Source organism: Lactuca virosa, chromosome 9 (assembly GCF_052849685.1).
Source record: "Lactuca virosa cultivar CGN04683 chromosome 9, Lactuca_virosa_CGN04683_v6, whole genome shotgun sequence".
Taxonomy (NCBI): domain Eukaryota; kingdom Viridiplantae; phylum Streptophyta; class Magnoliopsida; order Asterales; family Asteraceae; genus Lactuca; species Lactuca virosa.
The window spans coordinates 283,995,410-284,067,498 of NC_136434.1; the positions used below are offsets into that span (position 1 = coordinate 283,995,410).

The 72,089-nt window shown below is 34.9% G+C and overlaps 4 protein-coding genes, 1 long non-coding RNA gene and 1 pseudogene across 8 annotated transcripts; 4 read left to right on the forward strand and 2 right to left on the reverse strand.

Annotated features, from left to right (window-relative positions):
* Nucleotides 1–11,524: 11,524 nt before the first annotated feature.
* On the forward strand, nt 11,525–14,903 carry LOC145135906 (uncharacterized; annotated as a pseudogene). The gene is made up of 6 exons (XR_013720117.1): nt 11,525–11,876; nt 12,187–12,351; nt 13,937–14,076; nt 14,153–14,298; nt 14,382–14,442; nt 14,583–14,903. The product of XR_013720117.1 is annotated as an uncharacterized LOC145135906 (transcript).
* Nucleotides 14,904–18,438: 3,535 nt separating this feature from the next.
* On the forward strand, nt 18,439–21,207 carry LOC145135650 (Pseudouridine synthase family protein). Of its 2 annotated transcripts, XM_079069899.1 has the most exons (9): nt 18,439–18,646; nt 19,195–19,530; nt 19,618–19,776; nt 19,888–19,935; nt 20,016–20,096; nt 20,185–20,292; nt 20,371–20,460; nt 20,555–20,713; nt 20,777–21,207. In XM_079069899.1, the coding sequence occupies exons 2-9, from the start codon at nt 19,207–19,209 to the stop codon at nt 21,122–21,124; spliced, it is 1,317 nt and encodes a 438-aa protein (XP_078926025.1). In that variant the 5' UTR covers nt 18,439–18,646; nt 19,195–19,206; the 3' UTR covers nt 21,125–21,207. The 2 variants fall into 2 exon arrangements, with proteins under 2 accessions (XP_078926025.1, XP_078926026.1); XM_079069900.1 differs by lacking the exon at nt 18,439–18,646 and having other exon boundaries at nt 19,462–19,530; nt 19,599–19,776.
* A 2,732-nt stretch (nt 21,208–23,939) lies between these two features.
* On the forward strand, nt 23,940–27,057 carry LOC145140601 (uncharacterized). The gene is made up of 7 exons (XM_079074035.1): nt 23,940–24,015; nt 24,094–24,213; nt 24,317–24,342; nt 24,436–24,520; nt 24,604–24,633; nt 26,786–26,863; nt 27,026–27,057. The coding sequence occupies exons 1-7, from the start codon at nt 23,940–23,942 to the stop codon at nt 27,055–27,057; spliced, it is 447 nt and encodes a 148-aa protein (XP_078930161.1).
* Nucleotides 27,058–33,156: 6,099 nt separating this feature from the next.
* LOC145141038 (uncharacterized) lies at nt 33,157–34,128 on the reverse strand. The gene is made up of 3 exons (XR_013722411.1): nt 34,048–34,128; nt 33,898–33,955; nt 33,157–33,800 (listed from the first exon to the last, which is right to left on the reverse strand). It is a non-coding gene; the product is annotated as an uncharacterized LOC145141038 (long non-coding RNA).
* Nucleotides 34,129–35,363: 1,235 nt separating this feature from the next.
* Nucleotides 35,364–38,190, forward strand: LOC145140304 (cyclin-L1-1-like). 2 transcript variants are annotated; one of them, XM_079073835.1, is made up of 8 exons: nt 35,364–35,579; nt 36,149–36,318; nt 36,429–36,651; nt 36,722–36,891; nt 36,998–37,271; nt 37,358–37,700; nt 37,814–37,849; nt 37,932–38,190. In XM_079073835.1, exons 2-8 carry the CDS (start codon nt 36,167–36,169, stop codon nt 38,000–38,002), a joined length of 1,269 nt encoding a protein of 422 aa, XP_078929961.1. In that variant the 5' UTR covers nt 35,364–35,579; nt 36,149–36,166; the 3' UTR covers nt 38,003–38,190. The 2 variants fall into 2 exon arrangements, with proteins under 2 accessions (XP_078929961.1, XP_078929962.1); XM_079073836.1 differs by having other exon boundaries at nt 37,367–37,700.
* Nucleotides 38,191–45,257: 7,067 nt separating this feature from the next.
* Nucleotides 45,258–46,958, reverse strand: LOC145135710 (uncharacterized). Its single transcript, XM_079069955.1, has 2 exons — nt 46,717–46,958; nt 45,258–46,593 (listed from the first exon to the last, which is right to left on the reverse strand). The coding sequence occupies exons 1-2, from the start codon at nt 46,765–46,767 to the stop codon at nt 45,811–45,813; spliced, it is 834 nt and encodes a 277-aa protein (XP_078926081.1). The 5' UTR covers nt 46,768–46,958; the 3' UTR covers nt 45,258–45,810.
* Nucleotides 46,959–72,089: the final 25,131 nt, after the last annotated feature.

Sequence of the window (72,089 nt, forward strand, 5' to 3'; positions counted from 1 at the left end):
AATACTTTTGGTGACTTGATGTCAATTTAACACGATTTGAAACTTTTTGATTTTGTTGATAATTGAAATCCATTTTGGTGAAATATTTTGAAACCATTTGTTTGTAACACAAAATCCTTGTGTTAGACTTGTATTCCCCCCCTTAAAACAGTAAAAACTATGAAAATACGGGGGTATGAACTCACCTTTTGGAGGGTGATTCAAATGATGATTTGATTTAAGATTTTTAGTTCCACAAGTGTAAATCCGTAGCAAAACAAGTCCTATATATAAATTTGTATAGCATATATGCAACCAATTAGCTGATATAAATGATTAGAAACTGGACTAATTTGTAAGTATAACTTACAAATAGGAGTGTTAGAAGCTAAAATGGAAGTTGCTAGGTGTTCACGGCCAGGAGGGGTGTTCACGGCCCAAGAATATGAAGGGTTCACGACCCTGTGTTCTTGATGAATGATGAACACTTGATGATCCTAAGCATGTTTCTAAGATGATTCAAAGGTTTTCTGATGGGTGTTCTTCATGTTCTTCACGTGTTCTTCGTGTAAACTGTTAGATGTTATGAAGAACTAGTGATTAACACTTGAATATGATGAGAAAGGATGATACTAGCATGTTCTTGAGGAGAGAGGCTGTTCTTGCTTGATGATACTTGAGAGAAAAGGGTTGAAATCTTGTTTGAAAGTGAAGAAATGAGCTAAAATCGGCTGAATGCTATATGTATGCGAGGGTTCACAGTCCGAGGGTTCACTACCGTGAACCTCGTATATGGTCCAAAGCGATTACGCCCGAGAAGTGGTTCGCGGTCGAGAACGAGATTCGAGACGATAAGGTTAGATTCCTGAGGCGATAAGATCTGAAGAGTTTGCGGCCCGAAGTCTGATCACGGTCGAAGCCTGATCACAGCCTCATTCACGGCCCGAGGGTTTGCGGCCCTCATATGCAGTCCGAAGGGAGAAGAAAGAAGAAAAGAATGTGAAGTTTTTTGATTCTAATAACTCCCTTCTTGAACAAATAACACTTTGAATACAAAGTGTGAACACTTATATAATCTCAATTTAACCCATTTAAGATAGAATAAGATTTAAGTTGACTTTAGTTTACCCAAGTTTGACTTTGGTTGACTAAGGCTGACTTTACAAGTAGAAAATAACGGGATGTTACAAAAGTTCAATGAATCTCAAAAGAATCTAGGAATTTCAATTCATTTAAAACTTAAAGTCTTTTTCGTTTTTCATGGTGGAATTTGGGAAATCGTCATTTACCTATCTTCAAATTATTTGCAATTAGATTATGGCATCCCTCTTCTGAATTGTAAATAATGTTTTTGGGTCCTAGCCCTAATTTCTCATTTGGGTGTTTAATTGGGGATTCATATCTAATCAAAACTTTGTCTCTTTTCTTTTTCAGATGTGTAATCAGAACAACAACGCTTCAGGCTCTAACGCTTCTGGATCCTTCTCTCTCATGAACCTTTGTGGGAGAGTGATCTTTAATGGCACCAACTTTAACGATTGGATTCGTAACATATGAAAGGTGACCAGATACGAGGATAAAGAATATGTCCTCGATAAGGAGCTCAAGGAGATCAAGGTTAACACTGTCACTCCTGAAGAGATAACTGCCTATGAGGCACATGAAAGGGATGCAACAAAAGTTCATTGCATCATGCTAGCTACTATGACTGCCGAATTCCAGAAGTCCTATGAGGACTAATATCCCTATGAAATGCACCAGGACTTGATGGAAAGGTACCATTAAAGTGCCAGGCAAGAGAAGTATGAGATCATCGTCTCGATGATCACTACCAAAATGAAGGATGGAGAGTCCATCACGGCCCACATGCAGAAAATGCAAAGATACGTGGACCGCTTGCTGAAGTTAAATGTCAACTTCGATGAGGAGCTGGCGATTGATATCATTCTCCACTCCTTAACTCCTTGCCACGAATAGTTTCGTATGACCTATCACATGAACAGAGAGGAGGTCACACTCAGCAAGCTTCAAGGTCTCTTGAGAACTGCTGAGAGCAGTTTAAAAGGCAAGTTTGTTGCATCAACTCCTACTACTGCTGCTGCCCCTGTCCTGGCTATTGGGAAATGTAAAGGGAAGAAGAGGAAGGCTCCTTCTAAGAGCTTCAAGGGCAAGCCCCATGATGGATCCTCTTCTAATGGAACCAAAGCTGGTTCTGCTACCCCCTCCACCAACCCTAAAGAAGCAGAGTGCTTCTACTGCCACGAGAAATGGCATTGGAAGAGAAGCTGCCCGAAGTACTTGCATGATATCAAGGACGGGAAGATAAATCCCACCTCTGCATGTATTTATACTATACAATCTAATAACTCATCACATGCTATTTCTTGGGTCCTTGATACAGGATGTGGTTTTCACATTTGTTCTGATTTGCAGGGTCTAAGAAGAAGTAAGGATGTGGAGCATGGGAAGATGAACCTGATCATGGGGAATAAGAAAGCGTCGCATGTCACCAAGATTGGACTTTACTCTTTAGTGATTAGTATTGGGTTAGGTTTAGATTTAAATGATTGTTGATACTCGTCAGAAATGGCGAGAAACATTATTTCTTTTCATGGTTTGTACAGACAAGGTTTTAGATTTTCGTTTAATAATGAAATTGGTTCTATTAATGCTTTCTTGAATGGTACTTTCTATTTTGAAGCATTGCCTTGTAATGGAGTATATGAAATTGTGAATATTGTTGATAACTTAGGAAATAATGTGTTGCATATAGATTCGTCCAATAGTTTGGACAAAGCATGCTTGTGGCATTGTCGTCTTGCACATGTCAACAAGAAACGCATAGCCCAACTCCAAAAGGATGGAGTGTTGGAGTCATTTGAGCTAAATTCAGATGACACTTGCGAGTCTTGTTTACTTGGAAAGATGACCAAGTCACCCTTCACTGGTACTTGTGAAAGGGGTGAGGGTTTGTTGGATCTCATACATACTGATGTATGTGGGCCCTTCAGATCCACCACAAGGGATGCTTGTTGCTTCTATGTGACTTTTATTGATGATTATAACAGATATGGGTATATCAACTTAATCAGGCACAAGTCATAAACTTTTGAAAAGTTCAAAGAGTTTAAACAAGAAGTGGAGAATCAGGTGGGCAGGAAAATCAAGATGCTTCGATCTGATCGAGGTGGTGAGTACCTTAGTCTTGAATTCCACGATTACCTCAAGGAATGCAGAATAGTTTCACAATTGACGCTACCTAGGACACCACAACTCAATGGTGTGGCTGAGAGGCGCAATCAGACCTTGTTGGACATGCTTCGTTCCATGATGAGTCGTGCTTCAATATCTATCTTATTCTGGGGGTATGCCTTAGAGACTGCCACCCATATCCTTAACCTAGTCCCTACCAAGAAGGTTGCCAAAACACCTCACGAGATGTGGACAGGGAAAGCTCCCTCGTTGGCACATATCAAGGTTTGGGGTTGTGAGGCTTTCGTAAGACGAGAGATTCACGACAAGCTCGAGCCTCGAAGTGAGGGGTGTATTTTAATCGGCTATCTACAGAAGTCCTTTGGATATCTCTTCTATAGACCGAGTGACAATGTTGTCTTCGTTGCGAGGAGAGGAGTCTTTCGCGAGAGAGAGCTCATATGCCAAGAGGAAGGTGGGAGTCAAGTTGATCTTGAAGAGCTTCAAGAGTCAAGCGATGAAGGAACCTCCAACACTAGCGATCAACTTGAGGAGGAAACTCCTGTTGAACCAGTTGACGAGTCCTTACCTCTTAGACGTTCCAGTAGAGTTAGTCATCCACCTGAGTTTTATGGATTCCATATTACTATTGAGGGTGATACATTTATTAGTAATAGTACACTAGTAAATTTGGATGAACCTAACAGCTACAAGGAAGCTGCAAAGTGGAAAGAGGCGATGGACAGCGAGATTCAGTCCATGTATAACAATCAAGTTTGGAACTTGGTTGACAATGTGCCAGGTCGCAAGACGTTCGGGTGCAAGTGGATCTTCAAGAAGAAGACAGACATGGATGGGAAAGTGCACACGTATAAGGTGTGATTGGTTGCGAAGCGCTTTACTCAAACTCCTGGAGTTGACTATGATAAGACCTTCTCACCAGTTGCGAAGATAAAGTCTATTAGGGTGATGCTAACCATAGTTGCGTTTCATGACTATGAAATATGGAAGATGGATGTCAAAAACGATTTCCTTAATGGAAAGTTGGCTGAGGATGTTTACATGAGTCAGCCAGAGGTTTTTGTCGATGCGAAGCATCCTAATAGAGTGTGCAAGCTTGAGAAATCCATTTATGGATTGAAACAAGCATCTCGCAGATGGAATCTTTGTTTCGATGAGAAAGTCAAAGAGTTTGGATTTGCGAGGAGCGAGGATGAGTCATGCGTATATGTCAAAGCTACTGGGAGCATAGTTAGCATTCTCGTGTTATATGTGGACGACATACTACTCATAGGAAACGACATCCCAACCTTACAGGAGGTTAAGTCCTGGCTTGGGAAGTGCTTCGCTATGAAGGACCTCGGAGAAGCTTCCTATATTCTGGAGATAAGGATAAGGAGAAACAGGAGTAAGAGACTAATAGGACTTAGTAAAAGTACTTACTTGGATAAATTGCTGAAACGTTTCTACATGGAGAACTCCAAGAATGGGGAGTTACCGATCCAAAGCAATACCAGACTGAGTAAGACTCAGAGCCCGAGTACAGAGACTGAGATAGCAGAGATGAGTCGAGTACCTTACGCTTCCGCAGTTGGCTCAATCATGTATGCTATGACTTGTACTCGCCCTGATGTGGCCTTCGCTTTGAGCATGGTCAGCGGATATCAAGAGAACCCTAGAAGAGCATATTAGACCGCAGTCAAGAATATTCTTAAGTACCTATGAAGGACCAAGGAATGGTTTCTTATCCTCGGTGGGAGTGATGACTTAAGAGTATGAGGGTACAGTGATGCCGGTTTTCAGACAAACCAAGATAATTACCGATCTCAGTCAGGCTGGGTCTTTACTCTTAATGGAGGGGCAGTGACTTGGAAAAGTTCCAAACAGGAATCTGTGGCTGATTCAACGTGCGTATCAGAGTACATAGCAGCGAGTGAAGCGTCAAAGGAGGCAATATGGCTAAAGAACTTCATCGGAGACCTTGGAGTTGTACCTGCCATAAAGGAGCCTATGGAGATTTTCTGCGATAACGAAGGTGCGGTTGCCTTGACCAAGGAACCAAGGGATCATGGCCGATCCAAGCATATCGACATGAAATATCACTTTATTAGACATCGCGTAGAAGAGGGACTCCTTGTAGTGAAGAGGGTATCGTCAGAGGATAACCCAGCAGATCCCCTTACGAAGGGACTGAGTAGGGTCAAACACTTGCAGCACACTAGGAGCATTGGGCTGAAGGATGATATTAGTTTTTTGTGATTAGATAGCTTTTAGAAACTTGTAATAGATAAATTGTAATTGACATTTGATGATTAAATAAATGGTGTTTTATTTATAAGTAAGTTAATGTCTTGTGTCAATTATTTACTATTGTTTCACTTTGCATGTTTTGACTTCCTGAATAATAAGATTATTCGAACCATCCACAGTCGATCATACATTGGAAGTAGGTATGAAAGAAGACTTTCATGAATTGGCTTGTAGACTGTCTAAAGTTTTTGGACATAGCAAAAGATTGCTACAATGTTCATGAGTGCTTATGAAATAAGATTTGAGTTTTGGATTAAACACACGCTTACCTGAATCACTTCATGGAATTTAATCACGAGTGATTGTAAGACGATAATATCATATAGTTTTTAAACCTAGATATATTAGTTGTTGTTTGCGAGTTGGTTGTGCATTGATAATGAGTAAATGCATCAGTAACTTGATGTTATAAAACCTATTGTTGTGTACGATTTGATGAACAAATAGTACAAGCATATGAGTCGAAGTTTATCTGTTCCTTTTATCCCACAAGGATATAAGCGATATCTTGGGCCCCTCGATGATTTGGTTTGACTTATGTGCGGGCCCGGTCAGGACTAAGTTGATGTGTTCAATTAAGTTCTATGTCGAACAAATCAGATATCGAGAAACAAACTGCTGGACAATAAGTATGACTATGTTCCATGTGATTGTCCACACGATATCTTGAGAACGGAGGACTATACGATCCCTTATCTATAGGACGTGTAATTCGACTGGGTCAGAGTTGACAGAGGCTTTTTGAGAGCTACGATTGCTGATCGGATTCTAAAGTCATACTTGCAATTATAGTTATTAGACTTATCCAAGTGGGAGACTGTTGGATTAGGTGTCTAAGCCCATAACTATATTTGGTATGTACTTGACCCGATTATGAGCATGATCCTTTTGGGTTGCCTTCACCAGAGCAACTTGACTGGATGATTAGTGGAGAGAGAGAGAGAGAGAGAGAGAGATTAAGAATTAATTTTGTTAATTAATATTGGTCAAGAATTAATTAAGAATTAATTTTGTGATCAAAAGATATTGATTGAACTTAGGGGACTGGAATTGCAATTATAAGATAATTGGATTTTGGGTTATGGATCATATGGATCAAGGGGTAGACAAAATTAGGGTGGAAGCCCACCTTGAATTCGTCCAAAGCCTTATTCCAGAAGGTTCCATTGGACTGCTTAAGGCCTAAGCTATCCAATTAGGGTTTTGACTGGAACCCTAGCAGCACACCTATAAAAGGAACCCTAAGGCATCCAAAATCGGCTACCCTTGATCCCTAGAGTTCTTAGAGCCTATTTTGTGCCTCCATCTCCTCTCTTCAAGATCATTCTTCTTGCTTTGGTGTTTGTAATCCATAAGAGGTATTACATTTGTGATACTAACCTCTTGAAGATTGAAGATTCTTGCTACTCTTGAAAGGTAATCATCTAAACTTGTTTAGATAGTATTTTCGATTTCCATATGCTAGAATTAGGGTTTATAAGCTTTGGATAATTTGCATGTACAATTAGAAAAACCTATATCCAAAGTTTTAGGGTTTTGCATGTGCACCATAGGATTGATGTTTTGCTTAAAACCCATCAATTTCCATGATGGGGTTGGGTTTGATGGTGGCTATAAAAGAGCGACAGTCGGTGTAATTCCTCCACCGTATTCAGGCGGTGAAAGTGGTGGTGAAGAATCTGAAGTTGGTGGTGAAGTTGGGGCCATAGGAGCCTTTGGGAGGGGGTGACGGCCAGACGGGTAGCCCGTCGAAAATACCTGATACCCGAATTACCCGCCCGATTTTTCCGGGTATCGGGTTAATTTTTTCGGGTATTCGGGTAACCCGATTTTTTTTCAGGTCGGGTATAGGGTACGTTTGTAGGGTTTCGGGTATACCCGAATTATTTTAAAAATTCCTATTTTTTCGTAGAGCTTATACTCTGTAGATCACGCTTAAACTAACTATCATTATTGTAAAACATAAATCTATTTTATTATGGCAGTACGACACCAACAATATTAAAAGCAATTGTTTATATGTCACCATGTTCTTAAAAACTTAACTGTTTTCTAGATTATAGTTTTTATTGCAACTAACAAACTCATTATCTTGACGAAACTTCATAACATGAAAAAACTTATGGCTACAATTATTTTAAACTTTTAAACTAAGATCTTTAAGTATTTGTTTTGTTAACATCTTATTAGATTAGATTAAGTTGTTAAAAGATTACTTGATATCTTAAGTATTATTGACTAAAAAATCTCAATGTTCAAAGTTTGAGTAACTTCGTTTATGCCTCGTTTGTTTATATAAACAAGACTAATAGAGCACAACATATTTATTTCATTAAATTTATTTTCTGGTGCCATTCAAAAAAAAATTATATATTTCGGGTAATACCCGAATTACCAAAACCCGACCCACTACCCGAATTTAATTGTGTCGAGTAACGGGTATTTTTTTAACATGAAAAACCCGAATTACCCGAAACCAGAAAAAATTACCCGATCAACACCCCTACAGACGAGTATAGGGTAATAGGTTAGGGTTTAATAAAATAAAAGGATAAAAAGAAATAGAGAAAACTTCATAAATGGTCTTTCGAAATCTAAAGTTTAGTCCATAAGTTTAAAAAAACCTCACAGATGGTCCCTGTGGTTTCAATGGTCCTTATTGCTCACTATGTCATTCCGTTAAATGAAGGGCATTTTCGTCATTTCACTACCACATGGACCATTTATGAAGTTTTGCCTTATTTAATATATATATATATATATAATTATTTAATATAAAAGGGTCCCACCCACCCCCTCTCTCTCTAGACAAACACATACCCACACACACGTGATCCCCACCCTCATTCTTCCCAAGCCCAACTATTCACCTTCAACTCTTTTTGCTTCACCCCACACCTCCGTCTTCTTCTCTGATTTACCTTAGCCTCATCGCCGGACAGTCTAACAATTATTTGTCTTGTTAAAATTAGAACACATACTCATTTTACACATATATACACATAATGTAATTAAAAAACAATTACACACTAAATGCTATGTTTGAAACCTGCCACTTTCGCTGAAACAAAAAATCAAAGCTTGAAACACCCCTTTGCGATTCCATAGAAAATAATCAAACACATACACAAACTCATTCCTACACATACAAACACATACACAAATTCATCCCTATAGAAAAAATAAACAATAATGGTCGAAGAGCGTCGAATTGGAAAAATTCTCTGAGGAAGGTAGAGAATCCTTGGCAAATTTGCTGGGATTCACTCTAATGTTACAGGATATCTTGTGAAGACGATGCTTTTCATTCTTCCAAACCCACCCTTCTCATTGATAGTCGCCATTAGTTCTTTTCGAATAACTGATACTGCTTTCTTCGATCCGTAAAATTGTGTTCCTAAGAAGTCTATTAGCAACTCGATGATCCCTTTTAAGAACACGTTGAACAGAGAACCGAGTTTTGCAATATGATTTGGGTCCTCCACCAAACTTCGATCCAAGAACAAAATCCGATGGGTAACATGAAGGTGGGTGATGCAGGTTTTCGGCGGCGATGATTTAAACCTAGATGTAATCTTCGACCAAAATCCAATAACGACTTTAGATTCAGAGGAAGGTTTCCGACGGGGCAACTTTAAACTCAGATAGGTTTAAGGGATATCCGATTACCCACAAATTGTTACTCATCGATAGAAGCTTTGAGATGCCATAACAAGTGGTGAATTTTTGGGGAAGAAACATCGATTAAAAACTGAAAGAGGGAACCGTCCAAATTTTTGGGGTTGTTTGATCGAAGTGTATTTGTATCTCTCCTTCTTGATCTGAGTTTTCGGTACCAATTCTGCTGTTAAAATGAAGGAGAAGCTGGTGATTTGTTGAAGGGAAAGAATATGAAAACAAAGAAGTAAGGGGGTATATGTGTTCTTGTGTACGTATGTATGTGTTCTTATGTACATATGTATATGTTTGAGAGAGAGAGAGAGAGATAGAGAGAGAGAGAGAGAGAGAGAGAGAGAAAGAAAGTGGGACCCTTTTATATTAAATAGTTATATTATATTTTTCTTTTTTTTAATAAGGCAAAACTTCATAAATGGTCTCTATGGTAGTGAAATAACGAAAATATCCTTCAATTAACGGAAAAAAAGATGACAGAGTGAGCAATAAGGACCAAATATCAAAAGTTTTGAAACCGCAAGGACCATCTGTCAGGTTTTTAAACTTAAGGGCTAAACTTCAGATTTCAGAATACTACAGTGACCATTTATGAAGTTTTCTCAAAGAAATATAAGATATAATGAAATTATGTATATAGTTAGATACGGTAAATTCGACATTTCATGTGTATTTAACCATTATTTTTAAGAGAGTTAGTCAAAATGAGTAACTGCGCTTTATTTTGAAACCACAAAGACCACGGGTAACTTGCTATTTTTTGCAAACAACAGGGACCGTTTCTGAAAATTTGTCTTTGTTTTCTTATAAATAGCATGTTTTTTTATTTATTGATTCAATTTTATTTAGTTTTATATTTATTTATACTTACCAAAGAGACCTTTACGAGAAAAAAAAAATACTCTCTTATCCACATACACAACCCAATCGTTTCATTTATTATTATTATTATTTTTTTGCTTCATTAGAAACCCAAAACCAACCCAATATTCTATCAAAAGTTATTTCTAGTTTTTAACCAACTTTCTTAACATTATAAAAATTGTAAACAATTTATTTTATTTCTAAAACAACTAAGGTTTTATTACTTTTATTAGTTTTTTATTTTAAGATTAAAAAATTATATATATATATATATATATATATATATATATATATAAACCATATGAGATCACGAATGAACATAGTCTAATAAACAAGTTGCCAAAGTAGGTTGCTATTTGTTGCATTTACTAACTCTATCAAATATGAATGATGAATGAAGCCTTGGTCAGATGGGAGTGCATTGTGCTGAAGCTCTTGGGATGCCAATTGTGGGGGACTACAAATACGGTTGGCTTGTCCACAACAAATGGAAGCAAATGCCAAGGCCCGATTATGAGCCCAACTGAACTGGTCAACCCTACAAGATGAGAAGGCCCGATGGGTTGGATGTTTAGAAAGGAAGCGTATTGTCTAAAGTACCCTTGCTACATTTGCATTGTAGGGAGCTTGTTATTCCTAATGTTGCTAAGCGTCTTGAGGGCCGAAATGTAAATTCCGTGAACAAGTTAAAGCCGGATGTTTTTCGATTTGTGGCACCCATGCCTTCTCATATGAAGATTAGTTGGAATTTAATGTCGTCTCCTTTGCCTTTTGTACATGTTTTATTTATAAAAACTATAATATTATGTTAATAGTTAAAACTTTTAAATTAGGCGATACAGGAGGTTGTATGTGTTATTAAATAATTGTTTAAGATGTGTTTTCACTTTTCATTCCCTGGAAATACTCAAAGTATACTATCATTATTAATATCATATAACACACATATTTCTAAATATATAATTTGGTCATTCAATTTGATTTTTATCTCAGTTCAATCCTGAACTTGCTTGATTCACAGTGGGTGTTGCTAAAGTCCAAATCAGTGTTGAAATTCTTCACTTACATCTACCGTTTTAATATATTAAAACAAAATTTTACGTTGAAATTTTATATAATAGAATGATACACAAACTATAACAATAGGTATAGTAGGTTGATTTTCTTTTAATTAATATGAGAACAACTTTAATAATAATATTTTTTTTGGCTATTTTAGGACACTTTTCAATTTTTATAAGAAAATATAGACATGATTGGTTTGTGGTCAAATATTGGTATAATACAAACATTTCACAATTGTATGAGTTAAATTTAATGTCTCATAAGATTTAAGTTGTCAAATATAACAAACATAAATCTTAGATTTAAGTTGTTAAACTTGTCCTGAAGGGCTTAATCGTAATTACACTAAGAAGAGGGTAGTTTTTGTAATTAAAATTAAAATAGAGCCGTGGACTTCTTTGTAGACTTCCAGAAATGTTCTAAAAGCTATGTACCTGTTTGAGTACGTGATTTTCAATTTTCATTCTAAGGTCAATCCCTCGTTTTCTTCCTTCATTCCTTTCCTGCGATGGATGAAGGATACCGATTTTACCCTTCATAATTTCGTTTAGAAACCATCCAAGTCGCAACCTATCTGCCAGACCACTGCAGTCGATCCTAACAAGTAACAAGTGAACAAGAACAGCAGCAACATTATCGATTTCTCCAAATCGCAATCAAATCAGCATCCAAATCGAAACGAAAGTAGCTTCTAAGAATAGATTGATTCTTGATTTCTATAAAGCATCTTCCAATCGATTTCAGAAAAATACAATACCTTGATCGTCTTTGAACTGTTCTTCATCATCTCCAGGGTATGCTTTTCTATGAACTTTATTCTTTTCCCCACTTAAATGGTACTTGAATTGACTTTTTCTAGTGCTATTTGTTCATCAATCTCTGGATTTCAATGGATGTTAGTATGTTACTTGAATTGATTTCCCCCCACTTATAACTCCCTCCCTGTACGTATTTTGAACTTTGGTGTGCTAGCCCATTTCCAAGGTCACACACACCAGGAAATTGAAACCTGGTTCTTCATATGTTCTTTCAAAAAGTCCGTGAATCGTTTTGTTCCACTATATATTTTTTGGTTGACAAGAGATCTGTTGTATGTGGATTCAGGTGGTGTTTGAAATTCAATGGTGGAGTTCATCTCAATTGTTCTCATTGCAGTTATTACTACCACATTGCTACTTGTCCGAATTCTTTATGTTATATCTCAGAGTAGTAAACCAATCCGTAACACTTGTTCAAAGCATTTGAGTACTCTTGTTGTTTTGGGTTCAGGTATGTATGTTTCCTTTCTTATTCCTACATAAAAAAGAAACATTCTGTTTGACCACTTTTTAAGCTTAAAATTGGGGTTATTTCTAAAATACCCTATATTCTGACTTTTTTTTCTTTTTAAACCTAAATTTTTTTTTCTTTTCCGAAAAAGACTCAGCTTTTATGTGTTACTTGTTATTTCAGACCTAGAAGGTCACCAATAGGTAAATTAGGTATTTTTGTTTCATTAAAGACCCTATATTTTGTAGCTGTTTCCATGTTTTTTTTTCAAAATAAACTCAACTTTAAAATTGGTTATAATCTTCAAGACCAAATATATAAGCTACTTCTTAGACTACACCGAAAAAGAAAGTATACATGTATACACTAAAAAATGTTATCTAATCTATTATCTTTTGAGCGAATATAAGCTAAAAAAATTGCAAAATTTTATTTTTGTCTAAAAGATATAATTAAACTTTATCTTGGATATATATTATATCATTAAACTTGATATATTGTTTATAGAAACGTTATTATTACCGCTAATAAAAAGTTTGATGTTAATTTGATATTTTTTGGTAACATGGATAATACATTGCTAAGAAGAATCTTTTAGCATAATAACAAATTTTTTTATTTGTAGAAAAAAAATACCATATAATTTTGAAATATATTACCTGTATATATTTATTGTATTTATCCATGTAAATATGGTATTTATCTGTTTCCTAGCCTATAGGGATTACATGTATTTGTATTATATATACCCTTTACCGTTAATAAGAAGGCAGAGGATTTTTACCATTCTTCTCCCAATTCCACAAGTACATTCAAACTCAATTTGCAAAACACATCAAAACCATTCAATGCGATAATGGTCGTGAGTTTAACAACTCTTCTTTTCACCAATTTTGCAACACCCATGGAATGTAATTCCGGTTTACTTGTCCTTATACCTCACCTCAAAACGGCAAAGCCGAACGAATCATTCGCACTATTAACAATATGATTCGCATCAATCTCATTCAAGCATCCGTTCCTCCTTCTTATTGGAACTATGCTCTTGCTCTTGTCATCTACCTTCTCAACATCCTACCCACTACTACAATCAACAATAAAACCCCCACATAAATTCTATATTATCGAAAACCCACTTATACACACTTACGTACCTTCGGGTGTCACTGTTATTGATTCTTAAGGATAATCATAATAATTACCAAAATAAAATTTAGGATTTCATTTTAATTTGAAAGGATACAATCACGTTTTTATGCATGAACGAAGTTAAGCTTCATTAATTCGGTGTAGTTAAGTACCTTATACAACTAGTGTTAAAGGTTGTAACCAATTTTAAAGTAAAAAAAAAACATTTTAGGTCTAAAATGGAAAAAAGTACAAAATATAGGGTTTTTTATGAAATGAAAATACTTAATTTCCCTTTTGGTAACCTGCTAGGGTCTAAAATAACAAGTAGTAGGTAAAAATTGGCTCTTTTTTCGAAAAAGAAAAAAGTTTTAGGTCTAAAAAAAAAAAAATCAAAATATAGGGTCTTTTATGGAAATAACCCTTAAAATTGTTTATAGTTCTGGGTTTTGTTTAGGGGGACACACAACAGAAATGATAAATTTATTATCTGTTATGCAAAATGATCCATTTGCTCCAAGATTTTACATTGCTGCAGCAACAGATAACATGAGTCTTCAAAAGGCATGTGTTTTTTAGAACAGTTTGGCTGATAAGGTATATATCATACTGTTATGTCATGTCATGTCAAATTGTCAATGTAAATGTTATGTCATGTCATGTGCATGTGCAGACAAGTTATCAAGGGGCAGATTCGTCCAAATTTTTAAAAATATATCGAAGCCGTGAAGTGGGACAGTCATATATTACCTCAATCGGGACAACATTATTTGCTTTATGTCATGCTTTCTGGCTCATGCTCAAAATCAGACCTCAACTGGTACTGCTATTTTATTTTTAATTTAATTTAATATTATTTTTCATCCTTTTCTTGCAATTAACCCTTCTGTATCCTCTTCTCAAATTCTATGCAATGGTCCGGGTACTTGTATTCCCATATGTGCTATCGCGTTTATTTTCAAGGTTTGTATTAACTTTTAAAATATACCATGAAAATTTAGGTCTTCCATTTGTACTTTTCGTAGTTGACAAATAGTCAAACAATTTCTTTAAACTGTATACCAAAAGTCAAACGTTTGACTTTCATTTGTTAACATTTTCAGGTTTTGGGAATTAGATGGCCGTATATTTTCTATGTGGAAAGTATTGCAAGAGTGAAAAGACTATCACTCAGTGGTTTGCTTCTTTACAAATTACACATGGCTGATCAGTTTGTTTGTGCAATGGCCACAATTACAAAAACAATATCCACGAGCTCATTATGTGGGGCGTCTTATGTAACCATTTTGTTTTTGTATAAACAACTTAATTCAAAAAGACATTTTAAGTGTAGGTATGATTTTTTTTTATTTATCTATTTAATAGTGTTTGAAATAGAGATATGTATCACTATAGACATGTGTTATTATGATTTTTTGTTTATATGTGATAGACCTGGCAAACGTGTCGTGTCGTGTCGGGTTCGTGTCGTGTCACGACATTAAACGGGTTGAAAGGGCTTGACCCTAACCCGACCCGTTTAATTATCATGTCGTGCCGCGTCAACCCATTTATTTTCGTGTCGGTTTCGTGTCGTGTTTCGGGTTAAGGTTTAGACCTTGTAAATATGTTGTGTCATGTCAGGTTGAAATATTTTAAAGGTTAGAAAGTAGGAGTTGTAGAGGCAAAAAGGATAAAGTGAAACACTTGAGTTATGAGATGAAATGACAAAATTTATAGTAAGTTTAGAAGGGAAAATGAAAAGAGTTAAAGTTGGGGAGCAAAGGGATAGGTGGTGAGGATGACTAAAATTAAGTAACTTTGAAATTTTGAATATTACTTCTAATTCTTGAGTTTGGCCCACTATAAGTCTATAACATATAATATATTTATAAAAATATGAAATTTATAGTATATAATTAAACGAGTCATATTCGAGTCATCTTCGAGTTGAAAGTCTTGACCCTAACCCTACACGTTTAATTATCGTGTCGTGTCGTGTCGTGTCAACCCGTTTACATAAACGTGTCGAAATCTCTGACCCTAACCCACTAATTTTGTGTCGGGTTCGTGTCTAGTTTTCGTGTCGTGTCATGTTTTGCCAGGTCTAATATGTGAACTCTGTATTTCAATTTAGACTAATACCAATACATCGAATAGCATGTTTGTTAATTGGTATTGAAAATAGTGTAATGGTTTGGAGATGAGTTATTGTTTACACCAGAAAATAATGACTACATGTTGATGCAAAAATGGTGTAATAAATTTACGAGACCAATTAATTTTGTTCTTATTAGTTTATCATTGTTTGTATATGATGTCTATTGAAACTCACCCGTTGAAAAAACTAATGACAAGAACTTGTAAATTTACTAACTATTTGAAAAAGTCAACCCAATGACTTTTTCAAATTTCAAATGCTTATTGATTTGAAAGATGGCGTGTTCGACACGGAGCATTTGGGCGCTTCTAGCTTCTAGCATTTGACAAAACACTCCATTTTGAACAGAAAGTCTTGTTCGGCACTACAAGCTTCTAGCGTTTAGTTTAAACAAAACGCTCCAAATCCAAATGCTACTTCATGTAGCGTTTAACAAAACGCTACAAGCTACCCGCTACTAGCTAATTTTGCCGAACACGCCCAGAACCTTTGAAAAAACTCCTAAAAGTTCATATTGTTGATGATGCTACATATTTGAGCCAAACATGACAAATGGGTTGTCCTTTTTTTCCCCTCATAAGTCCTATATAGATAAAACGGCTAAATGAATAATGATGTATGTTTGTATAAAACGGGTATACATAACATACGCTTATTTCTAGACTAAATAAACCATATGTATAGACTAAATAAACCATTTCATCACAATCAAAAAGAAAAATAAAAAATCATAATAGTCATTAATTTTAGTAATATTCATCCATTTTAAATTTAACATTAGGCCATGGGGTATGGTCACTAGGTATTCACTAGAAAAATGATGTCACCTATGCGCCACATCACCCCACTTACATGTTCACTACATGTTTACTAATCCTTGGAAATGGTTATCACTCCACATTGTTTTTCTTTTTTTATTTATTATTTTTTTTACATTATATTAAATAAAAAACACAATAAAACATTAATAAAAAACACATTAATAAAAATAAAAATAATATTTTTAAATTCAACATACATGCTTACTAATAAAATAAACATTGATAAACATAAAAGTGATATTTTTAAAATTCAACGTACATTTTACTAATAACATAAAAATTAATAAAAAACATTGAAAAAAAACTAATCGTCTGCATCGTTGTCCTCATCGTCCGCGTTCTCATCCACTTCGTTTTCGTCTTCAAATTGTCGTTGCCATATGTGCTCAGCCAAATCTTGACGTAGATTGTGATGTGTTTCACTATTCTGTATTTCCAAAAGCCTTGTAAAGTATGTTGGGCTGCCGACTTGTATTACTGCAAGTGGATTGAGCATATCATTCGGAGTATACGTACAAATAGCCCTACCCTCTTCTTCTAGTATCATGTTATGTAAAATAACACACGCTTTCATCACCTTCATTCATTTTTCCAATTCCCATGCTCGTGCTGGATATTTGATTATGTGCCACTTCTGTTTGAGGACCCCAAACGCCCGCTCCACATCCTTCCTTGCAGATTCCTGTGCTAATTTGAACAATTTACTTTTTCATCAGCTGGATATGTGTATGACTTGACAAATGTAGCGTACTCTGGATATATCCCATCAGCAAGGTAATATCCATGATTGTATTCACATCCATTAATAACGTATGGCATGTTTTGTGCTTTACCCTGCAAAATATCGTTAAATAATGGAGATGCTCCAAGCACATTCAGGTCGTTGTTTGACCCTGCCATACCAAAAAATACATGCCAAAACCAAAGGTCCTGTGAAACAACTACTTCTAGTATAACAGTAGGCACACCATGATCACCTCGTGTGAATTGCCCTCGCCATGCATTGGGACAATTTTCCCACACCCAATGTGTACAATCAATGCTACCTAGCATTCCTGGAAATCCATGTTTAGCCTGATGTGCGGCATACAGCTGTTCGACATCACTTCTAGTCGGATTTCGCAAGTATATGTCGCCATAAAGCTCTATAACATACTCACAAAAAAGATATGTGCATTCTCGACCGGTCCTCGCAGACATTTTCAAATATTCATCTGAAGCGTCTGCGGATATGCCGTACGCTAATTGTCTAAGAGCTGCTGTGCATCTTTGAAACGTAGTAAACCCACGTTTACCCCTAGCATCCAATCTCAATTGGAAGAACTCATAATTGTTTTTCAAATCTCTAGCTATACGTAGGAATAAATTTCTACTGATACGAAATCGATCCTCAAACTTCGATAGGTCGTATAAACTATCAAGGTTAAAGTAATCACGTACCAAAAGTTCGTTCGCCGCCTCTCGATCACGGTTGATGGACTTTCTTCGTTTCTTCTCGCCATTTGAAGTTTCGCCTCTCTGATGCACAATGTCGTATGCCGCAGACAACAACGTGCGCATAACCAACTCATCGTCGTCGGAATCTTCATCAGATGAAGAAGAAGAAGAAATGGCATCCAAAAAATTATTCATATTCTAATTGTTGAGTGTGATTTTTTTTTGTAGTTGTTGTAAATTATGTGATGTGTTATGTTTGTAGATATAGGTGAGGTTTTAGTTTTGAATTTTTTTTTTTTAATAAATTAACGGTCAAAATGGGAGAAAACGGTCAAAAAGTGAGGCATCCAATCAAATTGCGCGTAACCACCCGTGACCCATCTCAATCCGCGTCACATTCACCAGGGAGGGGAGCGGTGTTCACGCGTGAATACCCCCCTCCACGTCACCCTTTACGCGTAAAAACATCCTCCATACCCCATAGACTTAGAGGAGTTAGGATATAAATAAAGGAAGGAGAATACGCAAAAAGTTAAGCCTATATTTTTTAGGCTAAAACTTATTAAGCCAGATTATATTATATGCTCAAATTAGATGGTTGCCCCCAGGCCCCAATAACGAACCCAAGTCCTCGGCAACGTAGCCCTCTTTTTGCTCTCACTCTCTGCGCGTCGCCGCCTCCGGCCTCCGCCCTGCTACCGTCGTGGTCCGCCTCTCCTCTCTCTGCAGCTGCTGCTCCACTGTCGCTAGTTCCCCTGCCACTGTGACGGTAAAGTAATTTGATATTTAATGTTATTTTGTGAATTTTTATGAATGCGTTAATCTATTGTTAAGTTTTGCAATTGGAAAATTGAAATCTAACCGAAGGTTTGTTGAAAAATTCGAATTTTTGGAAGGTATTAACTTAACTTAATATGAGGCACATCTTTGCAGTGAGATTAAATTGCTTTAAATCTGCTAAAGTATTATTAATTATCGTACATGTAAATGGAATGCCTCAAGTCCAGATAAAAATTATCTTTCCTTCAAACACTTCTCTTTCCTGTATAACGTGCTTTTATAATCCAAATTGGGATCTTAACCATAAGTTTTCAGGAAAAAGAGACAAATTTGTAATGTTTCTATTGATCTCTTCATAATCTTGCTATTTGAAGCAAGCTAAGTGTTTGTGAATGATCATTGCCCTTATATTTTGATCAACTACTTTAAATGTTTCTTGCTATTGTATGAAAATAGTCTAACTATGAAAACTTTTTAAACCTATTGTAATTGGAAGGAATTAGTAAAAAGTTTTTGAATTGTAATTACTATTTTCAGGCAGTATGTGTAATGATGTGGCTGAAGAGCAGTTTTCATAAAGTGAGGCACTTTTCCAGAGTGTCTCCTCCACTACCTGATTGTGTTGTGAGAGTTTCCAACAACATCACTCATTTGGGTCTTCCTAAATCTCCCCACAAGCCACGTCAGCTTTTCTCATTGCCTCCATTGCCACCTCATCCTCTACCTGGAAAAAATGCTTCTCCTGATTCTCATATCACTGCCATTAGCTGGATGAAATATTACTTTGCTGATGTCACTCCCTCTGTCATCCAATCACATTTCAACAAAGGCCTTGTGAAAATGGAGTGTCATGAAACAAAAAGTTTGAAAAAGGTATACCATTTAAGATTTTAGTCTTACATAACATAATATAATATAACATGGTGATGAATTTCTTTTAGTTTTTGATTTAACAAACAGATTAAACATAATGAGGTGATGAAAATGGGTTCTACACTTCATGTGGCTGTATCTGTTGCTGAATCTAGAATCTCAAAGAGATTTGATACAATTCCAACTGCATCTTTATCTCCAAATGCAGATGAGATTCAATATTTGCAAAGACTTGTTATGTACAAGGCATGTCTTTCTTTATTTCTCTAAACCCTAAAAAAGAGAAATACATTATTATTATTTTTTTTTTCCATTCTGTATGTTTAGTTCATTGATGACATGATAATGAAACTTTAGGATTCTGCTCTACTTGTTCTGAATAAGCCACCAAAGGTGCCTTTAAAGGTTAGTTCATAATGAACTTCATTAGGTCAATTTTATTTTATCTTTTTGTAATCATATTTGTATACATAATTATGTTATAGGGGAATCTTGCTGTTCATAACAGCATGGATGCACTTGCAGCTGCAGCATTATGTTATGATTATGATGAAGGCCCTAAACTGGTAATCAATCTTATCTCATTCATAAGCATATAAGGGATTGTGGCATTTTTGTAAATATGTGAACATTGTATTGTATTTATGTAAATAGGTTCATCGTCTTGATAGAGAAAGCAGTGGGATTCTTTTAATGGGAAGAACAAAAGAGACCATATCCTATCTTCACTCTTTGTTCAGTGAAACAAAACCATCACTTAATGTATTATTAATTCTAATATATTATATCCACTTTTTTTTTTTTTTTTTTTAAACTATAAAAATCCATGACAACTTTTAGGCATTGAATGATACGTATCAAAGGTATTGGGCACTGGTGATAGGTACCCCAAAGCAACAACATGGTATAATCCATGCCCCTCTCACAAAGGTTATTTTTTTTTTAATTTCTTTTTTTTACACATTTTTTGTCATGATTATGACAAAAAGAGAAGTGAGAGGTCTTTTTTGTAAATTGGTTATAGGTGGTGCTTAATGGTGGAAAAGCGGAGAGGGTAATGTTGGGATATGGTTGTAATCTAGAAACTTCCCAAGAGGCCGTAACAGAGTATCGTGTACTGGGCCCCACAATAAATGGTTGTTCGTGGCTCGAGTTGAGACCACTCACAAACCATAAGCATCAGGTATATAATTTCTTTTTGATTTAAAAAATATGAAAAATAAATATAAATAAGGGTGGTGATCAGATGCGAGTGCATTGTGCGGAAGCTCTGGGGACACCAATTGTGGGGGACTTTAAGTACGGTTGGTTTGTGCACAACAAATGGAAGCAAATGCCAAGGCCCGATTATGAGCCCATAACTGGCGAGCCTTACAAGATGAGAAGGCCCGATGGGTTGGATGTTCAGAAAGGAAGTGTATTGTCTAAAGTACCCTTGCTACATTTGCATTGTAGGGAGCTTGTTATTCCTAATGTTGCCAAGCGTCTTGAGGGTAAAAATGTAAAATCCAAGCCGGATGTTCTTCGATTTGTGGCACCCATGCCTTCTCATATGAAGATTAGTTGGAATTTAATGTCATCTTATTTGGTTTGACTTTGACTTTTGTATATTGTTAATGTTTTAAGTTATTCAGATCCTATGTTTGGTTTAATAAGACAAGGTTTATAATTCAAGAATTATTAGAAAAACATATGGATGAAGGTTTTTATAAGGGTCATCTTTTAAAAAAAACAACACATCTTAAAAAAACTCATACCCATCATTTTATTCTCAAACTTTTTTATTATTAGTATTTTTTATTCTTTTTTAGTTTAACGGTTTCAAATAATTAGACAAGAAATTATTATGTAAGTTGTTAAAATGACAATGGTAAAAGTTGGAGATGTTAAGTTGTTAAAATGATGGTGAAGTTGTTTCATATTAACAAATGTCAGAAATATTATATATAACATAAAAGCTTAAAAAGTTGGGGAACAGTATACTTCTTTCTCTTTCCTATTTTGCCAGGAAAGTTTCGCGATTCTTATTTCCGCCACATTTTTTCTTTCCTTTCCTACTTTGGCCACAGACGGATTTGTTTTAAAAGGTTATATTTTTTTATTCAGACCGCCTTCAAAATTGGGTCAGGTTTATCTTCTCCACCGCCTACCCTGCTCTCCTTTCTTCTTGGCTCTGCTGCTTCACCTCCGCTTAGACCAACGGTAGATAATTGCTTTGATGGGTTCCGATTTTGATTGTTCTTTACAAAGATGGAGGCGATGATGAAATTTGTTTGTGAAAACAATTTGCACCGGCAACCATGGGTGAACTTGAAGGCCGTATTTTGGCGAGGCAACTCGGAAGGCATATCCGATTGGAATATGCAACCGGTGTTTGCAGCCATACCGTCTTTCATTCCCTTTTTCTGAGCCTCGTCTCATTGAAAATCACTGTTATGATTTCCGATTTTGAAATTTCTGGTGTTCCTTTGTTCGTCTTTGTCAGCCTGCTCCTTTAATCACACCCGGTAACTCAAATCACTTCTCGTACTGCTGTTGCTGCTGCGATATGAATTTGTCAGTTAATTTTAATTTGAAGTTTGTGAATTAGGCTATGTTTATGTTACGATTTCACAATTCGGATTGTTTCTAATGTTCATAACGTATATTTCCGTTATATGTTCACAGTGGATGACAGGTTCTATGGCAGCAGCAAACTAAAAGAACATGTGGTTAAGGCTTGGCGAGAGCTTGAAAAGAAAAAGATACACAAAATCCTAAATCAGTATCGTCTCATTCTTGATGAAGTTGGGGTATTGTTTCTTGCTCTTTCTCCTTCATAGTTTTCTTCATCTTTATCATATTGGATGAAAGTTAAAGATATCTTGTAACTTATTCACATTCATGGAAGAAATTTTAGCAATTTGGAGTTTGGTATCTGTGTATGTGGAGGCAGTAAGGTGTGGATAGAAGCTGATAATGTTGAAATACGTATTGTGCAGACTATAGAGCAGCATGAGATTAAGTGGCTTGTCATGGGAGCTGCAGCTGAGAAGCTATATTCAAAGTATATTAATATGTGAATACTTTTCATAAAGATGAATTGATAATTATGGTATCTATAACTAGTGAAATTGCCTATTAACCTTTCATTTTTATGATCAAATGTAATGATTTGTATGCTTTCAATTTTATCTCTCTACAGGAATACATCTAAAGGCACAGTCAAGTTTGTTTGGATCATGATATGTTGGTTTTGGATTCTTGATTTCCGGTGTGTTTTCTTTTCTTTATCCCTAATTTATTAGTGGTTATTATTGCATGTTAGTGTGTGAATTCAAACTTCATATCTATAGATTGTTGATTGGAAATAAAAACCCATGTGTTGCAGTGAAACGGAATGAATATAGGATGTTAGAATTGGTACATTTTTAGATTATACTTCTATTGTTTTTTGAGATGGCATGAAATGGAAATGGAAGTAATCATACAAGCTACAAAACATGTAATAAAAATATTTGATACTCCTGACACTTCAATTTTTGATGATTGTTGCTTATCAGGTGTTCGACGAAATGTCTACAAGAAAAGGGTTCGCATATCAGCCCCTACCCTGTAAGTTGTACTTTCCCGTTGTTTCATTGTTTTGGTCTCCTCTGTCAATACACAACCAACACAACTTCTGTTGATTTTTTTTTTCTGTCAGCAGGGGAGCATGATTGATGGTAGTAAGAAAGATGTCATTCACAGGTATGCACTACACTTAGCTCTTTTCATCACTTAAGTGCTAACCAATTGTTTATACACTCGATTTTGGCACCTTAAATGGTTCTTCCCAATATTTTAAAACCGGAACCGGCACTTCCAATTCCGGTTCCGGGTATCCACTTCAAAAAAAAAAAAACGGTTCCAAAAACAAATCAATGGTTGGTTCTGGCTGTAGATACCCACTTTGTATTTAATATGATGATTTTAGCCTTGCTTAAGATTCCAATGCTTAATGTCTGGAACCACCGGTTCCGATGTGGTCCAGTTCCGAAAGATTCATGAAAAATGTAGGAGTTGGAGCAAATTGTATGTATTGATTATGCCTATTGCAAAATATATTAATGTTCTACCTGTATCATTTTGTCCCTATTATGTGCAACCATTATTAAATTATTTATTTTTCATTTCTTTTCTATTTTGTAGCTATCCTCTGGATTATGCTGCATAAACCATTAATGACATAGGACCATCTATTCGAAAAGTCGTATGGAATCAAAATGATACAGGTGGAACAAATGGAATCTACATCTCTCAATTGATTCACAGTTTTTTTTTTCTTCATTGTTGGAAAGAAATGGTTACTTTGTTTCGGTGATGAATTATAACTTCAATTTACCAACATCTTTATCTTTTATCTTCTCCATTTCTATCAGGTAATGGGTATGGAGGTTCATGCCAATGAAGGAGGAGTAACACAGACACATGGTTGTGTATATTGGTTAATCCTACCTGCTGGATGTATTACATTCCTCTTCAAATTCTTTATTAAATTCCATCTATTTGTTAATCTTTAGCAAATAAATCTTTTTTTTATAGATATTGGTTCATCTTTCTGGGGTATGCTTCTAATCTTGGCATCAACTGGCCTTCTTACTTCAAGAATCGCAGCCGGATGTTTAGGAGTTGCTCTTCTTATTGTCCTCTTTGTTGCCAAAAATGTAAGAATATTTTTATTTTTCAACAATTATTTAACTTTTTAAATTTTGTAATTTGAATATATCGAATTTGAAATCATCCATTTGCTTTGTTTTATTGAAACAATGGACGCTTCGAGGACTTTGCATTGGTCTTTATTCTTTAACTTCAAATCTTTTATAACTTTTTAATATTTATTTACCAAAAAAATTAAATAATTTTAAAAATTACATTTTTCCACAGGGTTTTATTATCTTTCTTGCTGTCATTTGGATCCTACAAGAAAAAACCACAGTCCGCATCCTTCGTTATGTCATTTTGTTCATTGGTATGATTTATAAATATGATCTTATATTACTCTTCCCATTTTGTCCTTTTTAGGAAATGACAATTTTGCCCTTTTATTCACAAGTGTCATGAACAGTTTGTTTTCGGTTTATGGTAAGTAGACATTCTTTACTCATCAAAACTGATGTAACGCCCCGATTCTCAGGAATTGTTTAAATAAGATTTATTGGGTGAAGCTCTACTCGACGAGTTGGTTGACCTACTCGTCGAGTAGCAGCGGGGTGGGATCGCGTGTTAAGTGACCTACTCGACGAGTCCATATTGGGACTCGGCGAGTAGGAGCTGGCAGATGAAACCCTAAATCCCGGGGTTTGAACCTCTATTTAAAGGAGCCTCAGCCTCCTTTGGCCTCTTTGCAGTCTTTGAGAGCTCCTTAAAACCCTAATACGTGTGTGTGTGTGCCCATTGTGTGTTGGAAGCTTGAAAAGAGGATCTTTGGAGGGAGAAGGCTTGGAGGAGAAGGAGATTGGAGCAAGTAGAGTGTGGGAATCAACACTTATCTCAGTTATCATCTTCTGGAGGTAACCAAATCGCCTTTCTCCTTGTGAATCTCTTCTATTGGTTGAGTTTTTAGGGTTTTTGGTGAGATGTTAAGTTGGAAAGATGAGCTATGGGCTAGATCTGAGGTTGTAACTTCAGATCTGGACCCTCCTTGGATTCTAGAAGCATAAAGTTACAGTGTTGGTCATGATTGAGGTCCCTCTTGAGCATGAAGCTCCATTAAGAACTTAAAATAGGCATTTAGAGCCTTTATAGCCATGCATGCACGTAAAGTTTTCAACTTTACGTGATAAGCATGCCCTAGAAGCTTGGATCTGTGATTTGGAGCCGCTGCATGGCTCAAAACAAGTCTGTATGGAAAAAGGACTGAATGGACTCGGCGAGTCGCAGGGTTGACTCGGCGAGTCACATGAAGATGGCCGTGAACTCGACGAGTTGGATGAACAACTCGGCGAGTCCGATGAAGATTACCATAAGACTCGATTAGTTGATGAACAACTCGGCGAGTCGGATGAGTTTTCCCTAGGATATGTATGCGTGTGTATCCGTCGAGTTGCAAGGAGGGAACTCGACGGGTGACCTTAAAGTTTGATCGAGAATCGAAGGAACTCGACGAGTCACCCCGATGACTCGGCGAGTTGGAATGTGCTTCAAGGAACTCGGCGAGTAGCCGAGGGTACTCGGCGAGTTGGGGTCAACATTGACTGTTGACCTTGACTGAGGACTTTGACTTTGACCAGGGGTTGACTGGTGGGTTATGGAGTACCTTATAAGGTTAAGGACTTATGAGTATATTGTACTATGATCATAGGTGGTGGAGCCTGTGTCAAGTGATACGAGAGTTGGAGTTTATCTTCCGAGTCGGCATCTGCAAGGTGAGTTTTCCTCACTATATCGATAGGGTCTACGACACCAAGGCCAGCCCTTTTAGTTGTTATTGTTATGATATGCTACATGTGGATATGATCTGTTAGATCAGAGTCAGGATAGACAATATGTTATGCTCTTATGATCCGTAGGGATTGATATGTTAGTAACCTGCTAGGTCGGTGCTCTAGTTATGAGAGATTGCTATGTTTGGTGCTCAGTGAGGTAGATATGTTTGATGTTGTATATGTCAGTATATGTTAGTTATGTGCACATGGTTATCTGCTTGTTGCTTGGGGTTGAGGCGGTCCTGCTTTGTGCTGAAGGCCAACACACTCTATGAGCGGTCCGGGAAGACTGTAGGCCCACGTGGCGGTCCAGTCATGCCGAAGGCTCAGTATAGATTCAGTTGGACTGTAGGCCCGGTAGGGCGGTCCAGTCAGGCCGATGGCCCAATATGCATGTTGATGCATTGATTAATTGATTGATTATTACGGATATGGTATTTTAGTGTGGTATTGGTATTTTGGGGGTAGCTCACTAAGCCCTTGGGCTTACAGTTTTCAGTTTGTTTCAGGTACTTCAGGAGATCGTGGCAAGGCAAAGGCGTGACCGTACCGCTCCTCATCCTTATGATCTGTTTTGGGACACTCTGATGAATAATGTTTTGAAAACAATTTGTAAACAAATACTTTTGGGGTTTTAATTATGATTGGAAAAGTTTAAATTTGGTATGCAATTTATGGATGTTACAACTGACAATTTATGGATGTTACAACTGACAATTTAACAAATTATATCATTATCATTATATGTAATTATGTAAGTTTAGTATTATTATTATATATATTGAATAAAATAATTTTTTTATTGGCAGATATTTATGATGATTTAATTTCAAGGAGAGTTAATTCTAGTGATGCTGAGAAGTTTGCAGAAATTTGCCCTAGCCCATGTAATGGTGTTGCATGGGGAGTCTCATATATTATGAATATAATACATTGTATTATGGGAAAAAGCTTACTACTTTGTTTCAAACTTTTTTTCAAGTCCATTTTGTAGAAATGGATCCATTAGGTTATTTTTTTTTAATTTTTTATTTATTAAATACATGTAGATGAAAAATGCATTTTCTTGGTGTACATTTGAAAATTTGTCCTCTCAATTACCTTTCCAGACAAGAATTTCCTATAGTACTGAACTTTGGTCCCATTTCTTGAAAACTTAAATTAATGATTGTTGTCTTATATGTTGCAATCTTACATATGGTTCAGCTGCCATAGAATTGCTATGAAGGTACTATAAAATGTTTATAATGGTATTTCCATATATACCCTTCTAAGAAAGTGAAATTCATATCCTTATTATGTTATCAGAGTCTACTGTTTTATTTTCGTTTATGAGTACAACAATTAATGTTTGTATACAATTCGATTTTAGTCAATGCTTTCAATGGATCTGATTCATTGTAGGCATGTTCAGGTGCTGTTTATTGTCAGCTAATGAATGTCGCTCATCCTGGAACTGTTCTGATGCATAAACTCAATTTCAATGTCAAAATTGAATACCACATGATTCAGAATTACAAGGTTCTTGGAGATGTTTTCAACAAACTGAAGATCACTAAGGTTATCTTACTATCTCCTACTTTCATTATTGCAGTCTGATTACAATCGAAGTTCCTACTCGATACATTATAGTTGTGTGTTTTTTCAATTTGAATACGACCAGATTTCAATTTTTTGTCGATTGTAATTGCTAAATTTCAAAAGCAGTGGTCATCGATTTTCAACTGTTACTATTATTTTCATGATTTTTAGCAAGTGATCGTTGATTTTGAAAGAAAATACACATCCGATTGATACAATTACTCATTCATTTAATCTTATATGTTTAATTACAGCACATCGAGGTAAACAAAGTGGTGAAAGGAAGGCGAATGGATAACCTCAAATTCATGCAGTGGATGAAACGATACTGTGATTTAGTCAGTGGAGGCGCTAATCAAAGGTAACCTCTGTCCTCTCTCCCAACCTCACATATGTAGCTGTAGTAGTGTTTAATTATTTTCTTATTTATAGTAAATATTATAGGTGAATGTAATTTTCAAATTACAATGTTATAATAACTAAAAAATAGGATGTTGTGATAAAACAATAAATGAGGTATCTTGCTATTCGTATGAAGACCCCTTCTGTATATGTAATATGTTTTGATTAATATTATACTATTGAAAGAAAATCAGACTTTATACAACATGGATTCGGGTTTACTGCAGCATTAGACCTGCATTGCATTTAGAACTGACACAAAGAACGTGATTGATTACATTGGAGAAGATAGGTCATTAGTGGTTTTAGATCCTTTAAAACCTCATAAAGATGGAAAAAAGTCGCTTCAATTCAACCGCGTTTTTGGTCCAACAGGCAGTCAAGGTAATAATAAAATTTAAACATTTTTCCACAATTCTAGAACCTTCTGTTGACTAATGTTTTGACTTTTATCAGAGGAGGTTTTTGCTGACAAGAGAAAAAAACTAACACAGCGCCAACGGCGCATGATTCCCCTCTAGTTTATATAAAAGTAAAAGATAATTTATGAATAAAAGAAAAAAATAAAGGACCGTTGTTTGTAACTTTAGTTTATGATGAAATAAAATAAAAATTGGAAGTTTTATTTATATTAGTCATAAAAACTAATAACTTAACTAATATAATAATAAAACAATATTAAAGTATTTAGGGTCAAAAACATTATTTATAATTGATATAAATATCAAGAAAAAAATATAGATATTAATAATAAACTATAATATTCATAAAATATATTTAATTTTAATTGATTTTCCTAAGGCTATGCGAGCGGACTCGACATCCCTCGGTATGAGCTAAATCAACTCGACACACATCGTGCCTCGAGTTCGGCATGCCGAACTAAACAATGTAAGTGTCGGTAATCACAACCAAAATATATGGAATCATAGTTGAAATATTATACTCATGGTTGTCAAAATCGCGATCCCGGTCGTAGGATCGTACGATCCTAGGTATAAAAACGATCCGGATCGTAAAAGGATCGTATTTGGGGTAGGATCGCAGGTAGGATCGTAGGATCGAGATCCGATCCAATCCTACCTTCCCTTGTTTTTTTTTTGCAAATGAATTTTTTTTACCACTTTATGTCTTTTACCTTTTACCAATTTACCATTTATCATTTTGTATTGTGGCTTATGACTAATATTTTGAAGTTGTTATAACTTTTGAACGAAAAAATGAATGTCTGAATATTTTTCATGATTAAAAATTATAAATTAAAATTATATTTTATTTTGTGGGATCTTAGGATCCCGATCCCGATCTTATGATCCCGATCTTGCAAACCCAAAAATGATCCTAGGTAGAATCCCGATCTTGACAACCTTGATCATACTTTTAGAGGGAATAAAAAAACACATAAAATCTTAGTGATCATGTCCATATGCGATCTCAAATCTAAAGAAATTACTGAAATCTATTTTTTTAACAGAGACTGGTTAATTTTGCCAAATTTGCTAATTATTTTTCTAAAAATAGCAAAATTTTTTTTTTTTTTTTTGTAAAATAGCCACTAATTTCGCAGATGGCTGGAACCCATCTGCTATTTATGATTTCCATGTGTATTTGACGAATGTTATAAAAACCATTTTTTGGTAATAGATACCACTAAATAGCAGATGAGATTTGTTCCATCTGCTATTTGTTCTCTTCCTCATCAACGATTTTATTTTATTATTTTATTATTTTATTTTTTAAAGTATTTATGTTTGACTAAAAATTTGATAAGGTTGACTACGAAATAAGACATTGTTGACTATGAATTCGTACAAATAGGTTGTAACATCATGTTTCCCGTCATTTCTTATTTCAGGTCGTGGGCCGGAAGTCGGTTGTGTAAAAGCTTTGGGACTTAAGGAGGTAAATATTAGACTTTGTGGAAGGAGGTAATGATGGTTGAGCGATCTAACCCTTGAATTGTGTTTTGGGCCGAAGGGTAAAAAGTGAAAAGTCATAGGTCAGGTTCTTGCATGAAATATGGATTTTTGTTCGAGAAGTTTTTAGCCCAAGTATATTTAGATAATATTGTAGAGCTCTTCAACACATTTCCGTGGATATAAAGAACATTGAAAATGGAGTTGGAACGAAGAAGTTACGACCGTTTGAAGTTATGACGATTTTTGGGTTAGTCGCGTACATTTGGGCGTACTAGGGCATCCCTAGTACGTTGGGCGTACGCAATTACTGCCCAAACCCTATTTTCTTGGTTTGAGCCTTATTTCAGCTCCTTAACTTCCCCAAACCCACTCCATTCTCATCTTCCACCTCTCCAACACCCTCTCTTGAAACACTAACCCTAGTTTGAGCCTTTTGAGCAAAAAGAAGGTGTTTTTAAGTGCTTTGGAGTGTTCTTGGTGCACCTTGGAGAAGAAGGAACTCATTGAAGAAGTGTTGGTTGCATTGGAGCTTGTAGATCCAGACCTTGTTCACCTTGATCTTTCTTCTGGAGGTATAAAGTTTGAATCTTGATGATAAAAGTGTTAGATCTAAGCTAGTTTTGGGTGTTATGACCTTTTGGTCACTTTAAGTGCATAAAGTTTAGATCTTGAAAGTTTGTGACTTGGTTATGGATAAATTTGAAAACTTTATCGATCTAAACATCATATTGATTCAGATCTGAAGGTTGGAGACTTGGACTTAATGGATTAACTTGAAAAAGATGCACTTTTGGCCCGGTTGAGACTTAAAGACTAGATCTTGTTTGTTGGGACCATTCTAATGGATAAAGTTGGAAACTTTATCCATTATGGAGCTATTAGGAACCATAAAAATGTGATATCAGTCCTTCTATCCCTTCCATGCAAGAGTTGTGATGTCTTAATGGATTAATAAGTTAGGGTTTTAGCTTTTGGACCTTCCTTAGCCATGGAAAGTCATAAAGGTGGAACCTTTATGACTTAAGACAATGTTTAAGGCTAGATCTGAATTTGGGTGAAAAGTCCTTAAGGATTAAGTGCTTAATGGAAATGATGGAACCAACTCGAGTACGTTGGGTGTAATTTTCATACACTGGGCATACTAAGTCATCCCATGTACGCGAGGCGTAAGTTGAGTACGCATGGCGTACTTAACCAGCCTTGGACTTTGACTTTTGTTGACTTCGTTGACTGTTGACTTTTTGACCAAGTTTGACTTTAAGTCAAACTTGAGGGTTTTGATTGGTGATTAATATTTTATATGGTTCTGATGTTAGTGGATCCGCCGGAGCATGCAGTGTAGCAGGGAGCGTATCATAGTGTTCTTGGGTTTCTTTATTTCAGGTGAGTTTCACCTCAATGTACTCGTGGGTCAAAGGCACCAATGTCGGCTCACTAGTTTTGGTTATCTTTAGTAGAAGGATGTCATAGGGACTGTATATAGTCATGTATGATAGACTGAGGACTCTTGATCTAGGATTTTTTACCTGTTCCTTATTTGGTTGTGGTTCCAGAGTAGGATCACTTGTCCGGGTGTCTATCTCACCTCTGAATATATACGGTTATGCATTCATTGTATTGTTGGTATTTAGTATGTTGCTAATCTGTAGTGATATGTTAGATCTGTATCGTGGTATATAGGATGTTATGTTGTAGTGATCTGTTAGATCTGTATCCTGGTATATAGGATGTTGTTATGCGGTAGTGATTTGTAGATCTGTATGTCTACCTGTACTTGCTGGTTATCATCTAGTAGAGTGCCCTAGGGACTGTCTGTGGTCATGTAGGATAACATGAGAAATCTTGATCTAGGATTTCTTTCCTGTTTCTTGTTTGGTTGTGGCTCTAGAGTAGGATCATCTGTTCGGGTGGCTATCTCACCTCTGATTGCTTATGGTTACACATTTCATGGAGGTTAGCTGGTAGCAGGACTATATGTTGTGAGAGGACTAGTAGGCGGTAGTGAGCTGTATGATTGATGTTTGCATGTATTATGTGCCTACTTGATCCGTGAATGTTTATATGTCAACATATGGTAGTGGTGGGTTGAGGCAGTTTTACTTTGTGTTGTAGGCCAAGATACCCGGTGTGGGCTGGCTGTAAGCCGAAAGCACGAAGGCTCGGGAGGAGCGGTTGAGTTGAGGCGGTAGGCCAACATACCTTGGTATTCCGGCCCGGATAGATTGAAGGCCTGCAAGGCGGTCCAGTCAGGCCGAAGGCCCGAAGAGCAGCCGTTATGCATGCTTGTATGTTTATCGTATGGGGTATTTTGGGGGAAACTCACTAAGCTTTGTGCTTACCCAGTTGTTTATTGCTTCAGGTATCATCGGTCATCATGGGAAGGCGAAAACGTGACTATACACATTCATCAACAACAATGAAGATTTCACGCAAAAATATTACTCTGATTTTTATAAATGTATTTGGAATTAACAGTTTTCTCCATAACGGATTTATAATTGGGAAGATTTACCTAAATAAAATGAAAATTTTTTGTTGTGAAAATGGGACGTTACAAGGGTATATTTTATATAAAAAGAACCGAAAAATGCTTAGCTTATTAGTTATTTCTTTAGAAATCTTGTTTTGGTTCTCTGTTCTAAAATGAGTGAGTATTTGATTTGCGTTCTTCAATGAGAATAAACAGAATTGTCCATCGTTATTCAATAAGAGGTTTTGAGATAGTTTTTCCAACTTGGAAGATGGAAAAATGAGGGTTTTCCAAAAAAAAAAGGTTTTTATACTTGGCTTTTTCAATTTCATAGATAGACATAGTCAAATAGCAAATGAAAGTCCATGTGTGATTTTAAAACTCTTTTATGCACAGGTTGTGCATTAAGACTTGTACGTTACGATTTTGACTTCGATTTCATAGATGGACTTCCGATTTCATAAATGACCCTAATGACCTGCGATTTTAGTGGTTATTTTGTGTAATTTGCTAATTTTTGGTTATTTTTAGAAAAGTAACTATCAATTTTGGCTATATTTGCAAATTTCTTTATTTTTAAGGCTGAAGCTAAATCAAAAATTAACTCTCCAAATTACAGCTTATGAAGCAAAATCGCAGGCGTTAAGCTGCCATCTGATATTTTATGGGAAAATGACATATTAGCCCAACGAACTTATCATGTTTGTTTTAAAAGATCACTTATATTTTTATTTATTTATTTATATTTTTTTTTATTTTTGTTTTTTTTTTGTTTTTAACTTTAAGGTATGAAGTTAATGTTTACCAGTTAAATAAGTCATTTTACTTCTTATAATAGGTTACCACCACCAACTTTGTCCCTCCTCATTCCTTGTTCTAGCAACATACTCTGCATCTTGAACCACAATAGAACATTTTTCCCAATTAACATGTGGATTACACACCATAATATAAGCAAGAAAACGAGTCAAGATCTTCGATACCTTTCACCAAACAACTTCCTTTACACACCCACTTTATAAAAACGTAGGAACACTCTTGTTCTTCAATCTCAAGAACAATGAAAAGTCACTTAGGATTTTTATCAAACACCTTATGTGCAATCTTTTAAGCTCCACCTTAACACATGATTTCTAGTGGATGAACCTCATTTTCAATTCAAATCACCAACTTAGTTATTTCCAGAAACTAGAAACCGAAGGTTGATGAATTGTAGTCATCGATCCTCGCATGTTCCACACATAGAATAAAAGGGACTAAATCAAACGAAAAACAAGTTACAAAAACAGAGCATGAATGTTCATGCAAATCAAATGAGAAAGTGACTAGGGGATATGGTTTCTCAAAAACCCTCATTTTATCCTCTAATGTTAGAGGGTTTGTAACAGAGAAACAAGTTACAGAAACAGAGCATGAATCTTCATCAATGAGAACCGCTTCCAAAAGAATTTGCTAAATCAAAGCGGTGAGGCTAATCAGGGAAAATTAGGGCAAAATAACTCAAACTTCAGAATTGTTGATTGGAGATCAAACGAGAAATATTTTTTACCTGATTTAACCTTCGTTTTCTTCCCGTCTAGTTGTTTCCTATAATAGAGATGAGAGCTCTGCTAATTTTTTTATCGTAATCAAGAACGGAAAAAAATGAAAAAATTTAAAGATCTTTAAGAAGTAAATCAATAGGTGATCAATGGTATACCGGGGGCGGGGAAAGAAGATATCAAGTACAGGGAAGCCGTCATCTATTTCTTTCTGAAGACGAGGAGCGGTTGATGGTCAAATAATGGTTAAAGCATATATTTTACCTGTTTACTCCGTACCAAGTTAAATAAGGATCTTTTAAAACGGTAAATTTAGATTTCATTCCCTTAAAGTAAAATAAAAACTTGAGGCCCCATTTAAAACAAATATGACAAGTTTGTTTGATTAATATGATATTTTTTTTCGATATTATATTGGCTATTTTAATTATTTTCTTAATTTTTCTTTATTTCCAAAAATATGACTTAAATCTTATTATTATTATTATTATTATTATTATATATATTATGAAAATTGTTTCTTATGAATAGTGAACTTCCATAATTTTTGTCTATTTTAGTCCCTGGACTTTATGTTGTTTTTTTGGCAGAATTGGTCCCTATACTTTGGTAACTTTGGTTCTTATTTTTTAGCCATTTTGATACTTTTGGTCCTTGTAATCGATATTTTTACATTTTTTAGGAACCTTTTAATATTTAAAGTTTGGCCACAAAACTTTAGCGGTTTGACAACTTTGATCCCTTTTCTATTTAGGAACCTTTTAATATTTAAAGTTTGGCCACAAAACTTTAACGGTTTGACAACTTTGGTCCTCATTTTTTAGCAATTTTGACACTTTTGGTCCTTGTAATCGATATTTTTACATTTTTTAGGAACCTTTTAATATTTAAAGTTTGGCCACAAAACTTTAACGGTTTGACAACTTTGATCCCTTTTCTATTTAGAAACCTTTTAATATTTAAAGTTTGGCCACAAAACTTTAACGGTTTGACAACTTTGGTCTTCATTTTTTAGTCATTTTGACACTTTTGGTCCTTATAATCGACATTTTTACATTTTTTAGGAACCTTTTAATATTTAAAGTTTGGCCACAAAACTTTAACGGTTTGACAACTTTGATCCATTTTCTATTTAGGAACCTTTTAATATTTAAAGTTTGGCCACAAAACTTTAACGGTTCGACAACTTTGATCACTTTTCTAAAAACTTGCTAATTCCTACCGCTTTAATTCTTTAACCATTTTGATACTTCTGGTCCTTGCAGTCAAAACTTTTACATTTTTTCATAAAAACATGAACAAAACGGTCCTGGGCAAAGCCCGGGCTTGTCATCCCTGCACTTTCTACGTCTGTTATATTTATCGATTCGGAAACAATATTGAAAGCTTCTGGCCCCGCGTAGCGGGGTAACCTTTCTAGTTATTATTATTTTTTTTTTAATAACAAAACAAAACAATTCCCTACGATGAACCGAACTAAACCGAACCATTCCCAACCATGCTCCCATTCTAGATCTATGTGTCTTAACAAGCCCCAGCCATCTGAATAATAAACGCAAGCCTCACTACCGTAGCCCTCTGTCCATCTCTTACTCTCTGCGCGTCGCAGCCTCCGGCCTCCGCCCCTGCTGCCGTCGTGCTCCGCCACTCCTCCCTGCTCCACCGCGGCCAGTCCCCTGCCACTGCAACGGTAAGCTAATTTAGATTTTGATGTAATTTTGCGATTTTTCGTATAAATGTGTTAATCTATTATCATTTGTTAATTTTAACTGCCGATAAATAGTTATTTATTAGTTATTTGTTAATTATTAGGGTTTGTTAATTGGGCGAATTTTAGATTTAGGGTTTGTTGGTAGCTTTTCTACTTTAGGGTTTGTTGAAAATCAAAATTCTATTCTTAACTGGGAAAATTTAAAATTAACCGAGGTTTGTTGAAAAAATCAAATTTTTGGAAGTAAGCGTCTATTAGAATTGATGCATATGCGATCACATCCTTTATAGCTGCTAAACTATTATTGTACATGTAAATGGAATTCTTTCCTTTATCATCACAATCCAATTTGGGATCTTAACAATAAGTTTTCAGGCGAAAAAGACAAATTTGTATATTTTTCTCTTGATCTCTTCATAGTCCTCATTCTTTGTAATCCCTGTAACAAAGACAAGTTTGTAATCTTTTCTCAAATCTCATAATATGCTTCTACGTTTTGTTAATGCTACTGATATTAATATTATACACTGATTTATTCTTTGTTACAGTGTTATTCCCTATCAACCATGATTTACACAGCTATCGATACATTCTATCTAACCGATGAACTGCTTGAGAACACACCTTCTAGAAAAGATGGAATCGATGAAGCCACTGAAACAACACTTAGAATATATGGATGTGATCTTATCCAAGAAAGTGGCATTTTACTCAAAGTGTATCCTTTTTTGTATTTCTTATGGAATGCTATTCAAAATTTATGCTTCTTGATGACTTACTTTATAATCTGATCATATTTAAAGATCCTTAACTACATATATCACACAGACCTCAACAAGTAATGGCCACAGGTCAAGTTCTATTTCATCGCTTCTACTGCAAGAAATCTTTTGTTCGTTTCAATGTGAAGAGAATTGCTGCTAGTTGTGTTTGGCTTGCTTCAAAACTTGAGGAAAACCCTAGAAGAGCAAGACATGTCCTCAATGTTTTTCATAGAATGGAATGTAGAAGAGAGAATCTACCTATAGAACATTTAGATGCATTCTCAAAGGTATTTAATTTTATTTATGTTAAGCACTTTTTGTATATGCTTATGTTGTTGACATATCACACGTGTACAGAAATATACAGAATTGAAGATGGATTTGATTAGATCTGAAAGACATTTATTAAAAGAAATGGCTTTCATTTGTCATGTGGAACATCCTCATAAATTCATCTCAAATTACCTTGCTACCCTTGAAACACCCCCTGAGTTGACACAAGAAGCTTGGAATCTTGCAAATGATAGGTATGAAAATTTGTATCCCTTAACTCTTAACTCTTAACTACTACATTTACTTATTCTTTAAGGACTAAGTTTTACTTTTTTTGTGACTTGTGAATAATAATAATAGCTTGAGGACAACTTTATGTGTTCGATTCAAGAGTGCAGTGGTGGCATGTGGTGTTGTATATGCTGCTGCTAGAAGATTTCATGTCCCTCTTCCTGAAAATCCTCCATGGTGGAAAGCTTTTGATGCTGATAAATCAGGTATAGATGAAGTTTGTAGAGTTTTAGCTCATTTATACACTCTACCAAAAGCACAATATATACCTGTATGCAAAGAAGGAGGCTCATTCACAGTGTCTAATCGCTCATGGGACTCCCCCTCCCAACCCCTTCCCAAGGTCCACTCTCAAAACTACGTAGTTTTGATCCTTATGTTGTTTTTTTTTTCTAAGTTTTGTTTTGATTTATGGTTTTCATGGTGTAGGAACCACAGATGATTGATGATGCAAATGTAAACAAGGTGTCTGTGGTGTCGGTTTCGGTGTCTCCGGCATGTATGATTCCGGAGTCGAAAGCCGGAATTGGAAAGGTGAAAGATTCAATAAAGAGTGATGATGTTGATGAGAAAGTTGAGAATCAGAGTGGTGTTCCGATTCCGGTTGAGGGAGAATCTGTTTCCAAAAGCAAAGAAAGGGAAAGGGAAAGGGAAAGGGAAAGGGAGAGATATAAAAGAGGGAGGGATTCGGAAAGGGAAAGGGAAAGGGATGATAGAGAAAAAGTCAAAGATAGGAGTCATCGGTCAAAGGATAGAGGAGGAAAAGATTCAGGTTAGTTTGCTTATTCCATTCCTATGTTCATTCCATTCCATTCCTTCCATTCAAACTTTTTTTTTTTTTTTTTTTTATCTATGTTTTTAATTCCACTCTTTTTCAACACACAGGACATGGTGAAAAACCGAAACATCATTCTTCACGAGGTACTGAAAAAAAAAATTTCTCTTAAACATTCTTTTTAATATTATGTGCCAAAATTACAATTATGCCCTTTTGTTGGTTCAGATCGGGACTATCATGGCTCGACATATTCCTCAAGGGAGAAGGATCGACACAGGCATCATTCGTATGGTTAATATTTGCTAAAAAGTTGTCCATGTTCATATCTCTTATATCATGTTTGTGAGGTTTATTGACATTTTTACCCTTAATAGTTTATTTTAAAACATCTTTCATTTTTTTTTGACATGTAGGGATGTTGTAATTTTGCTATCTCAGAAGTTTCATTCTATTTTTATAAAAGGACTATTGTGTTTAATTATAATGTTCTTGACAAATCATGATTTAAAAAGTGAAAAAAGATATACAATTATCTTCATAGCTTAAAATATTGTGATGAATTATATAAGGAATCATAGTCAACGATCATGAATAGGATTGTCACTAATTTAGTTTAGTATAATAAAAAGATCAAGAGTTGAAGTGGAAGTGGAAGTGAACAAATTCTTATGATTGCCATGAAATGATTATTAGATAACGTTAAGATTTCAATGATTATTAGATAACGTTAAGATTTGCCATAAAGGATCATATAATTAATTATTTATTATTTACTAGTATCAGTTTACTGATGCTACTCAAGTATGTGTGCATGAGTTTTGAGATAACTTGTTGATTTCATATATATATATATATATATATATATATATATATATATATATATATATATATATATATATATATATTAAAGAACTCTATGAAGTTAATGCTGTCGTTTATTATAGTTAATGGCTTAATGACTATAATTATCATTGGTTGAACATTTGAAAACAATAACTTAATACTTATTTTTTGAAGGGTCGAGTTAATATTAAGCTAGCAAGAAGTTTGAAAACGAAAATAATTACAAACAGGAATTAGTTAACTTAATTGACTTCAAATTTGGACTCCTATTAAAAAGCCAAAAATAAGATTGAGACATGATTCTATCAAACATCGTGTGGTTCGTGGGTTTGTAGACCCGAAAAACATATTGGACTGAAAATTTAATATGGACCAAATTATTTGTCAACACAAATTCCCACCGACGCCCTATAACTCTATAAGCCTCTAAGTCAAGTCGGCTAAATAACAAGAAAAAAAAAAGTGTCTCGTAGTCTCCAAGTGTGAATCATATTAAGGTAATTAAGTGACTCCACACCAACATCTTTCTTATCCAAATTCGCTATGACTATGATAGTCGGGGAGCCGTTGGAGCAGCCACTAGAGATTTCCTTACTATGAGATTCAGCTGTCAGTTTTGCGATGTGAGTTTCCTGTTAGGAATGGGTCTAAGGCACCAATGTCGGCCCGTTTATGTATGTTAGCAGGTGCCGGACTACAGTCCGATGTCGGGCAGTGTCCGATGTAGGTTTATGTGTTTATATGTTCCGGACTTCGGTCCGATGCCGGGGAAAGCCCGATGAATGTTTATATGCTATGTTATATGTTTCCGGATTTCGATCCGATGTCGGGCGGGGCCCGAGGAATGTTTATATGTTTATGTTATGTGCTTATTATGTGTATTGTTGATATGTATACCGAGCTTTGCTCGATGCCGGGCGGGGCCCGATGCCGGCGAGGCCGATGCCGGGCGGAGCCCGATGTAGCGGGCAAGGCCAATGTATGTTATTATGTGAATATGTGTATGGTATGTGGTAGTTTAGGGAGACTCATTAAGCTTCATGCTTACAGTTTTCAGTTTTGGTTTCAGGTACTTCCGGTAGCAAGGGGAAGAGCTCGGGATGATTGCAGTGCATATACTATATGTTCAGTCTGAGATATTTACATTTTGATATATTTGACAGATGTTATGATATTTTGAGATACACTACTTATGATTTTTATACGATGTTTGATAACTTTGAATTTTTTAATGATTTAAAATGAAATTTTTAGACTGTGTTTTTGGGATGTTTCAGTTCATCTTAAAACAAAGCCCTAAGAGGTGCTGCTGAAAAATCAAGTTTTACATCTTCAAAAAACAAGAAATATACTAGTCTCATGTTGTATTCACTACAGAATGAGTTCTAGTACCAAACAAGGGTTTTTTTTTTTTTTTTTTTTTTTTTTTTTTTTTTAATATTTATTTATTTATTTATTTATTTGGCTGAAAACGAAACTCGTCACAAGGTGGATTTTTGTTGAATGTGATCCAAAATTCCTCCCACCTTTTGAGAGCTTATTGTTATTTTTTTCATAGTTATTAGATATAGGCAACCTTTCCTATTAAAAGGTTATTAAAAGAAATGACGGATCTAAGAAATTTTTTTATTGGGGGCATTGCATCGGTCAAATAGTAAAAATAATCAGGTTGGTTCAAATTCGTTGGATCACACCTCGACGATTTATATTTTATCATAAATGATAGGTTTGATCACTTAGCAAATTGACATGAACATTTATTGTAATCGATAAAGCCTCAAAAATATAAATTTGACAAATCTTTTAAACAAAATTATTGAAGACTAAACTTTATTTTTAGAAATGTAAATGTTCAATAAACTGATTAATTTTAAGGCCAATATAAACTTCTATACTGAACGTAATAATAAGAATAATAATCAATTGCTTTATTTTTCTAGTTCCTAGTGGGCTTGATATAAATGACAATATAGATTTTGGCCCAAGTGTAACACATTCAATAGGAGCAACCCTACAAGTGTACGACTAGTGCTTCTTCTCTAGCTATTCTGCCATTAATACCGGCAGAGCTTCTATTTAACTTAAATTAGGCATTACCAAGCAAAATTTATCCAAAGCATTGGGGGCCTCGTGAATAAATTAATTCTTCGCCTAGTCTTAGCACCCGCACAGTAGAGGGGAATAAGCATTTCCTTTCCGACAAAACTAAGCGTCTTGCCGTTGGGTAAAGGCAATAGGAGGAGGTTTGGAACCCCAAAACAAGTCTAGGCTTAAGAACGGTGATGCTAGTTCAGTTGTTGAAAAAAATGTCCCGATGAACCTTGGGAGCATCCCGGGCAAGATCTATGGCTTCGGCTGCGGCTAAGCGAACTACCTATTATATATATTCAAGGAAGGTTCGGCAGGTAATACTAGGAAACTAAGAACAAATCCTCGCTTCGTAGCCAGCCGGTCTAGCTTTTGAATATGAGTGAAAAGTAGCTTCTGCTTCGCTATTAAATCTCTCACTTTCTAAGAAGATCAAGGGCAAGCCCTCCTACGATTACGATGACTGTAACGAAGTCTCGAAAGATAGAGAACCTCCTACGGTCGCATGTATAGGACCAACTGGGGCATTGGTCATGGTCTAAAAGATATTTTAGAAGCTCATAAAGGTCCATTTACGGGCCAGGGCCATAAAGGCCTATATGAGATCCTAACAACGTCATGGTATGCTCAATTATCTCTTAACCTAGCTATGTTAGGCTCTTTAACTATTGTTGTAGCTCACCATATATATGCCATGCCCCCTTATCCATATCTAGCTACTGACTATGGTACACAACTGTCGTTGTTCACACATCATATGTGGATTGGTGGATTTCCTTTCTTTGAAAACCAAGGATGAAGCTAGAATGTGGAGTACGGACTTATCATGCTTCCCAATTCCACTAGCATAAAAGAGTTTATTCAACTCCTGAGAGATTCTAGAGTTCCTGAGCTACCCCAATTTGATGAGAATGAGGGAAAAAGTCTATTCCAGTCTAATGTTATAATAAAAAAAGTTGCTCTAGAAAAATCTATTAGGGGCATGTATCCCCACTCCTAACACGTTGGATCTGCCTCTGGTTAAAAGCCATGGTGTGCTTTAGAATTTCACTTAGATGCCTATAAATATAGCCTTAGTTTATGGTTTTTATTATTACAAACCCTCACCCCTCCCTCCAAATTTATATATCCTATAACCTTTTATAAAATTAAGGAATCAGAATAACAACAAATACAAACTTGCACAACAAGAATTCAAAGTATTAGGGACGTCGCTTTTTGCGACGACAAGACCTTTAGCGACCACAAGACCTTTACAATAATGCTTATTCAGTTATAACATATTTTTTAATGTTTATTCAAGTATAACATATTTTGTAATGTTAAACAAAATTTGAATAGACTTGAAGCATTTCATCGTGGGCATGTGAACAAAAAATAAGAATTTGTTGATCCTTTGGTTGAAGACCAATATGTAAATTATTATTACTTAAAAATGAAGTAAATTGTTTTTTTTTGTTAGTTTTAACGTATATTGACAATCTTTGTGAAATACAGAATGCCTTAGTTGCTGAGATTGTTGTACAGACTCATCACATAGCCGACTCCGGTGGTGATCCAGACACCATTGATTGGATCACAATATTTGAGAAGGTGTTGGGTACTCGAAGGGGGCATGTGAGAAGCATTGGGCCTAAACCTTCTTCAAGAGCGGGTACAAGTGCTCAATCCCAATGGCAGTCACAGTCACAAGCACCACAACCAACACATGCACTTGTTAAATTCTTAAAGAATTTGGTAGCTTTGCTATATTATTAAAAACTTGATGCATTTATAGTAATTTTTGGTAGTTTGGTAGTTTGTTAAATTGTTAAAGACTTAATCGATTTGGTGGTTTAATAGTTTTTTAAATTGTTACCGACTTAATTCATTTGGTGGTTTGATGGTTTGATAGTTTGTTAAATTGTTAATGACTTAATGTGCTTGTGACTTAATTGTAGGATGTTGATGTGAATGCTTTTCTTCAAAACCCGGCGTTTGTGACGGCCATTGGAGACATTATCCGTTCGTTTAATATCAAGTCAACAACGAGGAAAACAACGATGAAGAAGATGCAGACACATAATATTTCTTGTTTTATGTTATGAATGATGTTATTTTGGATTTATTAGATAGTTTATGGATGATATATTAGATGTTTATTTTGGATTTATTAGATAGTTTATGGATGATATATTAGATTTTTATTTGAGATTTATTAGATAGTTTATGTAATGTGGTATATTTGATGTTTTATGTAATGTGGTATGTATTTTTATTAAAGCTGCATTTTATAATATATACAAACTAATATCATAAACAAATTGTTTTTAAAAAAACCATTAGCAGCGACATCTTTAGGGACGACATTGATCAGTTGCGACGAAAATTGATTCCGGGAAGAGTAGCTAGAAAAACTCCGACCGGTGGCCGGAATGGTAATAGAGACGACGACAATAGCGACGACAATGACCATTTAGCGACGACGAGTATTAGAAATGACGCTATTTGCGACGACAAAGGAGTATTAGCTACGAGGTAATAGCGTTTTAGCGACGACAAGTGGCATCATTTGCGACGTTTTTTGTCGTCGCTAAAGGGTACGTTTTTTGTTGTGTTGGATGGATTCAAAGATCGTGTTTATCAAACACTTTTCCAAATTTGTAGTTCGTCCCCTTTGCCTGGGGTATACGAATTCAGAAGTGAGATAATCCAAGAATGAACCAATCAGAATTACAGGTCTAGTTCAGATTGTGAAACACAGAATATAGTGTTAATGTGTTTTTGAGAGATAGAACAAATCTTAAAACCAGATATTGAGATTATATACTTTGTAACCCGTTTTCTCGAACATGAATAATGTTCTTATACCAAAGGGCAAAATGGTTATGACAGTTGCCTCTAGATTTAGCGCAAAAAACGGTAGTTATTGGACATAACCGACACCTACATCATCATGATGTCATCGGTGGGTTGTTAGACCAAAGTGAAAAGTGGTTCTTATACAAAACCACCACCAGGGGCTCTGCCCCTTGGACCCCGCTAGGGGCGCTGCTCCTAGACCCCACCAAGGGACTACAAACCCTTGGAACCCTGCATCTAGGGGCGCTACCCCTGGACTCCCGTATTCCCGAGTTCACATTTATTACTCCGAGTGTACACCTCACATCTTTTAGCTCAGTTAGTAAATGAAGCTCGACCTATCTAATTACACCAAAATATGTTGAGAAACACCAAAATCACCAACATATAGTCTCTTTTGTAGATTTTGTCAATAATACAAAGTCAGAGTTGTCAAGTGCCTTGTGGTTTTTCCCGCAAGGATTTCCACTCAAACTTCTATGTTCTGTTTATTTTCTTCAGGATCCATCATAATTAGAACATTTATAAACACTATAATTTTTTAGATGCCAACAAATAGTTTATAATTTATAGTTAACAGATAGGATAAAGACCAAGTCACAAGATATCAACTTTTGTATGTGTGAAGTTGACTACTCCTAAGTCAAAGAATGAACGCAACACAAAATCAAAATATACTACAAATGGATTTAATTTGTGTTTCTATTGACTTCCTGAATCAAACAAATAGATTTGCTCACATCCAAATATCATTAATTATCAAAAAAGTTGAAATATGATAATACTTTTTGATGCATATTGACAAATTCTTTTTGCAAGAAATAATCCTGTTATATACTTACATAGTTGAACTCTCGTGACCGACACACCTCTAAATGTTGTAGATTCATTTTACTGGATCGATAACGAAACTCAAAGATATAAATGCAATAATTTATAATTTATGATCACAAGAAAGTTTTAACAGTCAAAATAATTGCATGGCCTGTTCAAAGCATGGTTTGATATGGTTTATAAAGTTCTTAAATAGAGATTTTCCATTATGCCTTTTTCTAATTTCATGAAATTAGTTGAGTAAAAGGCGAGATTACATCATAGGGGATTACAAGTAACAGTAAAAGCTATGAATGAGTTGGTTAAATCTGCCATTTTAATGGCAGACACACACCATGCATCATGGATACTCTAAATAAACACCAAGATTCCACAAACAATATATTATTATTATTTTATTTTATTTTACAAAACTATTTATCTTCTGATAAGATACTTATAACTGTAGTTCGACAGATAGAAACTTTATCTTTAATTTATAAATATCAAAAATGAGTTATATGAGAGATAGTGTAGTAGACCGGTTATTTGTGTTAAAATATTTTATTGTTTTTTTGGTATATTCTGATAAGTATATAGTTATTTTTGTTAAAACTACATAAAAAACAAATTATTATTTGAAAATTAAACTAATATTGGAAAAAGCAGGAGCAATGATATGCAACTGCTACATGTAATTATCTCAGGTGAAGAGCCCCACATCCACCAAAAACTCTACTACCCAATCCACACCTTTCACATTATAATATGAAAAGTGAAAGTAGAATTTTCCACGACAAAAATGATTAAGCTCACATAAATATTTTTTTTCTTTTTTCGATGATACACAAAACCATGAAACTTTTATGATTTGCTATTTAATAACGTATAAAATATAAGATTCGAATGTATATCTTGTCTTCAACAAGTCTTAAAAGTAACCGGTTAGTAACCACAATCACAAAATTAACGTAAATCAAATGTATATTCATTGATAGAAACAGTTTCCCGTCCTTCTGGAGGACCAAAAACCTCGCCAAAAATCACATTTCTTATGTGAATAGAGAGTAAACAACACCAAAAGTGATAAAAAAAAAAAACAAAAAAACAAACAAACATGTAGAATATAAATAAGTCAGTCTCCTGTCGTTTGAGATGACTTAAATTCTGAGTTCATATTACATTACCAAAAATATCAATTTCAGCCTAACCGAAAGAACGATGGAATAGTGGAAAAGGAAAGCCCTCAATCAAACATAGAGGCTCAAAGGGTTTGATTGTGCCCTCTCTCTCTCTCTTTTTTTTTTTTTTTTTTTTTTGCTAATTATGGTTAGGATACTTAAGTTCTAAGAAAAAAGTAATTAATGTACACCAATTCTAAAGGGTAAAATGCAAAGGGTCCATCCTGGCCATCCCTTTCATCCTAATAAACTTTTTCCAAACCTAAAGAAAAGGATGGAAATTGACATATTAATTTGTAGCTAGATTATGGTTGGAGGGAAAATCAAAATACTAGTCACTAAATGTTGGTCAATGGTGGTGATTGGTGAACAACCTTTTGGTTCTTGGTGTTGGTGGTGAGAGTAGAATCATAATCATAGTCATGTGCTTCACAACTTTGCTCAAAACCCCTTTTCCTAGTCATGATCATACATCCACCACCATTGTTGTTGTTGCCACCACCAATGATTATGCTAACACACGAGTCTTGGTGGAGGAGCATCCGAGGTGTGGTGGTGGAAGTTGATGGGATAGTCACGGGTGGGATCTCTATTGAGTTGAGTTGCGGTGGTGGGTGTTGCCACTGTGGAAGCGGGCCGGCAAGAAGCAGGGTTTGGAGTAACGGGCCCGCTTCCACCACTGCCTGCAAGAACTTGCCATTCTCTGGCAACCCTTTTTTCAATACTACATTATCCACGATTTCTGGCGGTGTTTGTTGCGGTGGCAATGAAATCCTTTCCATTCCTTGAGCTCCAACAAAGTTCTCATCAGAACCCGAAGATGAATCCACACCCAAATTATGATCGTCTTCTTGGTAACTCGTAGGAGTGGTTCTAACCAAAGAAGTAGTAGCATTAGCTTCAAATTCTTGAATCTTTTGTTGGAGTATTAGGTTTTCCAACACTAAGCCTTGACACTTCAATTCGGCTTCATCTCTTTCTTTGATAGTCTTTGACAAAAGACATTTGAAATGCAAAACTTCATCTCCTTTTCTTGCAATCTCTTCATGAGCACATGCAATTGTTGTTTCTAACTCCAACGTGTACAGCAAAGTGTGTTTCAACTCTTGGATTCCTTGCGCCTACTCAACAATTAAAACAACTTAAAGGAATTAACACCAAACACAAAAGAACAATAGAAATATCGAGATTTTGGTTAACTATTTTAATCAGAATCAAGAAACCATTCACGAAGTGGTCTTTACCTCTTCTTGGTAGTAACAATCCCAATTAAAAGGACTACATTCATCCTCCATCTTGATAAGAGCACAAAGCGAGAGTGCGTGTGTGTGTTTTGCGTTTTGCAAGTTGAGGGAAGGGTTTTAAGTAGAAGTTGTTGGTTTCCTTTTGCAACTTTTGCTTTTGCTTTTGGGCCTTTTTATTTTGGGGTTTTCTTCACAATGGCGACAAGAGGTTGTGAGGTACCAAGGAAATACAAAGGCCAAAAACAAGTAGAATAGAAAGTTCAAGCATAGTGCTTTTTTAATCCCGTTGAAAAATCTTTTATAAGACCCCAAAAGAATATATATATATATATATATATATATATATATATATATATATATATATATATATATATATATATATATATATATATATGAGGTTAAATAGAGAACCATAATTAACAAAGAAACCAATGAACCAATCGTGAGCGTCGGAAATCATAACGATCAACGGCTAAGGAAATAGATGTATATTTTTACATTGGACGCACACACACCGGATTATACCAAAAAATCCACCATTTACAAAAAAAACTCATCACTTTTTTTCGTTTAAAATTTTTTTTAGGCCATGTTTTTTATCGAAAAAAAACCGAATATACCGTTGTTCACGATTTTTCGTCCTCTTTCCACAGAGATCCATGATGATATATAAAAAACGAACTTTTTTTTTCGAAAAAAACCCACTTCATTTTCTTTGATAAAAAAAGTTAAGGTCTATTTTTTTATAGAAAAAAAATTAATAAATATATCAAAATTCATATTTTTTGTACTCATATTCATGTTAAAAAAAACGATATTTCCGTTCAGATTCACATTGTGAACCTATTCAGATTCACATTGTGAACCTATTCAGATTCATATTGTAAACCTGTTCAGATTCACATTGTCAACCTCCTCAGATTCACAGTGTGTATAATAATAAGTCAGATTCACAGTGTGAATCTGAACTGATCGGAGCTTTTTCACATTGTGAATGTTAAAATTTGTAATATTTACAGTTTAGATTCACAGTGTGAATCTATACTGATTGAGGTTTTTTTTTGTGAACCTTCTCAGATTCACAGTATGCATAATAGTAATTCAGATTCACATTGTGAATCTGAACTGTTCGAGATTTTTCATATTGTGAATGTTAAAAATTGAAATATTTACAGTTTAGATTCACAGTGTGAATCTACACTGTTCGAGTTTTTTTTTTTTAAATCGGTGTTGATGTTTATTAATAGAGTACAAAAAATTAATATTTTTGGTATAATTAACTTTTTTTTTGATAAAAATAAACTTAAATATTGAAAAAACTAAGAAAATTAAGTGGGTTTTTTTCGAAAAAAAAAGTTCGTTTTTTATATATCATCATGGATCTCTATGGAAAGAGGACGAAAAATCGTGAACAATAGTATATTCGGTTTTTTTTTCGATAAAAAACTTGGCCTAAAAAAAATTTTAAATGAAAAAAAGGAAATGGATTTTGTTATAATCCGGTACATGTGCGTCAATTATAAAAGTTTACAACCCTTCCTTTTGCTGTTGATCGCTTTAAATTCTGACGCTTTGGATTGGTTCCTTGGTTCCTTGATTAATAATGGTTCTCTATTGAACTTTTCCATATATATATATATATATATATATATATATATATATATATATATATATATATATATATATATATATATAGAGAGAGAGAGAGAGAGAGAGAGAGAGAGAGAGAGAGAGAGAGAGTTCAACTGAGAAAAAAAAGGTTAAGAATGAGGCAATCATTCTCAGCCACACATTTATTTTGCCGCAAAAGCCTTAGGCGTGCCGGCGGAAATGGATAACGAATAAACATGTTTTCCAACCAAACATGTTTCCTTAAACTATGCTAATCATTACCTTAATATTCACAAAAAACATACTTTTTTTGTTTTTTTATTTTATTTTTAGAAAGCCATTTTTATCGAAAAATTATTTTAAATATATCAAAATTCATAATTTTTTATTCTTTATAAATAGACATCCATATTGATATAGTTTTAAAATAAATTAATTTTTTTTACAGTTTCAGCTCTCGTTATTCATAAGTGAATAAAAATCTATCATATTTTTATTACAGTACATTCGTTATTCACTTATGAATAAAACGTATGCTTAGCTTTTTTTTATAGTTTAAGTATCGTTCATCTATAAATATGACACGTAATAAAATTTTCTTACTTAAAATATATTTTTTACATTATCTTTCGTCATATATATTATATTTATATATGAATAAAATGTGTATTAGTTGTCGTCATATTTTATATTCATATTTGAATAAAACATTTATCAGATTGTTATTCATATATGAATAAGTAGTATAAATGATACTTAAACTGTAAAAAAAAATTAATTATATATTTTTATTAATAAGTGAATAACGAATATACTGTACCAAAAATCTGATGTATTTTTATTCACTTATGAATAACAATAGCTGAAAATATAAAAAAAAAGTATTTTATCTTAAAAGTATATCAATATGGATGTCTATTTGTGGATAATAAAAAATCATGAATTTTGGTATATTTAAAATCATTTTTCGATAAAAATAGCTTCTTAAAAATTAAAAAAACGAAAAAAAAACTATGTTTTTGTATATATTAAGGTAATAATTAGTATAATTTAAGAAAACATGTTTTGTTGGAACACACATGTGTATTCCTTATCCATTTTCGCTGGTACAACGGAGGCTTTTGCGGCAAAAATAAATGAGTGACTGAGAATGATTCCCCAATTCTCAACCTTTTTTATTTTCTCAATTGAACTTACCTCTCTCTCTCTCTCTCTCTCTCTATATATATATATATATATATATATATATATATATATATATATATATATATATATATATATATATATATATATATAGAGAGAGAGAGAGAGAGAGAGAGAGAGAGAGAGAGAGAGGATCGGGTGATAACTCTTTTTTCGGTGAGTACTCGTGAAAACAATTAAAAAAAATTGAAAAAAAAATACAAATCATAAAATCGAGCATAGTACTATATCGGAGAGAAAAAAATTTGGAAATTTTTTTTTGGATCATTAAAATTGAAGCATGGATCATTTTTATGATCCATGATTCAATTTTAATGATTCAAAAAAAAATTCCAATTTTTTTCTGTCCGATATAATACTATGCTCGATTTTATAATTTGTATTTTTTTTCACTTTTTTAAGGTGTCCTCACCGAAAAAAGAGTATTTACCGGAACCGGACCATATATATATATATATATATATATATATATATATATATATATATATATATATATATATATATATATATATATATATATATATATATATATATATAAAAGGTGGAGTTCAATAGACAACCATTACTAACAAGAAACCAAATAACCAATCGTGAACGTCAGAAATCATACACTTTGTACATTGGACGCACATATACCGGATTATATCATAAAACTCACTATTTACAAAAATACTCACATCTTTTTTTTCGTTTAATTTTTTTAAGCCACATTTTTTTATCGAAAAAACCGAATATAATGTTGTTTACGATTTTTCGTTTTCTTTCCATAGAGATTTATATTGATATATAAAAACATTTTTTTTTCGAAAAAACTCACTTCGTTTTGTGGTATTTTTTCAATATTAAAGTTTATTTTATACAAAAAAACTAATTATACTAAACTAAATTTTTTATGCTCTATTAAAAAACATCTAACATCGATTAAAAAAAAAACTCAATCAGTTCATATTCACATTGTGAATCTAAACTATAAATATTTCAATTTTAACATTCACAATGTAAATCTGAGTTACTATTTCAACTTTTTGATCATTCACAAATTAAGTGAAATTTACATATAAATCGAAATATATTCCATGTAGTTTTATAATATTTTAACGTTTTGATTACTCGTAAATTAGTTTAGTAAAATCAACAAATGAATTTATTCATATTGTGAATCTGAATGGTATATAATTTAGTATTCAGAATCCACAGTTTTTAGAATTCACAATGTGAATCTGACTTACTATTATTCATACTATGAATCTGAACAGATTCACAATGTGAATCTGAACTGAGATTTCAATTTTTTTTAAACATCAATATGAATCTATGTTTAAATGGTACCTAAAAAATATGAATTTTAATATATTTATTAATTTTTTTGGATAAAAAATGGACATTAACTTTTCAAAAAACAAAGAAAATGAAGTGAGTTTTTTTTAAAAAAAAGTTTATTTTTTTATACATCAATATGGATCTCTATGGAAAGAGGACGAGAAATCATAAACAAAGGTGTATTCGTTTTTTTTGTCGATAAAAAACATGGCATAAAAAATTAAACTAAAAAAAGGAAGTGAGTTTTGTTATAATCCGGTGCATTTGCGTCTATTGTAAAAGTTTACAACCCTTTCTTTTGCCGTTAATCTCTTTAAATTTCGACGATTTGGATTGGTTACCTAGTTACTTGATTAATAATGGTTCTCTATTGAACTTTTATATATATATATATATATATATATATATATATATATATATATATATATATATATATATATATATATATATATATATATATATATATATATATATATATATAGAGAGAGAGAGAGAGAGAGAGAGAGTAAATTACACAAATCGTCCCTCGTGCAAGTGCCAAAACGCATGTTTGGTCCCTATTTTCAAAAACGTTTGTTTTATATTTGCACGCTTCATCCTTGAAAGAGGAATTTGTTGCGGTTTTAGTCCGTTCTAGACTTAAAATGACCATAATGCCATTGTGTAATTATTTTTCAATTAAGTTAATAATACTCATTATTATTTTAAATTTAAAAATAAATTTGGTCCCACTTTCCCTGCCTCCAAGAAAAGAAATGGCACCAATCGATTCAATAGAAGGCATTAAGCAGACAGAGCGCTTGGTAAAGATTTGTATTTCGGGTGATGACAAGTAACTCGTGAAGGTCTATAGTCAACTACGATTATCCTCTGCCTTCACCTCATCCACCAAAGTTTGTATCCCCTTCTTCTCTTTAAACTTGAAGAACATCACACACCATCGTCACCTCCCAAATTCCGACAATAACTACCTTGGGCAACCATCACCCCTCTCTCTCACACACACACTCTCTCTCTTTCTCTCTCTCTCTCTCTCTCTCTCTCTCTCTCTCTCTCTCCCTCCTTCTTTATGTATATATATATATATATATATATATATATATATATATATATATCCCTCTCCCTCTCTCTTGGTTTAATTTATAGGTTCGAAAGCCATCATCGACTTCGACTACTTAATATTTGAAACTCAACTAAAATCAGGAAGAGTGGATTGGATTGAAGGTGCGAGTGATGAGGTGTGGTGTTCGATATCAGGCGTCTTCTCCAACGACACGTGGTTCCTTTAGCTCGCTCTCTCTCACCCCCACTCATAGATCTGACACATTTATACATCACCAACGCTCGATTTCTACAAGTGAGTTTAAAGATTACAAGTTTGGATTTTTCGATTTGATGTGGTTTGCTTTTTAAGGTTTGGGTTTTTAGATTTGTGGTTTGATTTTGACGTTTGTTGAAGAGGGAGACTGAGATATGACATTGTATAAAGCATGTTGGTGGTCGGAGGCGGCTGGTTGTCGGAGGTGGTTGGTGGCCGGTGGTAGGAAGTGGTTGATGGATGGAGGTGATAGGCACCAATTTAAGGGGAAATTTCGCTTCCTAAAAATTATAATTTACCAAAAAATAGTAAATAAGTTATAAACACTAGAATATTAAATGAAAAAGAAAAAGAAAAGGGCAAGATAGTCATTGTATGTCTGTGAGGGGCGTAAATTGCACCTTTTAACAATATAAGGGACAATTCAAGTTAATCTTTGACAATAAAGACTAAATATATGTTTTGACATTTGCACGAGGGGCAATTGGTGTAATTTACCCATATATATATATATATATATATATATATATATATATATATATATATATATATATATATATGATTATGTTCATTTGAGACTATGCTAATTTTTTGTGACATGAGAACGCGATCATAACACTCATCCTGGAGAAAAAAAATACTTCTAAAAGCAAAATAAATAAAAATTTTCGAAAGTTTTTCTAAAAGTATTATTTTCATCATTTAATTAATCAAAAAAATTACCTTTTTTTTTAAATATACGTGAAATATTCTAATAAAATATTACACTATAAATATTAAAACAATATTTTTTTAATATTCAAATATTGTGCTAGAATACTACACTTTAAATATTCATACAAATCTAATAGAATATTCGAACATTCTAACTTTTTTAACAATTCTAGTAGAATATTTGAATATTTTAACATATCTAACAATTCTATAGAATATTAGAATATTATAAAATTCTAGCATTAATAAATGATTATTTACAGTCTGATATTCTATTAGAATATTTCACGTATATTTAAAAAACGGTATTTTTTAATTTTTATTTATTTATTGTCTATTTTTAAATATTTTTTGGATAAATTAAATGACGAAAGTAATATTTAAAAAAAGAAATTTTGGATATTCCTTTTATTTTGCATTTCAGATTTTTTTTTCAAAATTTTATGATCTAAAAGATGAATGACTATGATCGCGCCCCAATGTCTCATAAAATTAGTATGGTCTTAAATATATATATATATATATATATATATATATATATATATATATATATATATATATATATATATATATATATATATATATATATATATATGGGACGAATCCATTGTTATTCTGAAAAAATGAAGATCTTGAGATTTAATCTAAACCATATATTTCTTATTTTCCACTCTAACGCTCCAGAGTACCAACATGATAGAATAATGCCTAATCATAAATGATTATATGGTGGAAAGATATAATCATGTATGATTATACATGTTTACACATGTACGCGTAATCATAAATGATTATACATATATGTATGTTCATAAAGTGATTAATCATATATGATTATTGTGGTTGGTGGTAGAGGAGGTGGTGGCGGCAAAGGTGGCAGTGGTAGAGGTGACAGAAGTGGGAGTGGTGGTGTATGTTGGTGGCAAGGCTGCAGAGGAGGGGAACGTGGCAAGGAAAAAAGGAACTTGTGTCGTTGCATATTAATTTATGGTTATAACTCTCCCACTGCGTCGGTACGCTGGAGCGTTAGAGAAACTAATGAGAAGTATATGTTTGAGGTTGAATCTTAAGATATTTATTTTTTTTCGGAATCTCAACAGAACACACACACACATATATATATATATATATATATATATATATATAACATTTTGTCTCGAGAAGTTCTTATTTTAGGACTGTGGACAATTAATGGATCAATGGAGGCCATGGGCTTCAATGGAATGGATTTTAGACTCTCTTGGAGGTGTATGATGTTGGATAAGTGATTTTAAACCATGAATTGTTCGATGGAAGTTGAGGGGTAAAATGAGAAGGGTTATGTTTCAGGCTTCTTGCATAAATTAAGGATTTTAGTTTGAGATGTTTTTCGTCATAAGTATCAAGATATAATTGTAGATCTCGTCCACACTTTTCCATGGATATAAAGATTGTCGAAAATGGAGTTGGAACGAAGAAGTTATGGTTGTTTGAAGTTAAGCTAGAAGAAGAGAATCTGGCAATACGTCGGGCGTACTGGCTAGAAAAAGTCGTGTTTTTAGGGTGTTACGATGGGCCTACAGCCGCAGTGCAAAAACCCTATTTTCTTGGTTTTGAGCCCTATTTAAGGACTCTAACCCCGTGGGGTCCTTCCTAACATCAACCTCCACCCTCTAGAGCCTTCAACTTGAAACCCTAGCCCCTAAAGCAAATCTTGAGCCTTTTTATGTGTTTTGGGTGCATTTTGGATGAAAGAGAAGTTCAAGCTTGTTTATTGTTGAAGCTCAAGCTTCTGGATCCAGAGCCTACATTGATTTTCTCAACTCCAGAAGGTATAAAGCTTGAAATTTGATGATGCATTTGTTAGATCTAGCTAGTTTTGGGTTTTATGAGCTTTTTGGTCCCATAATCTTGGTATCCATGAGTATGGCTTATTCTAATCCAAATGCGTTCTCCTTTCAGACGTTTTTGGGTGTTTCGAGTCATAAAAATGTGATCTTGGTCCCTTTCTTCCCTACATGCAAGAGTTTTGATGCTTCGGTTTGTGTATTAAGTTAGGGTTTTGGTGTATGGACTCTTTCTAACCATGGAAAGTCATAAAGATGGAAACTTTATGACTTAGAATATTTTGGGTCTAGATCTGAGTTGTGGATGTGAGGTACGTATGAAATAAGCACTTAATGAGGAGGTGAGGACTCAGGTGAAGTACGTTGGGCCTACCAAGTGGTACACTGTGAGTACTGGGCAGAAGCCCCAATATTTGCATGGAAAATGACTACGCTCAATGTAGTGACTGAGTATGTGGGGTGTATTCAGTTAGTGTTGACCTTCTTTGACTCTTTGACTTTCTAACTTTTGACCTTGACTAGGGGCTTGACCAAAGTTTTACTTAGTGGTATTTTGAGTAGTAGATTGAGTTTAGGTCACTGTTTGTTGTATAAGTGACCGATAGAGTAGGGGTGAGCATTTGGACCTATGGACCGGATCGGACATGGACACGTTTTTTGGAACCCTGGGGCCGGTTCTCGGTTCTACGATTTGCTCAAAACCGGTCCGTTTTTTACCGGTTCGGTCTTGCCGGTTTCGGGTAAAATCCGGTTTTGACCGACTTATTTAATAAAATATTTTCTAATCTTTTTTTAATTATATATTAGATTTGGCAAAAGGTGTGGTACAATCGGCTTACAATCCTCGGTTCCTGGTTCCCAGAAGCCATATACGATCGACGATTTCTTTCTCCCTACTCCTTACGTCAATGACTTCTTAGTTCCCTTTCTTAACTCAACCAAAATTGATCATCCTCCATTCTCCCCCCAAAATCGTTTCTCAGTTTCGATCCATTGTCATTCACGTTCAAGTTTAATTCTTCATCACTTTATCTCTCTCTCTCTCTCTTTCATTGAAAATCGAATTTCATTCTACTCAAAAGAAGGCTTACAAAGGGTGTAATCAAAACTAATGGAATCAAGAAAAAAGAATGAAAATTGGATTGGAGATGATGATGAAACTCAAGTATGTTTTGTTGGATTTTGTTGAATATCATAATGCATGTAGTTATATTGTGAAAAGTTACTATTGTGATTATATATGTAAACTAGGGTTACGAATTTTAGTTGATTTTTGTTAATTTTTGTTGAATGTCATGAAGTATGTTATATTTAGTTGATTTATTGTCAAAAAGTTTTTGTTGTGATTATATGTAAACTAGGTTACGATTTTTGGTTGAATTATGTTAATTTTTGTTTAATTTTATAAAGTATATTGTTATATTTTATTGATTTATTGTGATTTTTTTTGTTGTGATTATATGTAAACTATGTTACGATTGTTGGTTGAATTTTGTTAAATTTTATTGAATGTTATAAAGTATGTTGCTATATTTTGTTGATTTATTGTTTTTTTTAATTTTGTTTAATGTTATAAAGTAGATTGTTATGTTTGTTGATATATTGAATCTTTTTTTTTTGTTTTTAGGTTAATGAAGAGGAATTTGTTGAGAATACGCCACAAATTAATAATTAATTTAATTGACGATTCGGAAAAAGATGATCAATAAAATCTTAATAAAAGAAAAATAACAAGTATCAAAGAAAAAACAAGTGGCAAAAAAACACAAGTGGCAAAGAAACATCTTCTTGTTGGGACACATTTGATAAAGTTATGATAGAAGAGGATGATGGTGTCAAAAGAAGACATGGGAAATGTCATTGGTGTGAAAGGCTACTTAAGGTCGAAGTGGACAGAAACGGGACTTCTAGTTTACTTAAACACATAGGTAGGTCTAAACAAAACCCGGCTAAGATACAAGATCAAACTGAAACCAAATTGAATCTAAAGGAGTCAAATGGGGAGACTAGTGTTAAAATATGGAAATATGACGATGCTAGGATCAAAAAAGCATTACTTAACCTTTTTTTGGCAGGCGAACTACCTTTCAAGTTCATTGAAAACGAGGCTTTTGTGGAATACACCAACGCACTTAATGCTAAGGTCGTGTTTCCATCAAGACATACGATATCCCAGAATGTTTCCAAGTTTTACATAGAAGAAAGAACCAAAATGCTTTAATTTTGAAGTAACCCAAAGACCGCTATACATTTGAAAACGGACACTTGGACATCTTCTTGTCAAAGGACTACTTACATGGTGGTCACATCTCACTTCATAGACGAGAATTGGATAATGCGCAAGAGAATTATAAACTTTACGGAGATAGATAGCCATAAAGGAGAGGATATAGGTCGATAATTGCTCGATTGTATTCACGGATGGGGAATGAAAAATGTCATGACCATTACCTTGGACAACGCCGCTAAAAACGACAAGGCAATTAACTTTCTGGTTAAAAAGTTGCCCAATCTTTACAAGGGTGGAAAGCATTTCCAAATTAGGTGTATGGACCATATTTTAAACCTTACCGTAAAGTATGGACTAAAATACCAAAAATATCATGTTGAGTGTATCCAAAAGGCGGTACAATATATTAGATTATCACCATGAAGAATAAACAAGTTCAAGAAGGCGATGAAAGATTGTGGGTTACAAATGAAGAAGTTTCTATGTGGTGACACCCTTACCTAATGGAACTCGACTTTAAGTTATTGAAGTCCGCATACCAGTTATGAGAGACATTTATGGAATTTGGCTTAAGAGGTATTATTTATTTTTAAGTAATATTTCAGATTTTCAGAAAGATTTTAAAAATTTTGTAATCTGTGAAAATTTTTAAATAACCATAGCTCATTCGTGTTAAGTCGGATTGACATGTGGTTTTTTCCAACGTTTAATTTACAGTGTGTAGATGAATTTAGACTATAATTTTGTTGTTTTTGGTGTTATATTCAATGAGTTACAATCCTTCAAAGTTGAGCTATCAAAGTTGAAATATTTTAGCTTTTTAGCAAGAATTTTAATATTTTGCAATTTGTGAAACTTTTTAGACAACCATAACTCATTCATTTTAAGTCGAATTGGCATGATGCTTTTTCCAATATTTAATTTACAGTTTGTAGATGAATTTAGACTATAAATTGTTGTTTTTGGTGTTATATTCAATGAGTTACAATCCTTCAAAGTTGAGCTATCAAAGCTGAAATATTTCAGCTTTTCAGCAAGGATTTTAAAATTTTGTGATCTGTGAAAAATTTTAAACAACTATAATTTATTCGTTTTAAGTCGGATTGACATGAGGATTTTTCCAACTTTTAATTTACAGTTTGTAGATGAATTTAGACTATATTTTTTTGTTTTTGGTGTTATATTTAATGAATTACAATCCTTCAAAGTTTAGATATCAAAGATGAAATATTTCAGCTTTTTAGCTATTATTTTAGACTATAATTCTGTAATTTATGTATCTTTGACAGATAAATCATATGAAAGGGATCTCGGTAGAGTACCGGAAAATTATGACTTTGAAATTGTAACGGATATGGTGAAGTTCTTTGAAAAATTCAAGACAAAAACAGAGCTTGTTTCGGCTACATCAAAACCTTTGGTAAATCTTTTTATCCGGGAAGTCTTAGATGTGGAACATACATCTAAGAAAGTGGTCAACCAAACTAATGTTTCTCGAAATGGTAAAGGACATGAAGACGAAATACGAAAAGTATTGGGGTGCAGACAACAAGATGAATGATTTTATGCACTTTGCGGTTTTACTTGATCCTACCACCAAATCGCCTTTTTTGTTACATGCATTTAAAAAAAATGATCGGGTACATGGAACCGTCATTGACCCCCGTGGGCATAGACATAAAAGCATGTCAAATGGCCCGAGAGGTTGAGAATAGGATGGAGAATTTATTTATGACTTACTTGGAACGATTTGACAATGGTGGATCATCTCAACAAGAAGCGGGTCAAATAGTCATTGATGTTGATGATCATAACGATTTTTTTGACGATTTTTCTTAGTATGGGAGGTAGCAACTCGGATCCAATAGATAACGAGTTACAAACTTATTTGAAAGAGAATATAGTTAATTATAAAAAAAAAGATTTTTCAATTCTCGGGTGGTAGAGAGTAAACACGATTAGGATCCCGACAATTGCTCGGATGGCGAAAGGTGATCATTTTCTTAGTCTTTCATAGTTTCTTTATAAATTAATGTCGTTACAATTTAATTCTTTGCTGTTAGACATATTGACGATACAAATATCAAGTGTGGCGTCCGAGTCCGCATTTAACACATGTGGTAGAGTTGTAAGTGAGTATCGGACTAGTTTATCGACGTTGATAATTGAAGCTTTGTTATGTACCCAAGATTGGGTGAGAAAGTTGTGACAACCGTCAAATTCTAGTCAAAGTCAAACAAGTCAAACCGGTCGAATTTAATTAGTGCCTGTATGTTAGAAGTTATTCTATGAATAAAAATGTGCATTTGTATGTCAAAAATTCAAGTGTCTCGAAAAATCTAGGTGTTAACAGTGTAAAAACCCTAAAAAGGGAGTTAAACGCATCAAAACACGACTAAGGACCCTTTCGGGGACTTAAAACAATCATAAACGAAACATAACGGGGTTCACGAACCTTGCATTATGAGATTATACGATAATAATGGCTAAGATTAAATCTCTCCCAAATCTCTCCAAGTATGTGAAATCTCTCCCAAATCTCTCTAAGTATGTGAAATCTCTCCAAGTATGTGAAATCTCTCCCAAATCTCTCTAAGTATGTGAAATCTCTCCAAGTATGTGAAATCTCTCCCAAATCTCTCTAAGTATGTGAAATCTCTCTAAGTATGTGAAATCTCTCCAAGTATACGAAATCTCTCCCAAATCTCTCCAAGTATGTGAAATCTCTCCCAAATCTCTCTAAGTATGTGAAATCTCTCTAAGTATGTGAAATCTCTCCAAGTATACGAAATATCTCCCAAATCTCTCCAAGTATGTGAAATCTCTCCCAAATCTCTCTAAGTATGTGAAATCTCTCCAAGAATGTCAAATCTCTCCCAAATCTCTCTCAAAACCTCTTTTGATCTTTTTGTAATCATTTGGGGCATCCCGACACTTGACTTGGTGAAAAACCATGCGAAACGGGAAGATATCTTGGAAAATAGCCTTTTAGGGCCGAAGTCCCTCTATAGGGACCAAACCCTACTTGAACCGAAGTCCCTCTATAGGGACCAAACCATACTTGAACCGGAGTCCCCTTGTGTAGCCGCAGCCACCTCGCCACAGCCAGCTAGCTGCAGCCAGCGAGCCGCAGTCTCCAGACCACAGCCAGCTAGCCGCAGCCTCCGGACCGCAGCCAAGACCCGGAACCAAGCCCTGACTTCGGATTTTCCTATTTTTCACCCGGTTTTCGACCACGACTTCGTTTTAAGCCCGTTTTTCATGATTTTAACGTGGGATTTTCACCAAAATCCATATTTTATCATTTTTAACCCCCAGGACTCTTATTTTATTTATTTCTCAAGAATTTATTAATTAAAAATCATTACTTTATATTAAGAAGATATTAACCCCACAAGTGGGTCAAGTGTGCCCACTTGCCTTCCATGTGTCATCCTCTCAATCGTCCAACCCTATCCACATCACACAAACCAAGGTAAACATCCCTTCAATCTTGCAAATTGCTCCAGCAACATTTATATAAAGAAATCCCTGAAGGATTTCTTGGTTCACTTTGATAAATCCTTCACTTACACACTTCTCATATCACCTCAAGAAAGCTTCTTTCTCTCTACTTTCCACCACCTTGTGCAAGTGTTCTTGAGTTGCTACAACACTTTTTGGTAAGTATTCCATCTAAACTCAAGTGTCATTCCATGATTTCATAACACTCTTGGATCATTAACTCATATCTTAACACCAAAAATCGTTCTTAGGATCATCCAAACTCTCACGTGTTCATCAAGTGTTCGTGACTTGATACTCCTCGTCTTCGACCTTCCACTCTTCCAAGAATCACTCAAGGTGAGTTCATACCCCTATATTTTCTAGTTTTCTTCAGTTTTCAGGGGGGGGGGGAATACAAGTTAAAACACAAAACATATTCAAAACTTAACTTGACAGCCTACAACAGAAAAGTTATGACATGTTCACGGACTGTTTTACCCAACTTAAACTTAATATTTTTCAAAACTGTATAATATGCAAGTAGTTCAGGTTTATACCTTTAAAATGACTAATTGCACATCTCCATACGATGTTTCTACAATTTATGGTGATTTTTACAAAACTGCCTATCACTACAGCAACGACATGAGACCAGGTTGTGAAAATGAACATTTTCACACTAGTTTGAGACCACAAAAAATTATGGGAAAATTTATGAACACGGTAGAAACCTTTTCCAAATACTCAGAGTTTGCGGATTCAGTTTTTGACTTACAATGATTTTTCTATAATTACTCAAAAACAGTGACAGTTAAGGGTAAAACTGTCAAATACATATTTAAGAGTTATTCACACCTTGTAACATGTTGAGCAAGGTGTGTATGATTTACACTTAGTATTTCCAATGTCCTTTATTTGAAATACATATACATGCGTAACAAGGTTTCATAACATCACACTACACTTTTGATAAACTATAATAGGTATAGTTTTGAACACGTAGTTTAACAAAGGAAAACAATAATATTATCGATTTACAAAACGAACTTTCACTACACACTACGTGAACTCGTTAATGAATATTTGTGAGACATTCTCCTTCGGGGTACTCCAAGTACCAAAGAAAAGTCCTTTAGTTATAATCAGAATCTCCTGGAATGTGAACGTGATAGTTGTGTATAGATCTATACTGGGTCCGACAAACCCGCACCTGAGCTGCTTGCAACAGCTAGACCGGCAGGTCTGTGGTGACAAGTGTCATAACTTCCCGACGCCTGAAGAACGTCGCATTCAAGGCCATCTAGTCTTTAGTATGATTATAACATCTCGCATGGAATATTAACACAACATACAATTCACGGAAATTCTAAGGCTTTTTACAAAGGAGTTTTATTTAAATATAAAACACACACCTATGTATGACGATTTACTTACACATACTAGGCCTTGTTTCAATTTAGTTTACAACAAATCTTTTAGAAAATATTGGATTTTCTGGAAACAAACTTGTAACAAACGTTAAGGAAACAACATTCATTTTTATAAAATACTTATGAACTTACCAGCTTTATGCTGATACTCTCTTTTCAAAACAACTTGTATTCTCAGGAAATCAGTAATACAGGTAACCGCAAGATTTCTGAAGTCAAGACGCTAAAGCGTAGATTATTTTGCTACATTTTATCATCATATGTAATTTAATTGGAAACATGTATTTTGGAACATGTATTTGGGCAACAATGTAATCTTTTAAATTATATCTATGATGATTGTGTTTTACTTTCTTCACTATGGTTATGATACTGAGCATGACGTCCTCCGCCCCCGAACGTTTCCGCCGTTCTGGTTTGGGGGTGTGACAAAAGTCTACAAATCCGATAATTGACAACGTTGACGACATCTTGAATGATGATGATCTAGCTTTGGGTAAAATATTACAATCTTTGTTCCTTTTTTTTTATACAATTATTACTTTTTATTAAATATTAACAACATTTTCATTTTGTGTTTATGTAGAGATTGCACAAGCTTTAAACATGTTAGATTTGGATGACAATGATATGGGGAAGAGGCCAACGAAAGATTAGATTATGAGTTTATGAAGTTTGTTAGTTTGATCGATTTTAAAGTTTAAACTATGATTTTTGGTGGTATGGTAATACTTTTGTATGCTTGTGTTAAGATTGTCAACTTTTGTTGGTGAAATTGATTTATATGTTAGTTGCTTTTATTTGGAAAATTAAATTTTCAAGTTATAATATTATAGATCAAGGTAGATTAGTTATGCACGAAACAGAAACATATTCATTTTTACAAGTTGTATCGTATCAAACCCAAAAACATATTCATTTTAATGAGTTGTAACGTATCAAACCCAACAACATATTCGTTTTAACGAGTTGTATCAAACCCAAAAACTTATTTTAACGACTTGTACTCTATGCAAGTAAAGTTGTACTGGTCCAACCGTATCCAAAAATCAGAAAAACCGGACCTGTACCTAGACCCTATAACTCTCATCTGGTTCGGTCCACGATCCAAAATATTCTCCGAAACCGGTTCGGTCCAAAGGCCATTCCGATCCGGTCTAAATGCTAACCTCTACAATAGAGGCAACAGTTGGAGCAGTGACTTGTTCAGCTACATTTTCAGACTATGAGGAGGGTTTCCTCACTATACTTGTGGTTCGAAGGGACCAATGTCGACCCAATAGATTTTGTATCATGGTTTAGGATGTTGTTATGTTGTAGTGATCTGTTAAGATCTATATGATTATATGTTTGTTGTTATATGTCTTATTCGTTGCATATGTCGACATAATGCAGTTGGGTTGAGGCGATACTACTCTGTGTAGACGCCAACAAACCCGGGAGCAATCCAGACATGAGCTGTGGGCCAGAAAGGAAAGCCAGACTCATGCTGTAGGATCAGGGTAATGCATCCTGATGGCTATGGACCCAAGGGTATTCCACTCTGATGACTGATTGGGACGAGGGTAATCCAGCCCGATGGCTGTGGACCCGAGGGTATTTCAGTCTGATGACTGATTGGACCTAGCATACATGATTGGATATGTTATGTTGTGTGGTGGTATTTTGGGGGAACTTACTAAGCTTTGGCTTACAATTTGATTGTTAAGATTTCAGGTACTTTAGAGGATAGGGGAAAGGAGAAGGCTTGATCGTGCACATCCTTTAGATTATATGAGATTGGATTTTGGAAAACTCTTATTTATGATTTGACATTTGGGGAAACTACGTTTTGTAAACATTTATGGTTTTGGATTGGTTTTTAAATTAAAAATTTTACCTTGATTTTTGGGACGTTACAAGTTAGTATCAGATCCATGGTTTGAGCGAATTGGATGAGCATTCGTGTGAATCCAGACTCAAGCTAAGGATCTGTAAAAGTTTTCAAAACATATTTCAAAATTATTTTCAAAATTGGTTAAAAAAAATTATTTTCAAGGGTAACCAAAGAAGGATGAGATGTGTACGATCAGACGGAGCTAGAAAGTGTGACCCAAGATACACATATTGATATTTGCTTATGATGAATATGATAGAATTGCATGCTAGTTGTAAGGTAGGGATCTTCAAGAATTTTATGATAGAATTGCCTGAATTATAATGCCTTATTTCCTATAGAGTTTTCTGCTCGAATGTTGCTTTCTTGATGTGTAGTAGGACTCTTTCGGGTATGAATTAACTACTAAATGAATATGTTAAGTCACATGCTGTAAAGGTTAAATAATCTTAGAGTGAAGGATTTGGTCCTATTGCGCACCTCTTGTTTGAGTCCAACCGTTGTAGGGTTGAGTCTTTTACTCTAAGATTATTTAAGTTATGTTGCATTTTGATTGTATTCATGAAGTAGTTAATTGGAACTAATGGGGGTCTTTTGACAGCTGATGACAAGGTGAGGTGGGGATCCTAGGCTAGCCTAGGAAGTGTTGTAGTACGCATGGTATGCTGTTTAGCAGGTTTTAGTAGTATCATTATGAGGAGGTAACTTAGAATATTCGGGATGATTGTTGAGGAAAATATGGATATGAATGGAAGGTATTATTAGGCGCGTACTACTGGATGCATAGGATCTATACTAAAATTAAGAAAAGTCACGAGGAGTCTAAGAAGCCAGTAGAGGATGGTGTGTTGGTTTCTGTTTAGTCGGTAAAGCGTGATGAATTAATGATGATGGTTTGGTCTTATTTAATAGAATGACGATGCCTAGACGGGAAGCAGAGCCCTCTGAGATTGGTAGGGACTTAGGGTTACATGGTTGGATTTCCACTGATGTTTCACAGATATTACAAGAAGAGTTTCATGGTATCATGAGTCTGATCACAAGCAGGCTAATTGCCAAGTTCAAGGAGCGAACTGCAGCCTTGTAGACTATGAGAGGGACTGCTGAGGCGACTACTGGGGGAGATCTTGATGTAGGCACGTGACTCGGAAAGAGAACGAGGGCTCATTCAGCGATGGACGAGGAGTTTGAGGCTGCTAACCTGGGTACTGGAAGTCAGGGGGACTTTGATATCTATAGAAAGTGTGGTGGAGCCCATGGGTTTGCTTGTCACAAATTCAAATTCTACAAGTATGGGGAAAGACGACATGCCGTTCACGACTGCAAGAAGGATCAGACGTGTTTCCACTGTCACCAGCCAGGTCATCTCAAACCCGACTGTCATGCATGGGTTGCGAAGGGAGTGCAAGCCCAAACACCCATCATCCTACGAGAGGTCAAGGTTGAATCGCAAGAAATTGTAGGTGCAAATTTTGACCATCAGTTTTATCTTGAATAGATGTATTTGTTTAGTATGATGCAAAATGGATAGCCATTCGTATAGTTAGCTTGTTAGGGCTATTATGTTAGCATCAGTGCGTCTTAAAGGATCAGGGGTGCGGCCTTCGGGGTGATTCGTAAATCATAAGGTAAGAGGTTCGTTCATGAAGGGTTCGAAGTTGTATTGTGTGGAAAGCTCCTGGCGTCTCCATCCAAGGTGCAGGATTTCCTTGCGATTGCTGGTTAATATTCAAGAATTGTCACATGCCATTTTGCATACCGAGAACTGTGTTTAGAGAGTGTCTGGATGAACCAGTTTTAGTCTTTGACATGGAAAACGTCGGCCAATGAGGGAGTAAGCCCGGAGTAGGGAAGGACTGAGTGTTTTGTATGAAGGATCAACAATTAATTTGATGTTGATTAGTTCCAACTCAAAAAGTCGGAGTAAGTTGCACTGTAAGTTCGTTGGATTTCCGGTATTTGAGATTGTAGAGATCTTTTATGGTGAAGAGGATTAAGGGGTTGATCAGAAGTGGGTGCATGGGGAAGGCTGGCAGGTTCATGCTTTCATGGTTATGTACGTGGTCCTTACATCAGAAGTTTCTAGGCAAAGGATCTCGTTGTAGCCGATTGTCCTTTCTGGGACAATGAAATATAGTTAAGGGGTGCATGTGTTGTTGAGATTGGATATCTATTGAAAGGTTGGATGGCTCGTTAAACTCATCGTTATCATTACTAAGGGTAGAGCTATGGTTGATTTATCAATCTAGTTCAGGGTGTAATGAATGCACTTTTGCATGAACTTGGGTTCAATGGATGAGTCTGCTCAAGAATTATCAAGTAGTATAATTTGACGGTGCTATGTGTGAAACGATCTTTCTTCAAGTGTCGAGCAAAGAATATTTTGGACCCATAAATAGAGCATCATAGTCGCGTTGAACAATTTTCTAGAAGGACTCAAATCTATGTGGAATCCCATTTTGGTGGGTTGCACCGGTAAGGTTGGAAATGAGTTAGTCCGATCTTGGTTCTGATAGCATTCAAGAAGTCTGGTTTAATTAGTGGAGCAATTGTAGGATCGATTCGATTATTTTAATTGGGAAGATTTCTTGGAAAGGGTTTATGGTTGAGATGTTTATTGATATGGATGGTGATCGAATTGGAAAAGCTTAGAGTTTGGACACTATGGATGATAAACATGTAGTGAATTCTTGAGGTCGTTAGGGAGGGGCCAAGTGGAGGAGAACTACTTGAGGGTATCGAAAATATTTTTAGGTGCGGAGTAACTTGGAATTTTGTATCTAAGGACAAGAGGATATCTAGCTTCTGTTTGTGGTATGAGCAAAGGATTACATAAGGAATAGTGTTCATTGGTCCATTGTAATCAGGTAATCAAAGGTTGAGGATTCATAGTATCTCGTTCGGGGACGTGAAGCAGAGGTAGGGGAACCTTTTGGATCTGCGAATAGACTCAGGTTCGGGGTCTTGACTCTTAACGATCTTTGATTGGGAATTCCTGTAGATGGTTGGCAAAACCATGGGCTGGGCCCATGGCAGTTGTGGAAGTGTTGTGAGGTCATAAGGTAACCGTAGCGTTCACTAGGTGGTTGATGGGCCTGGAAGTGTGGTAAGTCTACGACTTGGCCTGAAGCATTCTATGGGAGAAGTTAGGTTGTACCAAGAATGGTTGTAAGAATATGGAAGGATTGCGTATTGTAGTATAGTATAGCTCCTGTGGTTTTGGTAAGTGGTAAGCAAGACATTGTTGGATTCCTACAGGTCGATGGGATGATGGCTGTATGTCTATAGGCCCACCGGACGCTGGTTGGGAATGTTCATGGCTAAGATCGAGATTTGGCAAGAACGGTGAAGAACCGTGAGCTTCTCATCTCGATGGTTGGGTGGTGTCACGATGTATCGTGGACCAGTGGTGGAATGATTCACATGGGTGAAACCCGGTAGTCATTTGTTTGAGGCTCTTAGGTTTTGGATCTTTAGTCCTTCTGGCATGCTCTGGTGAGAGTGCATTGTTTGGGAGTCGGGTGACTCAGTGACCAGCCAACTTGGATCAAGTAGACAATAAGAGTTTATTGGAGTGTTATTTGTACATCAGAAGTCTTTTGCTGAATGTTTGCTTTGTGAACCCTGTTTCTTGCGGGCCGCCTATTTGAAGCTTGGATACCAATGTCGAGTATAAATTATGAAGTCTTGAGTCATGAACTTCATCGTAAATATATTGGGTGTTTTATTAGGTGGGGATACACCTGATCTGATGAGGGATTTGGATATAACGTGAGAGTTCTTGGATTGACCATCCTTATACTCGTAGGAGTAGCAGGTTGGTGATAACTTGTCGGGGAGTCAAGAGTGTATACAAGGGATTGGGGGTAGGTGCGACGGTTGGATGGTCGCACGATCAAGATGTTTTGAACATTCTTTCTGCTTGGTTGGGCAGTGTTCCTAGTCAAGGGATTGGGGGTAGGTGTGACGGTTGGATGGTCATCAGCCCTAGGGTATGGTTTTTAAAGTTTAGGCTGATTGGTACCCTGTTTCGAGGAATGCATTATCGGATTTGGTTTGTAGTTCTAGTTTTGAGAGTTCCTAGTTTGAGTGGTTCTTTCTAGAAGTGGGTTCATGCAGTTAAGGGGAGAAGGAAATTTTGTGGTCGGTCATTTTCAAGTTAGTGGGTCGTTAGTTGACAGTTGTGGGTTCCCAAGTGGTCTCTCAAGTTTCTTTATAATATGACTTGGTGTCGAGATGGTTAGAGAGAGATTACAGAAAATGTCAATGTTAAAAGCTAATGAGGTTTTAATTTTGATTAGAGAGAGATGGTTTGTACGTATAAACACATGATGTTATCTAATTTTTTTAAATGTTGAAAAGAAGGCATATCAAGAGAGAACATTTAGTTTTATGTGGGTGATTTGATGCAAAATAGTTGTTACTTGTAATATATTTTTCATTTTGATTAGTTAGATGTGGCTGATGAGGTTTTAATTACTTAAAAATCATAATGTTTTTATTGAACATTCAGCCTAGATTAGTAGCGGTCTCCCCTAAGTAAAATAAAATTAAATGTGAAAATTTACCTCATGTTGTACATAAAGTGGGATTCGAATATGATTTTGTGTGTGTAAAAATAAATTAAAAAGCAAACTAATTACAATTATTTTTTTTCAAAAAAAACTGAAAAATTGATATGTTGGTTATTATATTTAATTTAATAAAAACACATGTATTATCTAAAATTCAGTCTGAAAAATTATAAAAATCTATTATTATTAATAAAGTGCATACATGACGGTATTAAATGAATCTTCATAATACAAATAATGAAGTTTTTTTTTTATCATAATGTTTAAACATATATTTTAAGATATAATAAATAATTTAATTTTTGAAACCAAGTTCTTTTTGTTTTGTTATATTTATGCCACACCCCCAAATCGGAACGACAGAAACGCTCGGGGACAGAGGACGTCATATACAGTATCACAACAATTGTATAATAGTAATCAAAGTAACAACAACCATTGTATAGATAACATAGTATTTACATTATGTTCAAAACATTGCTTGTTTAACATTAAAATTATAGCAAAAGATAAGACGTGATGCTACTATGCCCCGTCTTCGTAACGTCTGGGAGGGTATCTGTCTACTAATTTCCTGAGAATACAAGTGATTTGAAAAAGTGTCAACATTAAAGTTGATGAGTTCATAAGCATTTTTGTTATAGAAAGTATATTCTTTGTTTTTTGAAAATGGTAATGTGTTCTTCCAGAAAATCCAATATTTTCTTAGTTAATAAGTTATAGTCTTAGTACTTTAAGACCAAAAAGTATAAGTTTCTTATGTTTATAATCTGTGATTCGAGGTTCTGATTCATGTAATTGGTACGACCCGTACTGTTACCTCCTATGATTGCTTAGTGTATACAAATTATAAATAATTAATATCGAACGGACTGTTGATTGGGTGATTTTGCCCTAAGCCCACAACCAAACAAAAAACAGGAAGTAAGGCGGAGTCACACATTCCACTACCTATCGGATATTATATATATATATATATATATATATATAACTCTGACGTAGAAACTAAGGAATCATAGAATTAACAATTTAGGGTCCTTTATGTTATACTAGTTCGTAAATAAGTGTTGACTCTTTTGTAAAATATGTTCCTAGTTCCACCCGCTCTACTGTAAAGCCTTGTTTTTGGTAAATAATCGTATTTGTTTTCATAAAGTTGAACTGTAAACTGTTTACTTTGTAAAATAATGATGTTTATCCTGGAAAATCCTATATTTTCCATAAAACGAATTGTAGTCTTAAACGTTCCTAGACCGAAAAGTACAAGTATAATTGCCATACTTAATTTGATGATACCTAGTTTTATTCATAAGTAAAACTAGCTGAAGATGTGTTTGCCCTGTAAACTAGATTTGATATTAATACCCTCCTATGATCACTTAGTACATACGAGTTGTATATAATCCTGATGTATATGCTAAGTAATCACAGAGTTAATACTCCTTGAGACTGATTAGAAAGTATATTACTAAGTAAATGTGTCATTGTTTTTTCCATGTGAGATCTTATAACCATACTGTAACCTAAGATGGCCTGATCGCGACGTTCCTCAAGCGTCAGAATGTTCACAACATTTGTCTCCCCAGGCTTGCCGGCCTAACTGTAGCTAACAGTTAAGATGCGGGATTGTCAATCCCGTATAGATCTATACACAAATATCTCGCTCTCCCTACAAGAGACTCTGGTTATAAGTCAGGACTTGATTGGTACTTAGATAAGTACTTTAAGACGTCTCACAAAATGCTTCAACGAATTTACTAGTAATAAAGTGAAAAACCTTTCAGTAATTAACATGTAACATTGTAAAATAGTACCTATGTTCCATAAACTATACATATTATAGTCTATAAGTTTGTTTCCATATTGTACCATGAACTTTGTAAAATAGTTTCATATGTTCCATAAACTATACCTATTATAGTTTATAAGTTTGTTTCCGTTGATGTAAAAAAACCGTTGCGTCTTAACATGTTTTGTAATTGTTTGTAAATTTAATAGTAACAATGTTTGAAGTATTTAATAAATTTCACGTTTAAATACATATTAACGGTAAGAAAACATAATAAGTAAATTATATTTTTAAACACAAGATTTCTTGTGCTTTACTTGTATCCCCCCCCCCTAAAAACATTGAAAATGCTTGGAAAAATATGGGGGTATGAACTCACCTCGAATGCGTGTGTTAGTTTGGACGCGAAATGATTGCGAAGGATCCCCGGGTTAGAATACGTGATGTATCTGTATCCTAATAATATTTATAAACGATATCACATTTAAATTAATAAGATATTAATTTAAATAATAAATTAAGTAATGGTTTAAATAATAATTAAAGTGTTAGACAACACTTTAATTATGTAAGAAATACTTACAAAAACCTTAGGAATTATTTGGAATAGTTCTAGGCGTTTTCGGTGTGCTTGGGAGGTTTTTGGTTGGAGGCTTGAAGATTTGAAGATATTGATGAATGTTCTTGGTGAAAATAAGAAGATATGGGTAGAAATCTCTTGAAGATATAGGGTTTACGGATGATACTTGAGAGCAAAAAGTGAAGTGTTTACGGTGTGAAATGTGAGAAATGAATTGTGTTCACGGCTAAACTTATATATATAGCAATTAGATTTCGGCCTTAATGGGCCTTAGTTAGGAGTTTTCGGTCATGATGCATTGTAAGAATGGTGATTTCGGTCCTTTAAAGGGTGTTTTCGGTCATATGTGACCGAAAACCCTTTGCTCTTTGCTTCTTCAACCGAAAACTCCATGTGATTCCTAATCCTTTGGCCGAAAAGTCGATGATCTAGATTCTTTGGACCACAAACTCCTTTTCTTCTTGAATTCTTGGCCGAAAACTCCAATATGGGGTGTTATTCTATGGTTTAAACTTTAATCCTTTGACTTATATTAATTTATTCTAACATAAATCAACTTAGGTTTCAAACTATACTTAGTTATTAGCTTATAAACATGCTCTTAAGGCTATAGATGATAAAATGCTACAAGGATTGCATTGTGGTTTCACTTATACATGGTTAGGGTCTAGACCTTGCTTGCTCTAAATTTTTTGGATTGTGACATTATCCCCCCGTTAGAGGGAATTTCGTCCCGAAATTGGTTATAGCGTGGTTATTCTTTGAACTAGGGAAATAGGTGGGTACTTCCGTTCCTAATGATCTCCTCGTCTCTAAGTAAATTCAGATCCTCACTTGGCGTTCCAGTGGATCCTCACTATTGGTATGCTACTTTGTTTCCTTTACTCTGACCGTTTGTTTAGGGATGGTAAACTGTACTGAAGACGGGAGAGAGTGTAGGTTCGGTTTACTTGTCTACGTTCACTTGAATAGTAGCATGTCCTCTCATAGTCTTAGGCAGCTTTGCCCTGAGGTTCATGGTAAGACTCATACTTGGTTCATCTATCATCACCTCGTGTATACAAGTCTTATATAATTAGGATTGAAAAGACGGTCGGATGGCTGGCTCTGCCCCAAGTCCACAATCAGACAATGAATAAGAGGTAGGCGGAATCACACAACCTAAGTCCGTAGAATCTTAATTATATACCACCATCGCGTATACATTTAGTAGTGATAGGCTAGCTGTATAGGTCCTTAGTCTCTATTCTTGAACTTGACTTGCTGTACGAGTGGTATTCCTGGAAGGTTTGCTGAGGATACTTCAGGAAGGTTACGGACTTCTGAAACATCCTCGGTGTTTTTCGCATCAAGTTTCTTGTCTACGGAGTGAGTTTAGAAGGCGTGGTACCCCTCACATGGGTACTTCTGAGTTTT

What these genes read in the sequence shown, in the direction of transcription:
- LOC145135650 (XM_079069899.1), top strand. Translation starts at nt 19,207, where the DNA reads ATGATGTGGCTGAAGAGCAGTTTTCATAAAGTGAGGCACTTTTCCAGA. An exon ending in AAAGACTTGTTATGTACAAG is followed by an intron (nt 19,777 to 19,887) that starts GCATGTCTTTCT and finishes ATGAAACTTTAG; the next exon opens with GATTCTGCTCTACTTGTTCT. An exon ending in AAACAAAACCATCACTTAAT is followed by an intron (nt 20,293 to 20,370) that starts GTATTATTAATT and finishes GACAACTTTTAG; the next exon opens with GCATTGAATGATACGTATCA.
- LOC145140601 (XM_079074035.1), top strand. Translation starts at nt 23,940, where the DNA reads ATGGAGGTTCATGCCAATGAAGGAGGAGTAACACAGACACATGGTTGT. An exon ending in GTTAATCCTACCTGCTGGAT is followed by an intron (nt 24,016 to 24,093) that starts GTATTACATTCC and finishes TTTTTTTTATAG; the next exon opens with ATATTGGTTCATCTTTCTGG. An exon ending in CGCTTCGAGGACTTTGCATT is followed by an intron (nt 24,343 to 24,435) that starts GGTCTTTATTCT and finishes ATTTTTCCACAG; the next exon opens with GGTTTTATTATCTTTCTTGC.
- LOC145140304 (XM_079073835.1), top strand. Translation starts at nt 36,167, where the DNA reads ATGATTTACACAGCTATCGATACATTCTATCTAACCGATGAACTGCTT. An exon ending in ATTTAGATGCATTCTCAAAG is followed by an intron (nt 36,652 to 36,721) that starts GTATTTAATTTT and finishes ACACGTGTACAG; the next exon opens with AAATATACAGAATTGAAGAT. An exon ending in TAGAGGAGGAAAAGATTCAG is followed by an intron (nt 37,701 to 37,813) that starts GTTAGTTTGCTT and finishes TTCAACACACAG; the next exon opens with GACATGGTGAAAAACCGAAA.
- LOC145135710 (XM_079069955.1), bottom strand. Translation starts at nt 46,767, where the DNA reads ATGGAGGATGAATGTAGTCCTTTTAATTGGGATTGTTACTACCAAGAA. An exon ending in ATTGTTACTACCAAGAAGAG is followed by an intron (nt 46,594 to 46,716) that starts GTAAAGACCACT and finishes ATTGTTGAGTAG; the next exon opens with GCGCAAGGAATCCAAGAGTT.